The sequence below is a fragment of the Gymnoscopelus braueri genome, assembly GCF_963280865.1.
Source record: "Gymnoscopelus braueri genome assembly, chromosome: 16".
Classification (NCBI taxonomy): domain Eukaryota; kingdom Metazoa; phylum Chordata; class Actinopteri; order Myctophiformes; family Myctophidae; genus Gymnoscopelus; species Gymnoscopelus braueri.
Genome location: NC_137616.1, coordinates 47452911 through 47524999, shown reverse-complemented (window position 1 = coordinate 47524999; position 72089 = coordinate 47452911). Strand labels below are relative to the sequence as shown.

Below are 72089 nucleotides of genomic sequence, written 5' to 3'. Positions count from 1 at the left end.
CGGTTGGCAACCCACATGTTACGTCATTCATAATGTCCACCCAAAATGAGCGATACTTGCTGAATTGAAGAAAGTGTCATTTTACAAAATCTACCTACTTCTGCTTGAAATTATATATGTTTTCCAGGTGTCCACATGTGCTGTTGAAAAGGCGATCTCTGTGCAGGCTGACACTTAGGAAAAACTTGTGCCTGGTCTGACTGCAAGAGTCATATCAACAGCTAAAAGCTTTGATAAAATGAAATTATGTTGCACTAACACACATTTACTGTTTGGTATACTGTAAACACTGACAGTCATATTCACGTACAAAAGGCAACTGCCTTTCATCTTAAATTCAATGATTAATGTTTAAGTGCAGACAGTGTCCACAATTAGGTGCAAAGGAATTAGTAAATCTGGGCTTGAGAGTACTAAACACTGAAAGTGCCTTCTCTTTCTATGACATACAATGACCAGGTGGATACAGACAGAGTTACGGTTGTGTGCATGTTTTCCATACGTACAGTTATGTTCTCTGCTTCAAGGTTCTACCTGCATGTAAAGTATTTTCACACAAAACTGCAAGTGCAATCCGCATGCTGGTGCACTGTCAGCATCTGCCAAACCAGGCAGTGGTTATGCCTGGTTCATAGACATGGTCGGCTTGATGACATCAACACACACACTACTAACTATAAAGGGGGGGGGGGGTGGTGCAGACTGCCTAGGGAGAAGAATACTGAGGCATTCAGTCTTCACGGAGTGCCTCAGGATTCAGTCTGCACCACAAGCAGAACTTTGGGGGGGGTTATACATATATCTACCTGTTTGACTGAAGAGCACCTGTTTGAGGAAGCCACTGAACCCAGACAGTGCTTGCTCCTTCTGTTTGACACTAATAAAACATGTTTGATATATGCAGCGCTGTATCCACCAAACACCACTGCTGGGACAATTGGAAGCTGGAGTTTATGGAGTTTATGCAAACATGGAATGCCCCAGTGTTAAGCTCCAAAAAAAAGGGGAAGCATCAGGGTAAGTGCCTCTGAGACAAACAATCAAAAGCAGAATTAATGGCAGCAGTTAACTTATGACACTTATAATACTAAAGTAATACATTTTATTCACAGCCTGGAAGCCATCCCAGACTGGTGTCAGAATGGCAACAACCACCATGCTGGTAATGGCAGGTGCTGCACTCTTCCCAGAGGAACTGGAGAAGCACCTGCCATCAGTTCCCCCCCTTCCTTCCTGCCAGGACACAGGAACTGGATGGCCCGGATGACTGGAGAAAGGACATCACTGAACCACTTCCATGGAGTCAGAGGCAGTACTCACTACAATCAAGAGCAAGGGGAAACTGGTCCACCCTTCGACAGATGTCCATCAACTGCACATGAGGCTCCACCAGCTATATCATTCAAATATTAAACTTGTTTATGCCCAGAATTACAAAGATATCCACAGGTTCTATAGAAATTATTATTTAACTGAAGTCACGCTAAGAGCAGACTTGCTGTCACATTGACACATTTCACCAGTCTGGCTAGTATGTTGTTTTAAGAGCATATTATGACATTTAAAGTGGCCAGTCTCTTAAAACATTTCTTTGTGACTTCATGGCATGGTGGGAGCCAGGTGGTGGTGGTGTCCATCCTCCTCATAATGAGGTCCAGTGGATTCTCCGTTGTAAGGAGTGCCTGTTGTTGTTTTTTTTCCATCAGGTGGTGGACCTGATAAAATAAGAGATTCATTTAAAATACACCACTTGCCTGCTAAAGACCTTTTAAAACGTCATTTAATTTGTTTACGTCAGAATCAGGAGATAACGCGATCCAAAGATTTACTGCTCCATTCACTTCCTGGTTAACTTATTACTTTAAAATCCTGTATCTCGGCTCTTGTGTACTTTATTTATTTTACTATGTATTTTTGGCGAAACATGCTATTTTCAACCGGCCGCAATTATGGAACGGATTACCGCAATCGGAATCCCCCCCCCCCTGATTCTACGAGACCCCTGTGTGTGTAATGAGGGGATCACCGTGAGGACGATCACGGAAAATAGTCTGTGGTTACTGAAAAAGGTAATAAAATCGTTACAAAAAAATCCTGTATTAGAAAACCCATGGCAGTGAATGTGTTAAAGGAAGAGTTCACCCAAAAAAATTACTTATTTTCTATCAATTGCACCTTCATGGATATATTTTTAAGCTAAGCGAATAATTTCATGACCGGGTGTATTTCCGGTAGGAGACACAAATAATCTACTTTGTGTCTCCTACCGGATACATTAGCCGGTAGGAGACGGGAATCAAATTATTAGCTTAGGAATGCGACAAAAACAAAAACAAATCCATGAATTCAAGGCTTCATGGGGTGTACACAGGGTTGGGAGGGTTACTTTTAAAAAGGAATCCCCTACAGTTACAAGTTACTTGCTAAAAAATGTAGTCAGTAACGTAATCCTGATTACTCCATTTAAAAAGTAACTTCTAGTTACTTTCAGTTACCTTTGGATTACTTTTAAGCAAAACTCTATTTAATTAGATAATACAAGTTTTACCATTGATAGACAAGAATGTTGAGCCTATGAAATTAAGATAAGGACAACAGAAATATGGTTAAGGTCATTTAATTGTTAAGAATTTGACCTCTCTGAACAGTTACATTACTGTAGAGTCATTGTGTCAACTAATAACAGATCATAAGAAAATGCATCTTGACCTACAGTACCATTTTGATTGTTTGACAACCAACACTAGCTCATTTTAAATAACACAACGTCCCTATGGGATCTAAACTCCATCCATGTGTGGTCAAAGTGGCAAATAAAATCTCTTTTTGACATTTTGACATTCCTGGCTGACACTCATTTAGATAGACATGGCATGAGTTTAAAACATTGACTAGACAGTAAAGACTCAAAGAACTCAGCTCTATACAATTATATTTATACCATAGGCTACTCTTTAAATAGAAATACTCATTTTATTTGACCTTTACAAAAAATAAATAAAACCTAATAAAATGCATATCCTTTAATAAAAAGACACTAAATGCCTTTAGTTTACAGCCTATATTCCCTAAGGCTATACATAGGCTAGATCAAGTAAATAGAATAGACCAGGTTAGCATGCCTTTACAGCCTCTGTTCCCTTCCCTAAGGCTATACATAGGCTAGATAAAATAAATAAAATTACAGGCACAGACTATATTCCCTAGGGCGATACATAGGCTAGATAAAATAAATAAAATTACAGGCACAGACTATATTCCCTAAGGCTATACATAGACTAGATAAAATAAATAGAATATACCAAGTTACTATCAGAACCTAGTAACAATCAGAACCAAAGAAAGACACTTTAATAGATTATAGTCCCTTTAACCAAACCATCTGATCAGTTTAAGGTTAAGAGTAAAGGCTTTTATGCAGGAACATCACTGCAAAGAGGACGAAAAAGAGAGCCACAAATAACATCTGAAAGAGAGTCAATCAAAAGTAAGCCGTCGGCGGTGCTCAGTGCTGTATTTCTGAACGCACCCCTAGTATCTCCCTGTCTGCAGTGTTGCCTGGTCTGATTATTATAAGCCACATTGGGCTAATTTTTCTGAAGTTGCTTGTAAATAATGGTAGAACGGTTGTGAGCTTGTAGATCGTCTATTTTCAAATAGCCAACATATATAAATATGCACATTGTTTAATGGACGACATATATAGCTTTGAAGTGCTCATGTGGCCTTTTATAGTAGCTTCTTTTGGGCTTGTTTTCATAGACCTGGTTGCTTATTTCTCTCGCAAAGTCTGGCAACACTGCTCTTGACGCAGCAGCAGCCTCCACTGTGAGGATTTTGCACAGAGAGGTGCGCGCTGCGCTCAACTCCAATTCATTGCCGTCTGTGAGGAGTGTGCGCTCTTGCAGGTGGTTGTTTGGTGTTATAATAATTTATAACTTGTTTGTAAAATTAATGAGGGGAAGGGGAGAATGTAATCCTCTTGTAACGCCCGTTACAACACCCCTGTTACTGTAATCCAGATTACACATTTAAAAATGTACTCTAAGACGTTACCGTTACGTTTTTTTTAAACTCTGATCCGTTACTTCCCAACCCTGGGTGTACAATTGATAGAAAATAAGTATTTTTTTGGGTGAACTACTCCTTTAAGAGACTGGCCACTTTCAAAATTTCAATGCAACATACTAGCCAGACTGGCGAAATGTGTCAATGTGACAGCAAGTCTGCACTTAGAGTGACTTAAGTTAAATAATAATTTCTATAGAACCTTCAGTTAAATAATAATTTCTATAGAACCTGTGGATATCTTTGTCATTCTGGGCATAAACAAGTTGAATATTTGAATGATATAGCACACATAGAGGAACTGTAGTGGTAAAAACCTTATTAAACAAAACAAAACAAAAACGTAATAATTTCCCCCAAGGGATAAAAGGGGATCTGAGTCTATAAAAACTCCTCTATAAAGACACAAAACTCTGTAGAATATAAACATGTAATCAAACTAAACGACAATGTACACTGTCTCCCTGGTATCTACCATATTATGTACTATGATATTGTAACAATCATACACATCAACACACTGTGAACAGCTACACAAACCCAGCAGCTTGTCAGCACTTATATACTGCAACATTATATACTGAATAACAATGAACATAATAATTGTTAGATGAATATAAATGAATATGACTTGTTAAATCCTGACAAATGTGGACAGACACAGTGATGCTCATATTGTACTAACAGTAACTTAGTATGTAAATAAGCTGAAGGGAATAATGCTATAACAAATACAGTAAATAAAAAAAATGCAATTCCATCATGTTGCATAGAATATAAGATCCATACACCAGATACAACAAAAATCAGTCGCAAGAAACTATTAATGTTTATTTTTATTCAGTCATGTTGATTGTCATCAGATTATGTGATTCCTCTGCTTTAGTATCCTTGTCATTGTCATCCTGGATTAGACTGAATGATCATTACAGTATGTCTTAAACTAAAGTCATTCCCCCTGTATGAGTCCTCATGTGTCTTTTTAGAATACACATTTCCGTAAAGCCTGTACCATAAACTGCAAAAGAATAGGTCTTTAGCCTGTATGAGTCCTCAAGTGTTCTTTTAGATTAATTTTCTGAGCAAAGCCTTTACCACATACTGTACAAGCAAAGGGCTTTTCACCTGTATGAATCCTGATGTGTGTGTTTAGATCACCCTTGCGAGCACAGCCTTTACCACATACTGTACAAGAAAATGGCCTTTCGCCTGTATGAGTCCTCATGTGTGATTTCAGATCACCCTTGCGAGCACAGCCTTTACCACATACTGTACAAGAAAAGGGCTTTTCGTCTGTATGAGTCCTCATGTGTGTTTTTAGATGACTTGTACTAACACAGCCTTTACCACATACTGTACAAGAAAAGGGCTTTTCACCTGTATGAGTCATCATGTGTATTTTTAGAGCACTCGTGTGAACACAGCCTTTACCACATACTGTACAAGAAAATGGCCTTTCGCCTGTATGAGTCCTCATGTGTGATTTCAGATCACCCTTGCGAGCAAAGCCTTTACCACATACTGTACAAGAAAAGGGCTTTTCACCTGTATGAGTCATCATGTGTATTTTTAGAGCACTCGTGTGAACACAGCCTTTACCACATACTGTACAAGAAAATGGCCTTTCGCCTGTATGAGTCCTCAGGTGTGATTTCAGATCACCCTTGCGAGCAAAGCCTTTACCACATACTGTACAAGAAAAGGGCTTTTCGTCTGTATGAGTCCTCATGTGTGTTTTTAGATGACTTGTGCTAACACAGCCTTTACCACATACTGTACAAGAAAAGGGCTTTTCGCCTGTATGAGTCATCATGTGTATTTTTAGAGCACTCGTGTGAACACAGCCTTTACCACATACTGTACAAGAAAGGGGCTTTTCCCCTGTATGAATCATCATGTGTGTTTTTAGATTACCCTTGCGAGCACAGTCTTTACCACATACTGTACAAGAAAAGGGCCTTTCGCCTGTGTGAATCTTTGTGTGAATCTTCAGATTTCCTTTTGTAGTTAACATTTTGCCACATACTGTACAACTAAAACTTGTCTTCCCTGTGAGACTTGTTATGGAGTGAGTTTGTTTTGATGATTTCAGGTCCTGGTCCACATGTTGTGTCTTGTGTGATTTCAGTGTGTTTAAAGCTGACTGATCTCCCCTAGTCTCCTCCCACTCATCACTGTCTTCGGTATCTGATTCAGAACAGTGTGAAGAGAGGAGCTGGCCATCACTAGTTGGTTGTGATGTTCCACAGTCCTCTACATCAGCTTGTGTTTTCATGTGTTCAGTTGAGGTGCTGGCTACAGGCTCTGTCTCTCTGTTTTCATCATCATCTTCACTTTTCACTGCTAGTAATGTCAACGTTGACCCACCAGCCTCTTCTGGTCTTTCAAGTAGCTCCTCCTGTTCTTCTTTAATCTGTGGAGGTTCTGGTTCCTCCTGGACCAGATTTGGGCTCCGCTCCTCTTCAGGTGAAACCTCCTCTTTACACACAGGTACGTGCAGGAAGTCTAGGAAAAATATTCAATGAGACTCTATAAAGGTTTTGAATCTTGTACCTCCACTGCAGTACCTCAGTGACCAGTTTTGTCTGGAAAAAGTACCAACAAGATTACTCTTTGCCCACATCTTCCAACATTTTAATTTGATGGTGTGCTGACTGCGCTCTGTGCTATAGTGTGGCCGTTGTTTGTTTATATTGCAGCTCTCATAGAAGAGGAGAGACAAGCTGAATGAGACGCAGTCCCTATTATTTTGAAAGTTATTACTGGTAAATGTTACATCATTGAGTCTTCTGCAGCTGGTTAGTTAATACGGAAGAATAGTTCACGGCACAGCTTCAGTCCATTAATACCTTTACAACAGAACCATCGTCCTATTCATGGTACATTTAGATAGATGCAGGGGTCCATGCAACGATGTAGTCACATTGTTAACGCTTAATTAACGCGGACTTTACACCCTCAGTACCGGCCCACTTTCACCAATAAAATAAATAAAGACAGAGTGCTTCATATATTTCACTGTGGGTTATTAATGACCATTTCCATTACAGGCCTGGTGCTGGGGATCCACGTTCGGAACAGGTGACGGCCGCCTAATGGTTGTGGTAATGCCCCTTTTCTGTGGTGTTAATTTTGTTTATTTTGCTTTGGTTTGCTGTGATCTATTGGGGTGCCACTACCCTGGGCCGGTCACCCTGCCCATCTTCCCCCTTCCCCCAGCACTGGCCCATATATGCCCAGTATATTTTATTGTTAACCCACTGTTGTTATTACTCATCCCATTGGATGCATTGAAATAACCTGTTAATTAAATAAAACATTTTTGTACTTTTGTTAAAACACGTTTCTGCCTTGCTTCTTATATTGTACACAAACTGTGTGATGGCAGTTACATGTCACAGCCAAATGTATACTTTGTCGTACGACGGGGTCGTGCACCGAAAATGGCAGATCTACAAGCTCACATCCGTCGTATCCCCGACACCTTGTGAGCTTGTATATCTGCTATTTTCGACACGCGACCCGCTGTACGGCGAGGTATAACTCAAGCTTAAAGGACTGGGGATCTGTTCTCACATTATTGCTTTTCTAGAGCAAATATATCGTCAATCTGCAGATTTTTTGGGACGACGATGTATTATATATTGGCCAATAGGAATGTTTTAGCATATCGTCCAACCTTAATAACTATCCTGTACAACTTTACTACAGGTTTAAACTATCCGTAAATAAAACCGTATATACCTATCCCATACAACTTTACTACAGGTTTAAACTATCCGTAAATAAAACCGTATATACCTATCCCGTACAACTTTACTACAGGTTTTTAAAGGTAGGGTAGGTGATATTTTTTGGTTAAAACAAAAAGTATTTTGTTAAAAGGTTAAAACACTATATTCTGATAGTAATCATTGCTATAGAGTGTTTGTTCAGTAACAGGAGTCTCCCCGTCTCTCCAGCTTTTTAATAAACAGAAAATACATTTTCCGGTAGGTGTCAAAATCTCAGCCAATCAGGAGAAAGTACCCATTTTTAAGCTTAATTTCTATAGTGTTCCAGTTCCAATTTTGCCTGCTAATTTCTTAGTGTCATCACTTCCAATTTCACTTGTTTAATCTGTATCCTGATTGAGTTCTCTGTCCTGGTTGGATAAAATTGGAAATGAAACTGACACTGAAACGAAAATTCATTTTCTGTTTAATAAAGAGGTGGAGAGACAAGGAGACTCCTGTTACTGAACAAACACTCTATAGCAATGAGTACTATCAGAATATAAAGCTACTTAAAGGTTTCATGACGTTCAGTTTTACCACACATTAAAAGTCTTTGTCATGGTCCTTCAAACGTGTATAGAAAGTTTTTACAAAAAATTCCACTCCATTGATCCATGGCAGGTGTTTTTCTCTCACATTTCTAAAGCCTTTTCAACTGCAATGAAAAAAGAAATCTTTGCCTGCGGGTGTCGCTGGTGAGGGATTTTGCCTTTCAATCATCGCCTCTGCTCCGCCCCCCCCAAAGGAAAGGATAGGGGAGGGGAGGGGCGAGGAGAAGGCGGGATTAATCGGCTGTGACCTCACTGCCGAAGGGCCAAGCTCAGATTACTTTTCAGCCTAATTATTCAGAAAACCCCAGACCACAGAAAATCCACTGAATGTTCAAAGTTCAGATTTTTTTGGGTGTAATTGAGGTCAAAACCCCCCAAAAAAACATGAAAAATAAAAAAAGTGAAAATGAATGTCATAGAACCTTTAACACTTATTTTAAACAAAGCAAATCACTTACCCTACCTTTAAGTAAATAAAACAGTATATACCTATCCCGTACAACTTTACTACAGGTTGTAAAGTAAATAAAACATTATATACCTATCCTGTACAACTTTACAACAGGTTGCATCGTTGCATCAAACAGTCCACGTCCCTCATCCGTCTCTCGCTGTTCCTCTGGAAATGTTGAAGATGTTTGGGAGGCAATCTCTCTAGGTACTGTAGACCTCTCCATGTGGTGCTCTGTGGAAATAACCAGTAGAAAGAACTTTTACCTTACATATACCATGTAATCAAATCAAACTATAGATGTTTACCATGTTCTGTTCAGTTGAAAGGTGCAGTCACTAGGTATGCTAAGTGCTAGAATAATTGCCTCCATCCTGCATAGTCAAAATGTGTCGCCTTGTGATGCATTGTGAGCTTGTAGATCAACTAATTTAGCTATTTAAAAAAAAAAAATTAAGCGATTTGTGAGTCCCTGTGTTTCGGAATTAATGGCAGCTAGTTTTCACTTTTCACTGCTAGTAATGTCATGTTGACCCACCAGCCTCTTCGGGTCTTTCAAGTAACTCCTCCTGTTCTTCTTTAATCTGTGGAGGTTCTGGTTCCTCCTGAACCAGATTGGGGCTACATGCAGGAAGTCTAGGAAAAAGATAAAATGAGACTCTGTAAAAAGTTTGACCTCCACTGCAGTACCTCATTGACCAGTTGTGGCTGGAAAAAGTATCAACAAGATTACTCTTTGCCCACATCTTGCAAATATTTTATTTGATGGTTGTACAAACTCTTGTTTTATTGTTTTATTGGATCTTGTTTATTCGATACACGTATTTGTTTTAGCTCTTGCTCATTTGATTTTCCTATTTTGTCTCTGTTTATGAAATTAGGTAGCTGATATATTGCACTTTTACTTTAGCGCTAGGTATACTCTTGGTTGCTTGTTTTAGAAGAGAATGCACTTAATGCTTCTGGTGATTACATGTTCCCTACCTACGTTGAATGCACTTATTGTAAGTCGCTTTGGATAAAAGCGTCTGCTAAATGACTGTACTGTAATGTTAAGTAATGGTGCGCTGACTGCAATCTGTACTGCAAATAGTGGCCGTTGTTTGTTTACATTGCAGCTCTCATAGAAGATGCGAGACAAGCTGAATGAGAGGTGAATGAGAGGCAGTCCCTATTATCTTTAAAGTAAATACTTGTAAATGTTGAATGAGTGAGTCTTCTGCAGCTGGTTAGTTAATACTGAAGTAGAATTAACTGCACTGCTTCAGTGAACCCATTAATACTTTTACAACCGAACCATCGTCCTATTCATGGTACATTTAGAAAGATGCAGGGGTCAAAGCATCGATGTAGTCGTATTGTTAATGCTTAAAATCTTTACACCCTAAGTACCGGCCCACTTTCACCAATAAAAGAAATCAAGAGAAAGTGCTTAAAACTTACTGAGATCCAGGTGGTCTTCAGGTTTCTGTTTAAGGTGGTCTTCAGGTTCCTGTTTAATAGAAACAGTCCTGGCTGGAGAACTGATCTTCAACTGCAGACTGGACTCCACACACTGGTCTGGAATGAAGGAATATAATATGCACTTTAATAATAAGGACTTTGATGTGATATAAATAAGGACTTTCATAATAAGAACTTTGATGTGACATGAATAAGGACTTTCATAATTAGGACTATGATGTCACATGAATAAGGACTAGAGACTAAATATAGAGACTATACATATTTATGATATTAAACTTTATAAGTAGGTATAATAATATTGTTGCTGTGCGGTGGAAATCTATCATGTCCAAACTGTAACTTTTCAGGATTCAAATTCAGAAATAGCAGATCAAAAGCTTATAGATCGGCAATTTTTGCTACTTTTGTGTGACCCTGTAGAATGATGAATTAGGGCATTCATTTACCCCCAAAAAACGACTGACTGGAAATATCTACCTGTTCACATTCGGTCAATAACATCTTTTAAACTGTTTAAAACTGCGCTGTCCTCTCACCTTGAGATTACCTGTTCATGCTTTGGCTAATCATCATAAAATACCTATTAACCAATGATCCATTTAAGTGATCTGTGTATTACTGTTGTACGTGTTGTTGTTGTGTTATTGTTGTATGTCTTGTTTTGTTTTGCCTTGTTTGTTTTGTTTTGTTGATGTTGTTTGAACTGCCTGTTAAATGTTGTGTCTAAATGTATGAAAAATGTATCTCTGTAATCTGAGGATCCCCTCGAAAACGAGATGGTACATCTCAAGGGGTTATTTCCAATAAAGAATTTCTATAATTTACATCAACTGTGTGTAGGCTATGTGTATGTGTATATGTGTGTGTGTGTGTGTGTGTGTGTGTGTGTGTGTGTGTGTGTGTGTGTGTGTGTGTGTGTGTGTGTGTGTGTGTGTGTGTGTATTTTGATGTTGTGTATGTAACACACATACCTGCAGTGTGTAGTTCGGTGTTGTGTAGTAGCTCTATCTCTCTCTGGAAGAGGTTGCACATGAACTCTGCAGCCGCACTGAGGCGCTCCAACACAAACACTCTGACAAGCTTCACACAACAAACATCAGCACCACGCTGCTGTTTGTCCAAAACACACAATATCTCCTCTCCCACCGACGTCATGTGTTCATTTATCTTCAGCCGTACAGACTCCATTGTTTTTACCTCAATTATGAGACGTTTTTCACCTCCTTTATGGAACGGTTTTCACCTCCTTTATGAGACGGTTTTTACCTCCTACATGAGGTGTTTTTCACTGCGATCACAACACGCACTAACTTCCGGGTTAACGTGTTTCACACATGCGCATTGAAGGATCCAGGCGCTGTTGCCTTCTTAGTGCCTTTCGCCCCCTGGTGGAAGAGGTGTGTAAGTGAAGATAGAGCCTCCTGTAGCCAATAGAGTCTGTATGCAGACCACAGCAAGTAGTAGGGGGTACTAAGCACAAAAAATGGCCAAATCGTTACGCGGCGGATAAAAGCATGAAATTTGATACAGATGTCCCTTGGGTCATCCTAAAACATCCTAGAAGGGGTGCCCAAAAAAATCTCAAACAGGAAGTGAGTTATGGACAAAATTCAAAATGGCCACCTAAACTGTTGACCGTTGACTCAAAAGACACCAAAAGAATCTCCAAAAAGCATAAAATTTGGCACATATGTCCCTTGGGTCATCCTAAGACATCCTAGAAGGGGTGCCCAAAGGAATCTGAAACAGGAAGTGAGTTATGGACTAAATTGAAAATGGCCGCCTAGTGTTGTCGATTGACTCAAAAGACAACTAAAGAATCTCATAAAAGCATACAATTTGGCACACATGTCCTTTTGGTCATCCTAAGACATCCTAGAAGGGGTGCCCAAAAAAATCTTAAGCAGGAACTGAGTTATTGACAAAATTTAAAATGGCCGCCTACAGTGTTATCCATTGACTCAAAAGACAACTAAAGAATCTCATAAAAGCATACAATTTGGCATACATGTCCCTTGGGTCATCCCAAGACATCCCAGAAGGGGTGCCCAGAAAAATCTTAAACAGGAAGTGAGTCATTGACAAAATTGAAAATGACCGTCTACAGTGTTGTCGATTGACTCAAAAGACAACTAAAGAATCTCATAAAAGCATACAATTTGGCATACATGTCCCTTGGGTCATCCTAAGACATCCTAGAAGGGGTGCCTGAAATTATCTGAAACAGGAAGTGAGTTATTGACTAAATTGAAAATGGCCGTGTACAGTGTTGACAGACGATGCAAAAGACACTCATAAAAAATAATCTCATATAAAAGCATGACATTTGGTACAAATGTCCCTTGGGTGATCTGAATGCATCCTAAGGGGTGCCAAAAAAAGTTTTAATAGTCTCTCAATGGAAAACACTCCTCCCACACGGGCTGCACTGCTACAATATTCAAATCGAGCAGCCAATCTGGCATTTGGTCCAGAAGCCTGAAAGCTATGCAATCTCTACCATCTCCTGACAAATATGGATGGATTAAAGTCGCTGATTCGTGGACACCTTTATGGACACTCTTGCCAGAGGCTGCTTAAGTTTGTAGAGAACTCAAGTGTGGCGGCAAAGCTGAGCCCTTCTGTTCAAGAAAGTGTAGATGCCGGGATGCTGGGTTACCTTGCAGAGCATTATGCCAATGTGCTGGTAATTGCGAAATGGCACACATGAATACATGTACTAGTTACTAAACACTAATCACAAAAAAACAGTAATGATCAAGAAGAAAATACATGAGAAGATAGAGCGTAAAACAAGCAAGAAGATGTAGAGTGCAAAATAAATAAGATGCAGAGAGTAAAATAAGAATATGCAGAGTAAGATAAGATGCAGAGTAAAATAAATAAGAATATGCAGAGAGTTAGATGAATAAAGAAGATTCAAAGAGTACAATAAAAAAAGAATGCAGAAAGTAAAATGAATAAGTGATGTAGAAATGAAAACAGAAGGTAGACTACAAAATACGGCAGGTTATGCACTGCATAACCTGTCGTATTGAGTCTGCATAATATGCAGACTGCCATGGTCAACTGTTTAAACAGCCATTTAGAATTTCTTCAACATGGTCCCTTCCTAAAAAGTTTAATAAACAAGCAAATAAATAACCTCTTCTAGGATATATTAAGAAGCACTCAATGTACGTACCAAATTATACACTTTTATGACGTCCCTTTATGTTTTCTTTTGTGTCAACTGCTTTAGGCGGTCACTTCCTGTTTAAAACCTTTTTTTTTTTGCTTTTTTTTGGGCACCCCTTCTTCAGATCACCCAAGGGACATTTGTACCACATTTCATGCTTTTATGAGATTCTTTAGGTATCTTGCATCATATTTCAACACTGTAAGCGCCCATTTTCAATTTAGTCAATAACTCACTTCCTGTTTCAGATTATTTTGGGCACCCCTTCTAGGATGTGTTAGGATGACCCAAGGGACATATGTGCCAAATTGTATGCTTTTTGGAGATTCTATAGGCTTTTTGAGTCAATCGCCAGCACTGTAGGCGGCCATTTTCAATTTAGTCAATAACTCACTTCCTGTTGAAGACTTTTTTGGGCACCCCTTCTAGGATGTCTTAGGATGACCCAAGGGACATGTGTGACACATTTTATACTTTTTGGAGATTCTTTAGTTGTCTTTTGAGTCAATCGACAACACTAGGCGGCCATTTTCAATTTGGTCAATAACTCACTTCCTGTTTCAGAATTTTTTGGGCACCCCTTCTAGGATGTCTTAGGATGACCCAAGGGACATGTGTGCCACATTTTATGCTTTTTGGAGATTATTTTGGTGTCTTTTGAGTCAACGGTCAACAGTTTAGGTGGCCATTTTGGATTTTGTCCATAACTCACTTCCTGTTTAAGATTTTTTTGGGCACCCCTTCTAGGATGTTTTAGGATGACCCAAGGGACATCTGTATCAAATTTCATGCTTTTATCCGCCGCGTAACGATTTTTCACTTAGTACCCCCTACTAAAGGAGGCGGATCGTAAAGGGGGTGGATTAGCAAGGAGGCAGATCCTAAAGGGGGTGTGGATCCTATAGGAGGCGTTTCCTAAAGGGTGTTATGAGCCCCGCCCCCCACGTATTTCTTAAAGGTATATGACGCTCTGTTTCTCATTTATTATAATTAATGCTTTGAATGAATCATAAACAAACTTTGAAAAATAATAATTATAATTAATTTGCATAAAGAATGAGAGTATACAACCCACAGAGAAGACAAATTCATTGACCTATTGACAGATCATATTGAATACAGAGTCAATTTGATAGTTTATCATAACATAGGATACATTAAACTCATACATTGTAGGCATATCATTTTTATTTTGTACATCATTTAACAACATCAGTAGAGGTTTCTGTACACCTTAAATACTGAAGTTGAAGTTACTGTCCTGATGTGTATCATTCATTTGTTCATGTTGTGTCTGGTGGTAAGATTAATTAATTAATTAACGTATTTATTATTTTTGAAACATTACAATACACATCATACTATATACTAAACATGAAATGTATAGTAGGCCTACATACCAATACATTGTACAAAGGAAAATATATACAGTACATACAAAGAGTAAAGTCTTCATTAAACATAAACATTTTATTGGGTGTTCTAATTCAGCAACCTCAAAATATGTGCTCAGATTTCATTATCTCTGACTTCATCAACCAAAAGATCATCTCAGAAAGAACTGCCTTATACAACTTTTGTTGGTCATCTTTGAATATCATCCAAGTTTTGTAGATGGACAATTTTGCTATTATCCTCCTATCCTCCTATAATCCTCCTATAATTCTAGTAAGCTCTGAGACCAAACCTGTGAGCCCAAACCTCTGAGCCCAAAATGTTTCTGCCCGGTTCTCCTCAGTGCCTGGAGCTATTGATCTCAAATTGCGCACAGCCATTGACCATTACCATGTGCATGGAACTGTGAAGCCCGTTTTTCGATTACATCTAATCTCAGCTTATTATTACCGTTTATGTGTCAAACATTGGGAGATCACGCTGGGTTGCCAGGTTTCGCGAGACAAACAAGCAGCAAGGTCTATGAAAACAAGGCCAAACGAAGCGAGCCCTACAAGCAACAAGGTCTATGAAAAGAAGGCCAAACGAAGCACCGTCACACATTGCCTCTTGGAAAACAGCCAATCTACAAGCTCACAACGCGTCCCCACACCCACCTGCACTTTCACAACCAACGCCAAAAACACACTTCCACCAATATTGCCCCTAAACCGCTTACAATAGGCGAACATGGCAACGCCAGGGAGTCACATTCCATTCTGCGCTATTGATCTCAAATTGCGCACAGCCATTCACCATTACGATGCGTGTCGGACTGCCAAGCCCGTTTTTCGATATCACTAAATCTCAGCTGTTTATTCGTATTTTTATGTCAAAGAATGTCGCCATGCTCGCATCTACAGCCCCACTGCTTTAACTGTTGAGCGAACACTCGCCTCCGCGGCCGTGTATGCGCGGACACGCACGTGCGCATGCACGTTCGGGAGGCACGTGTCAAAATGTACATTATTTGTGTTCGCGCGACGGCCGCGTATGTGTGTTCGCGATGGGGGACAGCTCTGGCCGGGATGTACCGTTGTGTGTGTGTGTGTGTGTGTGTGTGTGTGTGTGTGTGTGTGAGCGCTCGCAACGGGTCGTGAGTGTGTGTGTGTTGGATATACCTGTGTGTGTGTGTGTGTGTGTGTGTGTGTGTGTGTGTGTGTGTGTGTCTGGCCGCATGAGAATGTACCGCATGTGTGTGTGTGTGTGTGTGTGTGTGTGTGTGTGTGTGTGTGGGAGCGCTCGCAACGGGTCGCGCGCGTGTGTGTGTGTTGAACGTGCTTCGCCCAAGTTACAATCTCAGCTGTTTATTCGCATTTTTATGTCAAAGACAGTCTCAATCAGACAATCTCGCCATGCTTATGCTGGCTGGAGAGAGAGAGAGGGGCGGAGGGAGGGGGAGAGACAGAGAGAAAGAGAGGGGGAGAGAGAGAGCTGTGTGTGTGTGTGTGTGTGTGTGTGTGTGTGTGAGAGAGAGAGTGTGTGCATGAAATGCACTGCAATCCTTTCGTGCAAAGGTGGTAGCACGTCGCGTTTAAGTAAATCTCTCCACCAGAGACACAAAAGTTAATCTCATCTAGCCATTACACCATGTCGAGTCTCCGAAAATCTGTACAAGCTAACGATACGGCCGTTTCACAATCTCGCCCCTAAACACGGTCGCCCCGGCTTGCACCGAACGGTCTGGGGTAATCAATTCATTATAATATAAGTACAATGAATGACAGAATATATATATATATATATATATATATATATATATATATATATATATATATATATATATATATATATATTATTTTTTTTGTGTGTGTGTGTGTGTGTGTGTGTGTGTGTGTATGTATATATATATATATATATATATATATATATATATATATATATATATATGTATATATGTATATATGTATGTATGTATGTATGTATGTATGTATGTATGTATGTATGTAGGACGTGCAATAACCCCACGTTTGCAACTACTTTTGCCTGCGCACTTCACCGGGTATGGTCTAGTTAGTATAAGGTTTACACTAGGCTATATATTTCACTATGGGGTGTGTTAAGACCCAGAATGATATTTGGCTATTTCTGTGTAATTCCACTTTGAACAGAGACAAGATAAGGGCAGCAACTTGAGTTGCCCAAACATTGACATGAAACAAACATAATGGTCTGTCTCCTCTGTGACCAAACAAAGAGCACATAGAGGAGTAGGGACAAGCTTCCATTTGTACAGGTTTTTACATATTTGGAAGGATGTCATGTAATATTTGAAAATTTAATTCTGGCAATTGACCCTCTGGGGAAATTGTCTGTAGCTGCCATACATTATTTGACTTGCTGTTTGTCAGCTTCCCAGTACGTCTGTATGTACTTGTATATTGTTTTACATCCTGTCAGAACCATGTGTACATTGTCAATGTAATCTTATTCAAAGGAAGAATCAGAGCATAATAAATGAAGCGGTAATACACTAATACTTGCTATGCACCCAATGTCTGATGCATTATGAACATTCTTATAATGTATTATAATCAGCTTATACCACTGTATAATTATAGTTATAAGAACTCATTAATGCTCATATACATGAACTAGTTGATGTGGGATTCAACAATATAGGACTCAAGTGTCTCCATTCTCTTATGTAGGGTGTGAGCTTGCTTTACTGAACAGGACTATGAAGCACAGCTTCCCAGTATGTCTGTATACAGTATGATGTCTGCTTGTATATTGTTTTACAATTACATCCTGTCAGAGCCATGTGTACATTGTCAATGTAATCTTTGGGTTTTGCTTCTATTATTTAGAAGCAGGAGCCATTTTTTAGGGATTGCCTTTCTAATAATGAATAATTCACATACCCAATTCCTTTTATCGTGAAGCTTATGGCATATCTTTAATGCAAATGATACCTGAGTCAATCCAATGTTGATACATTAATGAATTTCCTCTAAGATCCGTTATATACTTAGATCCCCAAATGGTCTGGTTTCCAACCTCATCTCCTGTACGTCTCCCTTTGTGTTCCACCCCCTGCTTTCTGCCAGCTAGCCCATCTTTGAATGACACATTGATAGAAAGAAGGAATCCCTGTTAAAATCAAGGTCTTTTCCGAATCAATTGAGAAATAGTTTAGGCAATAGCTTCCAGTCCCTTGATCTTGGGTGATTGATCCATAATACGCTTCAACCAACCATAATGAAGTGCTTCTCTGTGAGATAAAAATATATAGCATTTTGAACCCTGTCTCATAAACTCCAGTGATAACTGCTCTTTTTCAATTGTATGCCTCTTTCCAGACCAAATAGTCTAGGGGTAAGATGAATAAGTTGGCTTTGGATAAGTTGAGCCTATAAATAAGGGAAAATACTGTACCGTACACCACATGGCTTTAATAAATACATATTGTTTTTGAGGAGAGAAAAGCTGTGTTTTTCATCAACGCATATATGGAAAGGAAGTTACATCAACACACAGGAAGAATTAGAGCATAATAAATGAAGCGGTAATACTGGCTATTGTGACGACCCATCCTATTGTGTGTAGTGTTGCTGTGAGTTCTAATGGTTTTCTGTTTCTGTGTAGGAGGAGGGGACCAGCCTGCAGGGGTGTGCCTAGACGACGAGGCACACCTGACTCCAATCACCTGCTGGAGTATTTAAGCAGGCTGGTCAGGGCCATTCTGTCTCTCTCCCCTACACAGGAAACATTGTTTGCTTTTGGTTCCTTTTGAGTTTAGTTCTACCTTGTTTCTGCACCTTGCACATACACTACATTTTCACACATCCATACATGCACTACACTACTGATACCACTGACTATACACACCCCATTCTACTTAAGTATAACTTTTTGGTTCTTTTAGTTATTAATAAATACATTTAAAGTTAACTCTGTGTGTCGTCTCCCATGTTTGTCATGATGTGATTCAGTTCATGACAAGATGGGGGCTCGTCACTTTTTAACCTAAATTAGTGATAATTAAACTTAAGCGTTTTCTATCACACAATTAAGTTTGTTATTTAGGTTTTGTTGGGGTTTGTTCTTAAGTTGAACAAATTGGGTTGGGAGACACACACAGTTTGTATTTTGGTTGGGGGGGAGAGAGCATTAAGGAACTCATTTTTTCTTAGTGCAGGTTTTTTTGAAGTTAAGTGAGTGGTGAAGTCCTTGGGGTTCCAACTTCCGGTAGATTTTAACGGTGGTTCTCCATATGGGAATCTCTGTGTTTTTTTTTGGTTTAGACTGTGTTCCACAAAAGATGGGATGGAGTGGTACCACTGAGATGCCTTGTCGGAATGGGGGACTCAGGAGGGCCACTGAAGACTAGGGGTGAGCGAGTTAGTCAGTTTGTGGTAGGCAGGTTAGATAGGGGAGTTGGGCTCCGGGGTCTTGTTCCATTGTTTTGTTGAAACCTTTGCACACTTTTTTTTGAAAAAATGAGTTTGGTCGAGGAATTTATTAAGGCTCCCTCTGTGGAGCTTCTAGATAAATGCACAAAAGAACAACTGTTAAACATCGCAGAACACTACAAAATTGAGATCCGTGACAAGCGGTTAAAATTTAGGGTCAAGATATTTCTCATGGACAGCTTGGTGACACAGGACGTATTACCGGAGGAGGAGGTGCAGCTATTGGATGACGAGGAAGATGGTAAAACATTTTCATTTTCTGCTAGGCAGTTAACGTTTCAACAACAAAAGGAATTGCTGGAAATTAAGCTGGAACATGAGAAGGAGATTGAAAAAATGAGACAAAAGACTGAATTGCTAAAGTTGGAATTGGAGCAGGAGAAGTTAAAATTGAGTGTTAGTGAAGCAAAGCAGTTTAATGTAGGATCTAATTTGAAATTGCTTCCCAAGTTTTCAGAGACGGATCCAGATTTGTTTTTTTCCCTGTTTGAGCGTGTGGCAGACGCCAGGGGCTGGACTGATGGTGAGCGCACTCTACTACTCCAATGTGTTTTCACAGGTAAGGCCCAGGAGGCCTATGCTTCTTTGACAATAGCAGAAAGTAAAAGATATGAAGTGGTAAAAAGTACAGTGCTGCGGGCATATGAATTAGTACCAGAAGCTTATCGACAACGTTTTAGGAATTGGAGGAAAAATGACCAGCAAACGTATGTTGAATTTGTAAGAGATATGTTGGTCCAGTTTAACAGATGGTGTGTTGCATCAGAGGTTAAAACATTCAACGAGCTTTGTGATCTGCTAACTCTGGAACAATTAAAAACCTGTGTACCCGCTAATATTGCTACATACATAACCGAGAGAAAAGTTAAGACACCCCAAGAAGCAGCCATCTTGGCTGATGAATACGGTTTGATACACAAAAGTGTAGTTGGTGGTGTCTATACGCATCAGACCGGTGGTCCAGTGTTTATAGGAAAACGCTTTGGGGGGCTGGGGGATTCAAGGTTTTCTGAGTTTGAAGATGGTTCAGGGAAACAGGATGAGTCTAATGTTTGTAATTTTTGCCATAAAAGCGGACACTGGAAAAAGGATTGTTTTGCTCTTAAAGCTAGAGAGAAGCTGTTAAGTGGTGCACCAATCAAACCGGCCGCTTTGGCTGCATCTGCCATTCCCTCACCTCAGCTAAATGTTGAGATGGAAAGTGTTTCGAACATCAGGTGTTCCACTGGGTGTGACTCTGAGTATTCAGCATTCATTTCGGAGGGTTATGTAGCACTACCTGGTATGAAGGCAGTAAGAGTTAACATCTTGAGAGATACAGGTGCATTACATACTTTTATTCGTCAAGACGTAATGCCATTTTACTCAGGTTCAGAGACAGGAGATTTCATGTTGATGCGAGGTATGGGTATGCAGATCATTCCCGTACCGCTCCATAGAATGACCATAGTCTGCGGGTTGGTTAGTGGGGAGGTGGTGGTTGGAGTGCGTCCTGAATTACCAGTGGAAGGGGTTGACATAATCCTGGGTAATGATTTGGCAGGGGATAAAGTGTGGCCTAAAGGAAAAGCTAGGCTGTGTCATGTGAGTCTGTTGAAACCATACGGTTCTCAAATGTCGGCGTCCCAAAGCTTCAGTGACGTCCCTTACGTTGAGCCTTCATTGTGCACGGGCACGGTGGGCGGTTCTTCGGCGGGGGAGGTTAATGGAGGGGGAGATTGGCCGGCAGATGAGAATGGGATTCCAGTGCGGGTAAACAACACTGAGGCATTAAAAGCTTTACCCAAAGTACTTGGACCGCTGGCTGAGAAAAAAAGGAAGGAGTGGGTTTCGATGGTTAATGGCTATACGTTGCTATTTGCAGACACACCATCACAGACACAGCTGATAGAGCATGATATTGGAGAGGTAAAACGAGCCCAACTGGATAAGGAGGTTAGGTACATGCTGGATAACAATTTGGCAGAATCCTCAAATGGCAGTTGGGCCTCTGTGTCTCGTTTGGGTAAAAAGCCTGATTCAATTTTTCGACCTTGCACAGACTTAAGGAAAGTCAACAGTGTTACAAAACCTGACTTGTTCCCTTTACCACGCATGGAAGATTGCCTTAGACCAAGTAGGTTCTGCAGTTGTGGTACCTCTTACTGTTATTCTGAAGTCTAAGGTTTATTTGGTCAGCTAAGGCTGTGTTTTTGTAAAACTGCCAAGTACAGTTATTTGATATTGGTGCCTGTATCCATCTATTTACGCTGCCCATCATCACTCTTAAAACTGTTCCTACAGGTGACTGAGGGGGTGAGTGGGTGGTTGGATGGATGGGTCAGGTATTAGTATGATTAATGAGAACTGTAAAGTTGAATTAAATGTTACGGAGTACCTGGTTGGTCTCCTATCTTATGGGGGGGGGTGTGACGACCCATCCTATTGTGTGTAGTGTTGCTGTGAGTTCTAATGGTTTTCTGTTTCTGTGTAGGAGGAGGGGACCAGCCTGCAGGGGTGTGCCTAGACGACGAGGCACACCTGACTCCAATCACCTGCTGGAGTATTTAAGCAGGCTGGTCAGGGCCATTCTGTCTCTCTCCCCTACACAGGAAACATTGTTTGCTTTTGGTTCCTTTTGAGTTTAGTTCTACCTTGTTTCTGCACCTTGCACATACACTACATTTTCACACATCCATACATGCACTACACTACTGATACCACTGACTATACACACCCCATTCTACTTAAGTATAACTTTTTGGTTCTTTTAGTTATTAATAAATACATTTAAAGTTAACTCTGTGTGTCGTCTCCCATGTTTGTCATGATGTGATTCAGTTCATGACACTATGCATCATATATAATGTATTATAACCAGCTTATAACACTATAATTATTGTTATAAGAACTCATTGATGCTCATAAATGAAGCAGTTGATGTGTGATTCAGCAGTATAGTCCAGTTCTGTATGTCCAAAAAAGAAGGTTCATTCAAATTTTCGGGGGATTAGGAAAACTATACATTTTTGGAAACTTCAGAGTATAACAAATCAGAAAATCCATGATTCCATTTGCGCAGAAGCCAATATGGTGGCCATCTTGGATGTTGCAAAATGGCGACCTTTGAATATTCGTTTTACAATATCTTGACTTCTAGATTATGTAGGATCTGGATTCTAGTGGCTAAATCTAAATTTTTAGGGTCAGGAAATCCAATGGTGCTAATTAAAAATATTTACAAATGATCAATGGCACAGATTTGGGTCATAATCCTTGATTTGGGGGAAAAAAAATAAAAATGTAATATTCGTTTTTCCACTATTTTGACTTCTAGATTACATCTAGAAGGATCATGATTCAAGTGGTTAAATATAAATTTTTCAGGAAATCCAATGATGCTAATTCAAATCAGTGATCAATACCACATATTTACATAACAATCTAGAATTGTAATATATGATTATCTGAAGAGACAGAGATAGATGATTTCTCTCAATGACACAAGGTTGCGTCATTTATTTACACAAACACAAACTAGACCAGTCTATACATCATCCTAACTATCATCATTGCTGTCACTAGCCAATGTATCTTGACAGTCTTCATCATTTTGGCAGTCAGCAGTACACTGACATAGCTCCGTACAGGGTAGCCCCAATGATCTGCACGAATATCTAAGTGAAGAACAGTCTGCTTTACAGTGACATCTGACCATCTCAATGATTGCCTCTGGTGCTGGGAGGGACTCAGTTGTAACTGGTTTCAGCTGGCTGTCCTTGTCCTTGTAGTAGTAGCCATTGTTGAGTGGGTCAAGGAACTCCTGCTGAGCAATGTGTGCCTGACTCCACACTCTGGCCTGGATATGGACTCTTAGGACATGCTGCTTGAGAGCACCAAGGGTGGGTGGAAGCTTGTCCCCTTCTGCCATGTGTTTGCAGAATAGATGCCATCTCAGCTCAGGGATGACTTTGGTAAGTCTGCAGTATATACAAACTTAGCTACTGTAGTTAGCAGATCCTCTGTCACATCACTGGTTTGAGAAAGCATCTTCAGAGCCTCGAGGACATCATCACCAGCTTGAGGTAGCTGTTCCACCAGGTAGGTTTGCCTATCCTAGAAAATCTCCCAGTGTTGTCTGCTCCTGTAAAGGCATGAAATGCCGGCAAAGCTTTGGCTCGGTCTGCACCCAGAATTTTCCATATTGGTGCCACTTCCAAAATCCCAGATGTCAGATGTCAGTGTACTGCTGACTGCCAAAATGATGAAGACTGTCAAGATACATTGGCTAGTGACAGCAATGATGATAGTGAGGATGATGTATAGACTGGTCTAGTTTGTGTTTATGTAAATAAATGACGCAACCTTGTGTCAATGAGAGAAATCATCTGTCTCTGTCTCTTCAGATAATCATATATTACAATTCTAGATTGTTATGTAAATATGTGCTATTGATCATTAGCACCATTGGATTTCCTGAAAAATGTAGATTTAACCACTTGAATCATGATCCTATGTAACCTAGAAGTCAAAATAGTGGAAAAACGAATATTACATTTTTCATTCCCCCCCCCCCCCCCCAAAATCAAGGATTATGACCCAAATCTGTGCCATTGATCATTTGTAAATATTTTTAATTGGCACCATTGGATTTCCTGACCCTTAAAATGTAGAATTAGCCACTAGAATCCAGATCCTACGTAATCTAGAAGTCGAGATATTGAAAAAAGAATATTCAAAGGTCGCCATTTTTCAAAATCCAAGATGGCCACCATATTGGCTTCTGCGCAAATGGAATCATGGATTTTCTGATTCCAAAAATTTATAGTTTTCCTAATCCCCCGAAAATTTTAACGAAATTACATAATAGAACTGGACTAGTAGTAGGATTCAAGTGTCTCCATGCTCTTGTTCTGAAAACTTATGTAGGATTTAGCAGGCGTTTTTAGAATCGGCTATACAGAAGGACCAGAGTTTGCTCTGAATAGGAAGTGTTTTAAGGAAGATTTCAGAACCCATGGTGTAAGACTAAAACACACACACGCATATTACAATCACTCACTTAGACTGGCCTCCAATGTGTTAAAACAAGGGACACAGATCAGTGTCCCATGGGGTTAATTAGAGTTAGGCTTGGGGCTAGGGGTAAAGATAGTTTTGAGGGAACATAGGGCTGACTATAGGTACGCTCCCGTGTATGACAGTGCAAAATGTTTGCCTATTCTTTGACTCCTGTTGTCTGTTATTCTGTGTTAAAGAAGTAATAGTCTGTCCTTTAGCACAGTTACATATCTGCCCGGTACAAATGTTTAAGTGAACAGCTTGACCTGTATCCGTTTTTGTGTACTTGTCTAGGTGGATGATGTGTCCCTTCAAAATGTGGCAGGCAAGACAAGTTTTCTGAATCTTACATCAATGATTGCTATTAAAAATCATTGCTATATGAAACATTAAAATACAAGGTTGTTTAATTTTCAACAGTGTAATAGAATCAGACATCAGCATCCTGGGCTGTACAAAGAGCAGTTAGCACTGTTTAAAAAAGGACAAATATATGAGACGTATAAAAGTTTATTTTTTATAACATGTAAAGCCTAGAAACACAATATTTGTATGCACAAATTACTCAAGTATAAAGACATCAGCCCATTGTGTCCGATGACAGCGGCAGGAGAGCTGGTTAGGAAACTCCTTTTCCCCGCAACGTTCCATAACTAAAGCATTGGTCTGTTTATAGGAAAACATATGCAGCACTGTACAGTTGTGGAGGATGCAGGACTTAACATAAGTATGATTACAACGAGCTACGCCATTACCCTCTCGACAACAAATACATTATTATTAACAGACAGAACAGACGTGACTAGGAACTCTCAAGTAGACACGCGTTTAGTTTAAAGAGGTGGTGCCATGTTTTTGCACTTTTTCTGTTTTTCATGTGTCTATGAGGTTGATAGAACTTCATTAAGGCCCCCGCTGGTGGTTTTAAGGTGTTTCATGTCTTCTCTGACTATTTGGAGTTTTTTCCTGGAGGCTGAAACCTTGAGAGTCAAACGTGCCAATCCAAAAACAGCGACATACTGACGTAACAATGCCCATACCCACCCACCACACCTCCCCTCATTATCATTGTCATTTATACTACAACCTTTTGTGGGCGGAGCTGCCTCAAACACACGTGTGTGACCATGGCAGGTTGTTCTGTGCCTAACTGCTGTGTGACAGCTATCAAACAGTTGTTTCACAGTTTGCCCATTGACACGGACAAACGTGATCAATGGCTTAATTTCATTTATAAAGACAGGATTATTCCCTCAGCCCCCTCTACCAGGCTTCGGGTGTGTAGTTCCCATTTTGTTGATGACTGCTTCACCAATTTAGTGCAAGTCAATATGGGATTGCAAACAGGAAAGTACTGAAGCCAGGTTATATTCCGACGATTTATCCTGGAGACAGAGAAAGCAGCACCTCAGGAGCGTTACCGGTAAATTAAAACATCCGCCAGCCCCAATAAAATGATTTAGGAGCATGAATCGGTTTGACATAGCCTTGTGTCTGTGACCTCCCCCACCGTTTAGTTGTGGGATTTAGTTCAGCGTCAATAAGATCGCTTCTGAACATCGTATGGAAAATGTAACGGTAGTCGCGGTAACCTACAGTCGTCTGTTGTTACGACGGTGTGAAGAAATTAATGGATGGGTTGAAACAACCTTTTAAATCGGGGTTTTGTGCCGGTCTGCGACTCTGCGTTGAATTCAACGTGCAGAGACAGTGCTGGTCGTGAACGCGCATCGCCGTTTAACATGGCGTAGAGTTAGATCAGGGATGAGCCTCCATGTTAATTCAACGCAGGCTGCCAACAAACTAAGGTTTTAAACGGTTGTTTGAGCCCATCGATGCGTTGTTTCACGCCGTCGGAACAACAGACATATGTAGGTTACGGCGCCTAGCTTTAGATTTTTCATACGATGTTCAGAAGGTAAAACATTTACATTAAATTGGCAGAACATACCAACTCGAGTCATACAGTCTCAGCCAACGTTAGGGTCTCTAGAGCTAGTTCAGTTGGATTAGATACATAGCGTGATTATTTGTCAATATAATAAAAAAATAGACAAATTATCTGTGCATCTGCAAACAGAAGTGTATTATCAAGGTGGAAATGGCTCTGAATACATTATGAGAGCATCTAGTTAGACGTTTTATATGCATATGCCTACTGTAATATACTGTAGCTTATATTTCCATTTTCTAGTAAGGGGATGTATGGAAAGAATACATAGCCCATTTAAATGGGAATGTCAGGTTGAAGGAATACAAATGCATTGTAATGATAGTAAAATGTGTGCAGTGATGCTATAAATAATGTCACTGATGTAATGGATACCATAGTCATTGTAAGATAAAGTTCTACTTGGATCACAGGATATTGAACATCACCATGGCACATCTGTAAGAATGTATGACATTGACAACTGATGGTTCTGTTTAAAGGACAACTTTAGTTTTTTACAACCAAGGTTTATGTTTTAGATTGTAATTAAAGTAAATAAATGTTTTAATTTACTGCTTTCTATAGTTTTAGCAATTTTTGCGATCTTTTTTACAGTGGGGGGAGGCATTCTGTCCGGTGGCTAAATATGTATTTTTTTACACAATAACCCTGCGTTTTCTTTATTATTATTTACAGTAGCTCTTCTAGCCCCCAATAATAATCACATCTGGCCATCAAAGACCACCGTACCTTTTTTTGTGTGTAAAAAAGGCATATTTAGCCACCGGACAGAATGCCCCCGCCCACTGTAAAAAATATCGCGAAAATTGCTAAAACTATAGAAAGCAGTAAATGAAAAAGAAATAACACTCATCTTTTATTTACTTTAATTACAAGCTAAAATATAAACCTTGGTTGTAAAAAAACAAAGTTGTCCTTTTAAGCCTTTTATTTATCCGTTGCACACATGAGCATTTGGGATTTGAGCAAAGGGTTGATGAGGCTTTCCGGTTATGGAGTAGTTCTTCTTCTTCTTCCTCCTCATCTTCATCTGAACCAGATTCAGGCTCAAACATATATGGCTGTATTTGTCCTCCTGCCATTTTGTAAACAAATGGGCAGAACCATGGGCAGTCCTTTAGTGATAAGGGGGAAGGACTAGGACAGGTGGGTGGTCTTATAGGAGGAGGCGGAGGGACTGGATTAGATGGGTGGTGCTAAGTGAAACCAGGTATACTTAATGAACTGGTGGGTGTGTCTACATAAAAACAACATTTGAACACTTACTGTACATTTTTTTTTTTTGAAAAAAATCCTTACATAATAATAATACCTTATGATCAGGTTTTAGGGTTGAAAAATATCATGGCACTCCAACTCCAAGCCTCTCATTTTTGGTATAGAGCTTTGAAATAGGGCTTTGAATTTGAAACATTAAGGCTTCTACACAATTTCTGAACACAGAATGGCAGCAGTTAATGCAGGAAAAAAAAGGCACAGTAAAGCTGAGAGTCATTCACATCCCTAGAATATCAGCAAAATAACTTCTGAATGGCTGGCAGGATTACCATTAAACTTGGTGGGAATAATCAATAACCCGAAGAGACGGTAAACTTTTGGGTCAAAAACGGCACAGTCACAATCAAGGTAAAAATGTCATAACCACTCATGTATCAGGAAGGGAGAGACAATAGAACAAGAGATGTTTGTGGAGACGGGTTTTGCACTTCCAGGTGCAATGTTTTTCTACCCATGTAGTAGTTGTAGTATTGCCTTCCAAGTCAAGACCAAATAATTGCAGGTGAGACCGGGACAAGACGGAGACCATCAAAATGAACACCCTAAAAAGTACTCTCCACACATGCAAGAATGGAAGCCTAATCCCATCAGCCATTTTCATGGAAGGTGCCTCCAGCATCATAAAAACAGTCAATGCTGCAAAATCCTGCCAGATCATCTTCAGAGTACATCCCCAGTAGAGTTGTCCTCTGCGACCATGTCCCCTGTAGCCTTCCGAGTCCTTGTACAGGTTGCGGCACTGTCTGCAACTGGAGATCTGGAACGGGATCCTGTAGGTCTTGGTGTACTCCACAGAGTACTCCTTCCAGGTCACCACACCTGATGAGAAAAGAAAAGAAGGACTCAATTGTCTAAAACGTAGGTTCAGGTTATTTTTTATTTAAGCCAGAAGCCTATAGCTGCCACCCAAAAAAAACTTTTTTCAAGCCAGACTAGCCGTCATGTCCAAGTTGACTGCACCTATAGCTTATTGTGGTTCTATAAGTGAGTGACTTTACCTGTAGCATAGAGATGCTGTGCACATAAAAATGTGGGAGTCTAAATGAAAGCGTAACTATATACAGCATGGCGGCCATGGCTGAAGGGTTAATGAGCCCGACTGGGAAGCCTCCAGGGGCCTCAGAAATGTGTCAAAGTGTGCCTGAGCAAGACACTTAACCCCAACTGCTTACCCGAGGTGCTGCCCCCATAGCACCCACTGCTCCTGTTACTTAGGGTTACATGCAAACACCTCATTTCACTGTGTATGCAAATATACAGTGACAAACCTGAAGACAGAAACAGCAAGCTAGTCCAAATCAGACATTTTCAATCCATGATAAATCTAGAGCTCTAGACACAATTGAAATAAAGCTGGTTTGTTGGTCCTGTCCTTAAACGAGGCAGATTTAGAGACATACAACTTACTGTCAAGCCAGGCAAAGTGAGCTTCCTGCAGAAAGTAGTCCTCCCTCACCACCTCCCAGAACCGTTTACATGTAAGAGCCAGGGTGCGGATTGCGGGGTCGCCATCCTCCAGCACCACAAGGACGAAGATCTTCAATAAAGTCTCTGCAGGCAGCTGTGAACATGTAACGAGTGTAATTAAAAAAATGTTGGAATAATACGTTTCTATCATCAACTTGTAACAAGGACGGTGTCAAAGGATCTTTCATTCTATAACCATCACATTTGTGTCCTACAGATAACATAACGACTCTGCCAGTGCAAAAAAATGTATTGCCCACGGCAGATTTGGTCTAGGCCCGCTCGGTTGTAATTGGATTTAGCTGCGCCCTTAGTTGTGGGGCACCAATCAGGGCCCAGCATGCAAAATTGCAAATGTTGGGTGGGTTTATCCTCAGAGATTTTTTTTTTAAATCAGCCCCTTGGAAATGCAGGTGCCAAACAGATTCCAGACCAATATCTATACGCAGTGATATTAGTCTGGCTATGCCAGGCTACAGATAACATACTGCATTGTATGTAGTTATTGTTGAGTATCGGATTAAGACACAGCATTTACAAAGCGGCAAGCTAGAATGTCTACATGGAGCTAACCTCTAACTGTTTATGAAGTGAATTGCTTAGATGTGCTTAGATGTTCTTCACATAAAAATATCACAGTATAGCCACTTGCCTGCAAAATGCCAACGGCCATTCCCTCTGGCTCCTCCATCTTGGAATTTTTCGAGGGGACAGGTTCCTTGAATGAGATACATATTACCTGATGGCTTCGTAGATGTCAACACAAGTTTCTTGGCTCTGTAAAACGTTTATTTATTACCATGGTGACCTCATCGCACGGTCTCTTCTTGGGGATCCTCGTCAACAGCGTCCCACTTCCGCTGTCAATCTGTCTTCTCATCTGTTGGCCCTCCACTGTGAAGTGGGCAAATCTCCGTCCATGGCTGTAGTAAATCAAATCCAAATGACATTGCTGACAGATTGCTAATAATATCTTTCCATTTTTTTAGATTATTTAACAACACTCATACCGTTCAATCTGAAGATTCTCCACCAACAGTGTGCACCACCACCTCCTCAAACGGGGCATGTCATGCTGAAGAACAGAAGAGTACAATACATTAACAGATCATTTTGTTTGGAGGCCCAACTCACTATTTGCCTAACAGACCCACACGTTAACATCAAACAAAGCACAATGACATCTGCCTCCTCAGAAAAAAGAAAACCAAAGTGAAGGGAAACACTCTTTGGAAGGACCAGAGGGGTGTCCTTTAATGGACCAAACCCCAAAATATAATCACACTATTTTAAGCATATCAGCATTGATTATATACTTACAATTGTGAAATCAAATGGAGCCTCCATCACAACATACCAGGAGTACTGCAAATATAGCAAAGTTGTGTTGGTACAATTATTTTTGCATGCTTCGAAACTCAGCATGCAGAATAGAGAGAGGGTGGAGGGGGGGGCATTCTATTGCAATAAATATATATAAATGACTTTAGATGGAACTGAGGCAATGGGGAACGAACAAGTAACGCTGTGTCAGAGAGTAATGACATTTGGACAGTGTTCCTTTTACAGATGAGCCCAGTGCCAGTTAAGTCAAGGAGAAAGCATAATTTTTCCCCCTTCTGGAAACCTTTAACTCACCATTAGCATGAAGACCCCACAGTCATTTCCCGATGTTTTGGGAGACCCTGTTTAAAATACACGTTTAATTGAAAGAAAACAACAAAGTTCAATGGCTTAAAGATGTAGGAATGTGGGTCATAGGGTGGGTTAATTTGACCTCCAACTAACCTGCGCCAGGGTTATCATTATAGCTTTTTTTTTTGCTGCATTTATTACGAATGTATTATGTTGTACCATGTATTGTTAGTTGTCAAGATGTTGAAGGTTTACATGGACCACAATGGAAACAAGCCTTTGGCTTTTTTTGTAGTGTTCTGTCAGTGTTAATGTACTGTACTGTCAATAAAGTATTCAATAAATGATAACCACAGTAAAGTAAACGTGTGAAATGAGAAATACATTGTTGTAATAGCTAAAAACTGATAAATGCTCTTTGCAAATTAGTTTTACCTCAATATCCTGGCCTGTAAATTCTGACCATGCTCCTCCTGGGAAGAGCCCTGATAGAAAAAAGAAAATCAGTAACTTCCAGAAATACTCACCACAGTTCTAAAGGTTCAAGCTAGTCTGGGGAACAGAACTCCCAAAAAGTATTTATAACATTTTTGAAAAAGTCTGGTTTTATAAAATTTGAGTTAGGAACCCAAACTGGTTTCATTGATGAACCGGTTCCAATGTTGACATGCAAAATGGAATCTACAGTATAGGGTTTGGCGCTAATCACTTCCTTTAATCAATGCCAGCATGTTGACAGCAGTTAATTGCAAAACCGTGACATCACGTGTACGCTGCTGTAATTTACTTGACCATGTTCAAATGTTATTAGGCAGACATGCAAACATGTCTGCCTAATTCAACCACCTTAAAATACATGCAACCCAAGACATGCAACCTCAAAATACATGCATTGCAATGTAGGGCTGGGCAATACATCTATTTTATAACGATATCATGACATTAGAATAGACATAACAATAAGTGTTAAGAACATAAGTGTTCTCTTTTCCTGGTTTTAAAGGCTTTACAGTAAAGTGATATTTGATTATGTCCGTATCACCCAGCCCTAGTGCCAACAGTTTGCAGGTCTGGGAACACGACTGCCAAATAAATATTTACTTTAAAACGTTTGAGAAAGTCTGGGGAACACGACTTTCAGCAAACAACTTTCAAAACCTCAAGATCTTTTGATAAGGCTTTGGCGCAAAGCCTTGTCCCCTGTAATATTGTGAGTCCAGGAAGAGAATTTCTCCCTTTAATGGCTTCATAACCTATAGGGGAAATAGTCAACAAAGTCTACACCATTACACCACAGATGAAGCCAATGGACACCACACAGCTACAGATCAAGTCAATGCACACAAAATATAATATATATCTACATGGTCACAACATGATCAGTCTTTCATTCAGGGTGGTTTTGCAAGCAATACTAAAGAGTCACTTACACACAGAACAAAGTGCCCTGGGATCCACAGGGGGAAAATCAAGGCATCCCTCTTGTGGGAGTCCACCTTAAATGGAAATATTGCAAATATGTATAGTTATTATTAAGGCTTTTTCCCCTACACTCATCTTTGAAGTAACTTTTTAATACAAACTGCACGTCCCTGGTACTTACTGGAAGAGAGAGTCGAGCGTCACAGTGATTAGGTGCCAGCCAGGTAGGTGGAACATGTAGATCCACTACGAATACATCTTTGCCCTGTAGAAGATATGTCTATCAATAAATACATTTTGTTCAATCAAATTTGTCATATACAGACACATATATATACACACACACACATATATATACACACACACACACACACACCTGATACTGCATACACATATACACACCTGATACTGCATGGCTTCATGTATGAGCCTCAAGCACGCATTTCCCACCTGTAAAGACATCACTTTAATCCTAATTCCAGAAAAGTGCAATAACTTCAGAAATTCTGACTAAAAATGTTCCCCACCATGGAGTCCATTTCCCGCCTTAGTCCCAGGGTGACAAGGTTCTCTCTTGTGAGGCACGTATGACAGTCTTTGACGATGAGCTCCTCCATTGGTCTGGTCGCATCAAGAACATAGTCGACCTACACATTACAAAGAAATGCAAGCAGTGTCAAACAAATAAGGAATTAAAACAAGATTTGTGACATTGAAAACGTTGTACAGGAGGAAATGTGTATAATGAATTAAACGTATTATTATAAGAGTCATCATATGCCTGGAACAGGGCTCTGACACTTGATTAATTGCAAAAGAATGGCAACAAAATGAATGTGGGGAAAATTAAAAAAAATCTATGACACAGCAATGCAACCACATACCAACTGCTCTTGAAGGGGATGATGCACTCCTTGTGTCCATGAGGTGCGACAGGGCCTGATGCTTGAGGTCATAGTGAGAGCCTCACAATGATTCCCACAGTGGTGCGTCGTGCTCACATCTGTAGCGACTTCATGCTCATGGGTCGAGACATCTGCCTGTGTGTCTGCCTGCACTGCAAGACATGGACAACATTTAATTAATGTATCCTTCTGTGATGTTTTGACCACAATAAGAACCCTGCTAGCATTACTATTCTAGGATGAAGAGTCTATGGAAATAGGAGATCTACACCCCCCAGCAGCCTCACGACGTGTGACAGTCCTTCCAAACACCCAGCTTACACAGTTCTTATAGTAGACCATTTACCAAAGATGCTATTCTAAATAGTCATATAAGGTATGTACTAAAGATAAGAGCGACGCAAACATAGGTACACATACAAATAGCAACGACCATTCGGCTCAGCTGTTAGATTGACAGCTGTAGCTGTGTTAGAATTAGCACATTCACCAGGCATTCACCAGTCACAACACACTCATGATTACTCTTCTGACTTTAGCAAGGTTACATTTCACAGTTCCATCTAATTTAGATTAATATATGCAACTTAGGGTCCATAATATACGATACATTGAACTACAACGCACGTTCTAACGTGCGCCACAAACGCCAAGTTTTATGACTCTTAAACAAACAAACAGTTCGTCTCTCACCGGCTGCCTCTCCAGCTTTTTATGGCTGCACCAATGCTGCTTTGATGTGTTCTGCGCGACGTTGCTGTTGCAGGACGCACGCTTATTTGTTTGATAATAATGGAGGATTGTGGAGGATTCACCTCCTTCTCCCTTCTCTTCCACTGTGGATTGGTTTATAGGCTTCTTTCAGGTGCGGTGCTTTATAGTGTAGTGACGCTGATTAGTGATTTCAGACAGCTGCCACTCTGTCAATCAGCCCGACTTTTTAACCCTTTGATATCCAGTGAGGATTTCCAAGTTGACTTCACAATAGGAGTGGACTAAGGAGGAACAGGTGTGTAAAGTTAATAGGCTGGAGATGAGGACCTCTGAAATGAGGGCGTGGGCGTGGTCGTGACACTGAACATGTGTTTAGATTTGGGAATAATCTTTAAGAATGTTAACAACACAGATCATCACTTTATTAAATTCACACACCAGAGTAGACTAACCTTGTTTATCATCTATTCTAAACTGACCATTATATTGCACAAAATAATTTTAAAAGTTAACCATTAACATCTTAAGGTTCGCTTTCTTTGGCGAAGACAAAACAGTCAGCATGTTGATGAAGACATTGAAACTTGTGTATATTAAATATCTATGATGATGGACCATCATCATCATCATCATCAAGGTGTATTTTGTTATGAGCCTTTCACATTGAAATAGACCTTTTCCTTTTTAACTGAAGGAGAGCTGGAAGGAGGTGGGAGGTGTTTCTCCACTCCAAGACCAACGTTACATCAACACACTGTCTAGTTTATTACAAATTCACTATATGTGCACAAGGAGCACGTTCAGTAAGAGACTCATTACACCAAAATGTACCACTGTGAGCCACAGGAGGTCATTCCTACCGGTGGCCATTAAACTTGACAACGCTTAGGAGGCATTTAATCGACTGGATTGTACACATTATGTTTAACCAGGGCACTTAGGCCCAAAACAGAATACCAGGCTACACCACCCTGGGATTTTCACTCAGAGAATACCACAAAATTCACAGTTCAGAATACGCAACATCAGGTTTAAAAGAGGAGCAGAGACGTGTGTTTCCAGTTCAAAATATATGCTATTTTATTTAGGCTCAGAGCAGGTGCTTCAATACCTTAATAATTTAAGCAAAAATACTTAACCACATGGAACCTAGATTCATATATTCACAGAAAATAGCCAATCTAGCACCGGAAAAAAGGGCATGTTCTACTGTGATGGACATTGGTTCTTGTACTGTAACATATATATTACTGTGATAGAACAGACCACTAGGACATTGGTTCTCAGACATTTTCAGCTGAGACCCAAAACATACACATGGTGTCTCAGACGTACAAAAAAATCCATTATGAACAACTATTTTAAACACTATTTAACAGTGAACATTGTTGTGAGTTATTTTTTCTTAAAAAACGGCTTGCATTTGCGCCTTGCATTTAACACCTATTTCTATAATTACTACACATTTCTACAGAACCTGTGGATATCCTTGTCATTCTGGGCATAAACAAGAAGTTGAATATTTGAATGATATAGCACACATAGAGGAACTGTAGTGGTGAAACCTTTATTAACTCTCTCAGTGCCAATGAAAAAATAATAATATTGCGAACCATGCCAACTTTTTTCTTTTTTGTTTTCAAAGTAAAAAAAAAGTGCTTAGGAAGCGAGATACAGCCTTTTTCAGTTATAGGTTAAACAAAGAGTGGATGGAGCTGCAAATCTTCAGATAATGATATCTTGGGTTCTGAACACTTTTTTTTAAACTCGGGATTTCTCGTTCTGGCACTGAGGGTATAACCCTAAAACTCGGGATAACTCGGGGTCTGGCACTGAGAGAGTTAAACAAAAACAAAACAAGGGATAAAAGAGGATCTGAGTCTATAAAGACAACTCTATAATGACACAAAACTCTGTAGAATATAAACATGTAATCAAACTAAGCGACGATGTACACTGTCTCCCTGGCATCCACCATATTATTGTGGGATCGCTAAAGCGATCACACTACTGTTATTGTCAACACCGTTTTTTGACGGCTAACTAGTCCTTCATACTTTTAGCTACAAACTCCGTTCCAACTCTTCAACGTTCGGCCTACTCAGGACATGTCGGCTACCATTTGAATTTTTGAAATAATTTGTACTTTTAGAGATATTTCACTTTTTACTTCTAAAAAACTCCCATTCATTTCAATGGAGAAATTCATACTTTTAGATAGAAACTCCGTTCCAACTCTATAACGTTCAGCCTACTTAGGACATATTGGCTACCATTAGAATTTTTTGAAATAATTTGTACTTTTAGAGATATTTCACTTTTTAAATAGTAAAAATACTTAAAAGTTGATAAAAAGAGTAAAAATACTTAAAGTTGTAAAAATTAGTAAAAGCTACTTTAAAGTAAATAAAGTGACTAAAAATACTTTAAAGTAAGTACCTTGATTAAAAATACTTAAGAGTACTTATACTGAGTAAAAATACTTAAAAGCACTCAACATGAGTAAAAATACTTAAAAGTTGAAAAAAATAGTAAAAATACTTAAAAGTTGTAAAAATTAGTAAAAAATACTTTAAAGTAAAAAAACTAAAAATAATTTAAAGTAAATACCCTTTAGAACCTTTCAAACCTTTAGAACCTCTTAAACCTTTAGAACCTCTCAAACCTTTCAAACCTTTCAAACCTTTCAAACCTTTAGAACCTTTCAAACCTTTAGAACCTCTTAAACCTTTAGAACCTCTTAAACCTTTCAAACCTTTCAAACCTTTAGAACCATTCAAAGCTTTAGAACCTTTCAAACCTTTAGAACCTCTTAAACCTTTCAAACCTTTCAAACCTTTCAAACCTTTCAAACCTCTTAAACCTTTCAAACCTTTCAAACCTTTCAAAACTTTAGAACCTTTAAAACCTTTAAAACCTTTCAAACCTTTAAACCTTTCAAACCTTTAACTCTACTAACACTATCAATACTCAATACCATCAACATTCTTAGCGATCCCACACTGTTTCTTCAGGAACAGTACCTTCTAGTTTACTATAATATTGTAACAATCTAAACAACACACAGGTCAACACACAGTGAACAGCTACACACATGCAGCAGCTTGTCAGCACTTTACTGCACCATTATTTACTGCATGTCAATGATAATAATAATTATTAGATGAATATGAATGAATATGATTTGTTAAATCCTGACAAATGTGGACAGACACAGTGATGCTCATATTGTACTACCTGTAGTAACTGAGTATGTAAATGAGCTGGAGGGAATAATGCTATAAAGATAAATAAAAAGAGAATACATTCCATCATGTTGAATAGAAAATAAGATCCATATATAAGATTTTTTTAAAAAACTATTAATGTTTATTTTATTCAGTCGTGTTGATATTGTCAAATGTTATTCCTCTGCTTTAGTGTCCTTGTCATTGTCATCCTGGATTAGACTGAACGATCATATGTCTTAAACTGAAGACATTCCCGCTGTATGAGTCCTCACATGTCTTTTAAGATTACCCATTTCAGTAAAGCCTTTACCACAAACTGTACAAGAAAAGGGCTTTTTGCCTGCATGAGTTCTCATGTGTTTTTTTAGATCATTTGAGATAACAAAGCCTTTACCACAAACTGTACAAGAAAATGGCCTTTCGCCTGTATGAATCATCATGTGTGTTTTTAGATTATCCTTGCGAGCAAAGCCTTTACCACATACTGTACAAGAAAAGGGCTTTTCGCCTGTATGTATCCTCATGTGTTTTTTTAGATCACCCTTGTAAGCACAGCCTTTACCACAAACTGTACAAGAAAAGGTCTTTTCGCCTGTATGAGTCATCATGTGTTTTTTTAGATCACCCTTGTGAGCATAGCCTTTACCACAAACTGTACAAGCAAGGGGCGTTTCCCCTGTGTGAATCACTGTGTGACTCTTAAGATTTCCCTTTGTATTAAACATTTTGCCACACTCTGTACAACTAAAACTTTTCTTCCCTGTGAGACTTGTCATGGAGTGAGTTTGTTTCTGTGATTTCAGGTCCTGGTCCTGGGACAGCTTGCGCTGTCCTCCCACATTGTGTGTCTTGTGTGATTTCAGTGTGTTTAATGCTGACTGATATCCCCTAGTCTCCTCCCACTCATCACTGTCTTCAGTGTCTGATTCAGAACAGTGTGAAGAGAGGAGCTGGTCATTACTAGTTGGTTGTGATGTTCCACAGTCCTCTACATCAACTTGTGTATTCATGTGTTCAGTTGAGGTGCTGGCTACAGGCTCTGTCTCTTCACTTTTCACTGCTAGTAATGTCAACGTTGACCCACCAGTCTCTTCTGGTCTTTCAAGTAGCTCCTCCTCTTCTTCTTTAATCTGTGGATGTTCTGGTTCCTCCTGGACCAGATTGGGGCTCTGCTCCTCTTCAGGTGAAACCTCCTCTTTACACACAGGTACGTGCAGGTAGTCTAGGAAAAAGATACAATGAGACTCTATAAAAGGTTTGAATCTTGTACCTCCACCGCAGTACCTCAGTGACCAGTTGTGGGAAAGTATCAACAAGATTACTCTTTGCCCACATCTTCCAAAGTTTAAATGTGATGGTGCGCTGACTGCGCTCTGTGCTGAAAATAGTGTGGCTGTTGTTTGTTTACATTGCAGCTCTCATAGAAGAGAAGAGACAAGCTGAATGAGAGGTGAATGAGAGGCAGTCCCTATCATTTGAAAGTAATTACTTGTAAATGTTTGATCAGTGAGTCTTCTGCAGCTGGTTAGTTAATACTGAAGTAGAACTAACTGCAAAGCTTCAGTGTGCACAGCTTCATTAATACTTTTACAACCAAACCATTGTCCTATTCATTTAGATAGATGCAAGGGTCCATGCAATGATGTTGTCAAATTGTTAATGCTTAAATCGATGACCCGATTCATATTGAACTTTACACCCTCAGTACCAGCCCACTTTCACCAACAAAATAAAGAAATAGAGTGCTTAAAACTTACTGAGATCCACGTGGTCTTCAGGTTCCTGTTTAAGGTGGTCCTCAGGTTCCTGTTTAATAGAAACAGTCCTGGCTGGAGAACTGATCTTCATCTGCAGACTGGACTCCACACACTGGTCTGGAAGGAAGGAATACAATACACACTTTAATAATAAGGACTTAATAAGGTTGTGACATAAATAAGGACTTCCATAATGAGAACTTTGATGTGACATGAAGGACTAGACGATATAGAGAATATATATATATATATATATTTATAATATTAAAGGGATATTTCACTTTCAAAAAAACTTTTGGTCATTTTATCGTCTACTCAGGCCTTTAGTGAGCCCCCCAGATAGTTTTTAAGTTGCTTGATTCAGTATTTAGATATTTGATATTCATTTTAACAGACACGCCCCCTTCCTATACAAACCCATTGTAACTTCAAACTTAATTTTAACCATGTTAGATTCATCAAAAACACCCGTACTTGGTTCTGGTGACTCACGCTGCCCTCCTAATGCGTGAGGGGGCCATGTTTTTACGATCATTTTTTTCATTTATTTTATTTAATTTTTTGATTGTATTTATTTATTTTTCATTTTCCAAAAACAATATTAAAAATAAATGAAAAAAGTAATTGAAAAAACACGGCCCCCTCGCGTATTAGGGGGGCGGTATGAGTCACCAGAACCAAGGACGGGTGTTTTTGATGAATCTAACATGGTTAAAATGGAGTTTGAAGTTACAATGGGTTTGTATAGGAAGGGGGCGTGTCTGATTAAATGAATATCAAATATCTATATACTGAATTGAGCAACTTAAAAACTGTCTGGGGGGTTCACAAAGGCCTGAGTAGATGATAAAATGACCAAAAGTTTTTTTGAAAGTGAAATATCCCTTTAAACTTTATAAGTAGGTATAATACTAGTGTTGCTGTGAGGTGGAACCCTATTTTGTCAAAATTGTTACTTTTCAGAATTCAAATAAAAAAATAGCAGATCAAAACCTTCTGATCTGCTATTTTTTTGTTAAACTCAGTCATCAAAACGGAGCCTACTGACTAGTCTATTGATCTTAGTATAAGCAGGGTTGGGAAGTAACGGATTACATGTAACGTTGTTACGTAATCATAGTTTTAAAATGTCTTACAGTACATTTTAAAATGTGTAATCTGGATTACAGTAACACGGGTGTTGTAACGGGGGTTACAGGCGGATTACATCCTCCCCTTCCCCTCATCAATTTTACAAACAAGTTATAAATTATTATAACACCAAACAACCACCCGCAAGAGAAGAGCGCACAGACAGAGAGAGAGAGAGAGAGCATGAGAGAGCGCGAGAGAGAGGTTTATTTGTTTATTTGTTTATTTTAATTTGGTTTGCTGTGATCTATTGGGGTGCCACTACACTGGGCCGGTCACCCTGCCCATCTTCCCCCAGCACTGGCCCATATATGCCCAGTATATTTTATTGTTAACCCATTGTTGTTATTACTCATCCCATTGGATGCATTCTCTTTTTATTGATATTGATGTTGATGAGGCCCTATGAAAGAAATAACCTGTTAATTAAATAAAACCTATTTTTACTTTTGTTAAAAAACGTTTCTGCCTTGCTTCTTAAATTGTACACAAACTGTGTGATGGCAGTTACATGTCACAGCCAAATGTATACTTTGTCGTACGACGGGGTCGTGCGGCGAAAATGGCAGATCTACAAGCTCAAAATGCGTCGCATCCCGACACCTTGTGAGCTTGTATACCTGCTATTTTCGACAAGTGGCCCGCTGTACGGCGAAGTATAACTCGAGCTTAAAGGACTGGGGATCTGTTCTCACATTATTGCTTTTCTAGAGCAAATATATCGTCAATCTGTGATTTTTTGGGGCGACGATGTATTATATATTGGCCAATAGGAATATTTTGGCATATCGTTCAACCTTAACTCTTTGACTGCCCTCGACGCGATAACGCGTCAAGTGCTACTTTGTCCAGTTGGCCGTCGACGCGCTCGACGCGTTTTGGGGTTTCAGTGGTTTTACAATAGAGGGGACTTTTCCGCATCTTTTGGTGTCCTTGACTTGTCTGGATCACATAGGGTTAACCAGAAATCACGTGACCAAACCAAAACAAATAAATAGCTCCAAGCAACACAGCTCAGGTCGTTGGGAGTAGGTACGAGTTGAGCAGAGATAGAGACGAGAGACAGAGACAGAGAGAGAGAGAGCGATAGATAGATAGATAGATAGATAGACAGACAGAGAGATAGAGCGATCGTGATAGTGTTAGTGTTTTAGAGTTTGTAGGGAAGGGAGATTTAGTTATATTTAGTTTTAGTTTAGATTTATTGGCATTTATAGGGAAGGGATTTGACTGACAGAGAGAGAGGAGTGAGGGAAAGAGCAGATTTAGTTTATTGTTGTTTTAGAGTTGCTAGGGAAGGGAGATTTAGTTTTAGTTTATTGGCATTTATAGGGAAGGTAGTTGACAGAGAGAGAGAGGAGTAAGGTAAGGGAAAGAGCAGATTTAGTTTATTGTATTTGTATTGTGTGTGTAAAAAAAAAAAAAGAAAAAAAAAACGTTAGTGTAATTGTATTGTATGTTTGTAGTGAGTTGAGAGAAGGGCGTTGAGAGTGAGGAGTGAGGTGAGTGAGTTTATTTAGTTTGTAGTTTATTTCAGTGTTAGTTTTATACAGGCTACAGCCATGCCAAGAAAGTGTAGGCTCAAACGGCCTCTCCCACGGCCTGCTCCGCCGAGTAGCATACCGAGTGCCGCAGGCTCTTTACGGCAGCAAACCCTGGAGGAGTCGATGCAGTATTGGGTCCAAAAAAAGGCCCTGCCGCAGACCGATTCCGAGCTTTCGGGTGAAGATGAACCTCGTGTCGAGGCTGGACCGGAGAGTGTCGGAACCGACACACCTCCACCACGTCGCAGTGCCCGAATCACAACGGATCGGGACTTTCGAGAGCGTCGTGAGGTCGTGGAGTCGCCATTCAATTCTCCATTCAGCTCCACAGTCTCATTCTCAGACGACGTGGATTCCGCGGATGTGTGGGAACCCATGAGAGAGGATCTTCCTGTCCTTGACAGTGGTAAGAAGAACTATTCATTCATACTATTCTTTCATCTGCTTTATATATTGTTCATCGCTCAAACCCAACACGAACGGTGCGCGTAAAAGGCCCGCTGCGCAACTCGCAGCCTAGCCTCCAGATAAAATGACTGTGTATGGCCATAAAACATATAAAATGTATACAAATCCTTTTGTCAAAGGCCCGCTGCGCAATTTGCAGCCTAGCCTCCAGATAAAATGACTGAGTGTATGGCCTTATAACAAAATGTATACAAATCATTTGAAAATGGCAGATCTACAAGCTCACAACGCGTTGCTATAAAAATCATTTGAAAATGGCAGATCTACAAGCTCACAATGCATCGCTTGCGACGTTGTGAGCTTGTAGATATGCTATCTTTTATATTACACCTCAAAGTTGGAGCATGTGTGCAATCTGCTTTATTTGTGTTCATCGCCAGCTCAAATTCGTGTTATGGATGTGCATGTCGTACTGTATAAAATGTATACAAATCCTTCGAAAATATAGTACATTGGATGTCTTATGCTAAAGCAAGAACTATAACATAAGACATCCAACATATATATACAGTCAGCATGCCAATATATATATATATATATGGTGGTAATGATGACATCTACTGGTTATTATAAATCATAGCAGGGAAAATCATGTCATTGAAATATATTCAGCACGGGTGAAGGAGGCCAGGTGCAAACAGCCCCCCTCCCTGCTGTCTTAGATCAAAGCCCTGAACTGAAAACAAAGGTCATGTCATGTAAACAGCAATGTGTACATCTTCATATCATGTCATTGAAATACTATTCAGCACGAGTGAAGGAGGCCAGGTGCAAACAGGCCCCCTCCCTGCATGTGCTTGAACTGTCTTAGATCAAAGCCCTGAACTGAAAACAAAGGTCATGTCATGTAAACCGCAATGTTTACATCTTCATGAGGTTCTGTCAACAAGCATGTTCACTTACCTTTGATGTCATTTCACATCAAAGGGTGGTAAAACTTATTGGTAACCTATGTAGGCTACTGTATCTTTTGATGTGTGGCTTATTGTAAGTAGGTCTGGATAAAGAGGAGCATTGAATTGATTTTGTGTAAATCAGACATTTACCAAACTTCCAAAATCTCACTGTTTTCAGACAATGAGGAGTTGCCTGGTGCCAGTGGGGCTGGGGGCGCTACAGGTGGCTGTGCTGATGTGGGCAGCAGTAGTAGTGACGGTAAGAATCATTTTACCTTACCTTACATCATAAAATCATGGACCAGCCTGAAGACATGGTGGGAGTGTAAATAATTATATATATATTTCCTAAACTATTTTCTATTTTACTACTGTCATTTTAGAGGGGGAGGAGGAGTTGGAGAAGGAGGAGTCTACCTTACCACCTGTTGGCAGATCCAAGAGAGGAGGTAAGAAAAAAGTTCTTGTGCTGAATACTGTGACAGACAATAGTATCTTTTTATATATATTTATTGTGAAAGCAAGCTAAAAGGATGCTCTCTGGAGCAGAAATCTCTGTAGCCTTTTATTTTTCTCCTCCAATGGTATCAGATATGTGAACCATAGTTGTTATCAAACTAATTATCCATCACTTACAGTACCACACAAATGAAAATATATGTATTTTATCACTCCTGTCAAGGCCACATTGAATGTAGGCCACAAGGAACCGTACATGCTAGCAACTGTGTATATGATCTTATAGTTTACTGAGACACTACACTGTCTCTGTATTCTATGATCCTATAGTTTACTGAGATACTACACTGTCTCTATGTATTCTATGATCCTATAGTTTACTGAGACACTACACTGTCTATGTATTCTATGATCCTATAGTTTACTGAGATACTACACTGTCTCTATGTATTCTATGATCCTATAGTTTACTGAGATACTACACTGTCTCTATGTATTCTATGATCCTATAGTTTACTGAGATACTACACTGTCTCTGTATTCTATGATCCTATAGTTTACTGAGATACTACACTGTCTCTATGTATTCTATGATCCTATAGTTTACTGAGACACTACACTGTCTCTGTATTATATGATCTTATACGTTACTGAGACACTACACTGTATCTCTGTATTCTATATGATCCTATAGTTTACTGAGACACTACACTGTCTCTCTGTATTATATGATCTTACCACTTCACATACATTTTCTAAGTATGCATAGGGCTTCACATTATAAACTATATATACAGTCTACACAATAGTCATTATAAATCATAGCAGGGTCTACAAAGGTATAGGTAAAACAACTATACAACACCATTTAGTTAGAAAAGGGATACCAGTATACATATAAAAAACAATACCATTCGATGTTCAAGGTTGTACTTTATAGTAATTATGTATTCTATAATTTACAGGTCGGCAACAGAGCAGAGGTGGAGCTTGTGGCAGGCCGGGTGGTAAACGAGGTGCAGGACGAGGTGCAGGACGTGGTAAAGGACGTGGGGGACCCAGTCCAGCTGCAGATGAGTGGAAAACTGGGGACTGGTATCCAAGACACATCCCCTTCACTGCAGACCCTGGACCTTGTGGTGCTGCTGCGGCTCTCCAGTCTGAGAACGCAGTGGACTTCCTGCAGCTCTTCATGTCTGACGAGCTCCTCGAACAGATTGTCCTTCAGACAAATTTGTATGCTGACCAGTGCATAGCAGCCGTCACGGAAATGCAGACTCATGCTCGAGCTCGTGATTGGCTCCCTGTTGACGTCCCAGAACTGAAGATCTTCTTAGGGCTCCATTTTCTGACTGGCATCATTCGAAAGCCAGAGCTTTCGATGTACTGGTCGACTGAAGACATCTTCTCTACCCCCTTCTTCAACAAAACAATGAGTCGCAACAGGTTTCAAATTCTCCAGCGTTTCCTTCATTTCACTGACAATGCTACACCTGTACCTGGCAAGGACAGGATGTTCAAAATCCGCCCAGTTTTAGATCACATTGTCCACAAATTTCGTGAAATGTACCAACCAAACAAAAACATTTGTATAGATGAAGGTACATTGCTGTTTAGGGGTAGGCTTAGTTTCAAGGTGTACAATCCCATGAAACCTGTGAAATATGGCATAAAATCCTACATCCTGTGCGACTCTGAGACAGGATATTGTTTCAACATGAGGCCATACTGCGGTCGTGGAGAAGAACAGATTCCCCTGGTTGACACAGTGGTCGGCCTTCTGGATGGTTTAGCCGGTAATGGCCACAGATTATACATGGACAATTTCTACAACTCGGTAGGCATGTGTGACATACTGCTAAACCTCCAGACCCATGTCTGCGGCACACTGCGGCGGAACCGAGGCGAACCACCACTCATTCGAGAGCTCACTACTGCTGACCTGAAAGCTGGAGAGATCATTACAAGGCACAACAACAAGGTGATGGTCTTGGGGTGGCGGGACAAGAACATTGTGAGAATGATCTCCACTTTCCATGAGAACGAGACCGAGAACGTCACAGTATGGCAGAAAGGCCAGAAGGGTGAGCAGAGTCAGAGAGTGGATAAATTGAAGCCCTCTTGTGTTGTCGCATACAACAAGTCCATGAACGGGGTGGATAGATTGGACCAGAGCATTACGTACTACCCGTTTGTCCGAAAGTCCAACAAATGGACAAACAAATTTGTAACCTATCTGTTTGAAATTTGTATGCACAATGCATTTATCATTTACAGGAACAAGCATCCACAGGGCGAATGCAAATGTCTTCTAGACTTCATGAAATGCGTGATAAAGTCCTGGACCAGCCCACCCCAGCCCGCCCAGAGAGCTGCTGGGGGTGAGCTAGAAGGGAGAAATGCCCCTCCACCTGTAGTGGCGCCTAGGCCAGAAAGGGCACCCTTCCGCGACCCTCAGTCTAGGCTGGAGCCCGACTTGAAAGGCCATGTACTGGCAAAGTTTCCTCCCACCGCCGGAAGTGAGGGACCACGCAGGCGATGCAGGGTTTGCTCTATACCACCCATCCGGAGCGAGACGAGGTGGTACTGTAAACAATGCAATGTGGCCTTGCACCCGGAGGAGTGTTATAGTAAGTACCACTCAGAGCCACAGTACATGCCAACTGATACAAAATCAAAGCGATTCAAAGCGTTGTGAGCTTGTAGATCGGCTAAGTGAATATGTATGTCAGAATCAGAATCAGTTTTATTGTCACATCACAGGTTTACAAGGTAAAAAAGTGGGTGAAATTCTTTTGTGTCCTTTACCACGTCCTGCACCTCTGCCTGCCATGTATATATCTAAAGTTTTCAAATAATTTGTGCACCTCTGCCTGCCATGTATATATCTAAAGTTTTCAAATAATTTGTGGAGTAAAAGTACAATGTTTGTCTCTGAGATGTAGTGGAGTATTGAAAACTGTGGTAAAGTTTTACATTTCTGTACAATAACAATAACCTGTCCTGTACACAAGTTACAATAAAGTACAACCTTGAACATCGAATGGTATTGTTTTTTATATGTATACTGGTATCCCTTTTCTAACTAAATGGTGTTGTATAGTTGTTTTACCTATACCTTTGTAGACCCTGCTATGATTTATAATGACTATTGTGTAGACTGTATATATAGTTTATAATGTGAAGCCCTATGCACACTTAGAAAATGTATGTGAAGTGGTAAGATCATATAATACAGAGACAGTGTAGTGTCTCAGTAAACTATAGGATCATAGAATACATAGAGACAGTGTAGTGTCTCAGTAAACTATAGGATCATAGAATACAGAGACAGTGTAGTGTCTCAGTAAACTATAAGATCATATAATACAGAGACAGTGTAGTGTCTCAGTAAACTATAGGATCATAGAATACAGAGAGACAGTGTAGTGTCTCAGTAAAAGTGCAATGTTTGTCTCTGAGATGTAGTGGAGTATAGACCCTGCTATGAATGATTTATAATGACCACTAGATGTCATCATTGCCAATTACTATTGTAGGCTGTATATAGTTTATATTCTGTTTCATGCCATTGATGTTGTGTGTGTGTGTGTGTGTGTGTGTGTGTGTGTGTGTGTGTGTGTGTGTGTGTGTGTGTGTGTGTGTGTGTGTGTGTGTGTGTGTGTGTGTGTGTGTGTGTGTGTGTGTGTGTGTGTGTGTGTGTGTGTGTGTGTGTGTTTGTATATATATATATATATAGTATTTGTGACACAAACAGATATGCAATAGATTTAGTGCACTGAAAGATGCACTGGGCTGACACTTCACAACTGATCTTTGAATGTAAAACTCTGTAAAAAAAAAAGTACCTTTTTTTTTTTTTTTTTTGTAATTAGTTTGATAACAACTAAGGTTCACATATCTGATACCACGGAGGAGAAAAATAAAAGGCTACAGAGAGATTTCTGCTCCAGAGAGCATATTTCACTAAAAGCTTGTTATCTCCGGTTTGCACTTGAAAAGGGCTGATTTTGCTGAAACCAAGCTCTACTCAACTGCTGATAAGTAAGGAACCGTACATGCTAGCAACTCACTTTTTTCCCCGGGTAAAGTAGACAGCCACACCTCTCTTTTGAGATATTTTGTGTAATTTTTGTCAAAACACAACATGTTCTGTGAACCTTCAAAGATGGGGGAAAATGCTCAGAATCTCTGGCACTGGGCTGACACTTTACTGAAAAACTCTGGCAGTCAAAGAGTTAATAACTATCCTGTACAACTTTACAACAGGTTTAAACTACCAGTAAATAAAAAAGTATATACCTATCCCGTACAAGCAGATACTACAGGTTGTAAAGCAAATAAAACAGTATATACCTATCCCGTACAACTTTACTACAGGTTGTAAAGTAAATAAAACATTATATACCTATCCTATACAACTTTACAACAGGTTGCATCGTTGCATCAAACAGTCCACGTCCCTCGTCCGTCTCTCGCTGTTCTTCTGGAAATGTTGAAGATGTTTGGGAGGCAATCTCTCTAGGTACTGTAGACCTCTCCCTGTGGTGCTCTGTGGAAATAACCAGTAGAAAGAACTTTTACCTTACATATAACATGTAATCAAATCAAACTATAGATGTTTACCATGTTCTGTTCAGTTGAAAGGTGCAGTCACTAGGTATGCTAAGTGCTAGAATAATTGCCTCCATCCTGCCTTGTGATGCGTTGTGAGCGTGTAGATCAACTAATTTAGCTATTTAAAAAAGAAAAAAAAAAAGTGATTTGTGAGTCCGGGTGTTTCGGAATTAATGGCGGATAGTTTTCGCTTTTCACTGCTAGTAATGTCATGTTGACCCACCAGCCTCTTCTGGTCTTTCAAGTAACTCCTCCTGATCTTCTTTAATCTGTGGAGGTTCTGGTTCCTCCTGAACCAGATTGGGGCTCCACTCCTCTTCAGGTGAAATCTCCGCTTTACACACAAGTACATGCAGGAAATCTAGGAAAAAGATACAATGAGACTCTGTAAAAGGTTTGACCTCCACTGCAGTACCTCAGTGACCAGTTGTGGCTGTAAAAAGTATCAACAAGATTACTCTTTGCCCACATCTTCAAATATTTTATTTGATGGTTGTACAAACTCTTGTTTTATTGTTTTATTGGATCTTGTTTATTCGATACACCTATTTGTTTTAGCTCTTGCTCATTTGATTTTCCTATTTTGTCTCATCTGTTTATGAAATTAGGTAGCTGATATATTGCACTTTTACTTTAGCACTAGGTATACTCTTGGTTGCTTGTTTTAGAAGAGAATGCACTTAATGCTTCTGGTGATTCGTAGTTTAGTTCCCTACCTATGTTGAATGCACTTATTGTAAGTCGCTTTGGATAAAAGCGTCTGCTAAATGACTGTAATGTAATGTAATGTAATGGTGCGCTGACTGCAATCTGTACTGCAAATAGTGGCCGTTGTTTGTTTACATTCTAGCTCTCATAGAAGATGCGAGACAAGCACGTTGACGCACGTTGATGACGTAACGCAAGATGGCGGCGCCCTGAACACCGCCGGCTTGCTGATGGGGAAAACTAAAACTTTCTAACTCAACGGAGTAGAAATAAGAAGAAAGAGGATGAGTCAGGGAACAAAGAAGACACGTGCAAATCCTATGATGGAAAACGATATTGACGAGATCCGTAAGTCGCTCGGACTTTTGACATCGGAGATGTCCAAAGTGACGAAACAGCTAAAAGCGCTAACGGAGCTCGTGAGTGAAGTCAAACAGCTCAAAGACCTGATCCAGGAGAAGGACAAGACCATCGACCATCTTGAGCGAAGAGTACACGACTTGGAGCAGTACACACGAATGGAAGATGTCATTATTACAGGATTAGACGTCAAACCTCGCACATATGCAAGGGCTGCAGCTGTGGGAGGAAACGTCGGTGAGGACGCTGTACAAGAAGATCTACAAACGCTGGAGATGCAGGTTGTGCAATTTTTTGAGGGTAAAGATATCGACCTCGACGCAAACGGCATCTCGGCGTGTCACACCCTTCCTCGAAAAGACCGCTCGGCCAAACCTGCCATCATTATAAGGTTTGTGAACCGAAAACACAAAACCCAACTACTGATGCAGGGGAAGAAGCTGAAGGGCTCCCAGGTCTACTTGAATGAGCACCTAACCAAAAAGAATGCTGAGATAGCAAGAGAGGCTCGCTTCTTGAGGAAAGATGGCAAGATCAAGGCAACATGGACCCGAAATTGCAAGGTGCTAATAAAGCTGAATGGATCTACTCCTGAGGAAGCCAAGACCATAACGGTAAGAGAACTGAAAGACCTTGATGCATATAGATAATGTTGCTGTCTCCTCTAAGAAAGTTATGGCCTGGAGGGCTCAGGATGGATATGTAGCTATGGAGCTAGCGCTGACATTATTTATCTATTTTCCTTTTGGACTGTTTTTGGGGGTTTTGACCTTTTTGGCATGGCATGAACAGGGATTTCCTTTTTTTATCAGAAGGAAAGATGGAGCTTCTCTGTGTTCTTCCCCCCTCTTACTTATTTTTCTATATGCATTTTGCATGGACGTCCAGGATTTTTGCATGGATTTTTTTGTTTTGCATGGTTTTTGCTGTTTTTCTGTTTTTCTATATGCATTTTGCATGGACATCCAGGATTTTTGCATGGATTTTTTTGTTTTGCATGGGTTTTGCTGTTTTGCTGTTTTTCTATCTATATTTTGCATGGACATCCAGGATTTTTGCATGTTTTTTTTTGTTTTGCATGGTTTTTGCTGTTTTTCTGTTTTTCTATATGCATTTTGCATGGACATCCAGGATTTTTGCATGGATTTTTTTGTTTTGCATGGGTTTTGCTGTTTTGCTGTTTTTCTATCTATATTCTGCATGGACATCCAGGATTTTTGCATGGATTTTTTTGTTTTGCATAGGTTTTGCTGTTTGCATGTTCTTTATTTTTTGTTTCCCTTTTTGGATGGAACTTTTGCTTGTTTCTGGATATATTTGGGAAGGATAATGCCCCTGCTAAAGAAATGGCAAATTCTATATATATTTTCTTTTGTGTATGGATATATGACCCGTTCTGGGTTGGACCCATGGCTCTATGGGGAATCTTACCATACCAAATGGTATGCAAAGATTTTGTGGAAGGACTTTTGTAACAACAATGGCTAGTTTAGATGAATTTATGTTCCCTTTTAGGGACATTGACGATGATGAATTAGAATTTACTGTTAATAATTACTATAGGGATGATTCCATACACCAACTGTACTCACATTATGAAAACCTTAACTTAAAAACTTTCGATCATATGGAATACAAAATGCATGATTTTGGTAACGACATAGATCCTGAAAATAACTTCTTTAATAGTATAGCTAATACCTGTGAGTACTACACCGATGAGCAATTTAAAAATGTTAAAATGGAGGGTGCCTTTTCAATAATCCACTTCAATAGTAGGAGTCTGTACAAAAACTACACAGAAATTGAGAAATATCTGAGGCAATTTAACAAATTCAATGTAATTGCAGTCTCTGAGACATGGCTAGAAAAAGGTAAAGGTTATAATGTGGGAATGGAGGGATATGAGCTGTTCACAATGGATAGGACCTGTGCAAAAGCTGGAGGGGTTGCATTATATGTGGATGTGGCTCTAAGATGCAACATGATTCCATCAATGTCAACCACCATTGATGGAATTATGGAATGCATAACAGTTGAAATTGTTGTTGCGGAATCTAAAAATATAAGTATCAGCTGTGTGTATAGGACCCCGGGATCTTGTATAGATACATTTAATCAGAAAATAGATAGTATATTTAGTAATATTAATAATAAAGGGCAAATAATATGTGGGGACTTCAATGTGGACCTTCTAAACCCTCATGGGAATTCAAAAATAGCAGATTTTATCAATACAATGTATAGTATAAGTCAGTTCCCATTAATCACTAAACCCAGTAGAATTACAATAAATACAGCCACATTGATTGATAATATATATACAAATACAATAGAATGCCAAGCCACTGCTGGATTACTCATAAATGACATAAGTGACCATCTCCCTGTTTTTGGTATTTTCAACCACCTACTAAAAAAGGAAAAAAATATCCAAATGCACAACCATAAGATGAGTAGATGTAGAACGCCTGAATCTGTTGTTGCCCTTAGGGTGGACCTGAGCATACAAACCTGGGATGAGGTCTATGCCACAAATGACCCTGACCAGGCCTATGAGGCCTTCCAGTCCATTATACTCAAGCTTTATGATAAACATTGTCCGTTGAGAAAGTCTACATTCAAGAACAAAGCCAGGCAGAATAGGCCATGGATAACCAAAGGCCTAGAAAATGCGTGTAAAAAAAAAAACCTATTATATAAATTATATATGAAACATAGAACAAAAGAAGCAGAAAATAGATATAAAACATATAAAAATAAATTAATAAGTATTTTACGATTAAAAAAGAAGGAATATTATTATATGAAACTGGAACAGCACAGGAGTAACATCCAAGGGACATGGAAGATACTAAATAGTATAATTAAAAAAGGTAATGTAAGTAACGATTACCCAAATCACTTTATTAAAGATAATATAATTATAAATAAAACTAAGGAAATAGCTGATGAATTTAATACTTTTTTTGTGAATGTTGGGCCTACTCTTGCAAAGGATATTGTAGAGCAGAGAGACTGTGATGGTTTAAATGAAAGAATTATCAAAAATAATCAAAACTCAATTTTCATCAGGAGTGTTCACGAAAGTGAAATCCTGGAAATTGTTCAACACTTTAAAAATAAGAAGTCAACGGACTACACGAATATAGATATGATGCTGGTCAAGGATATTATAGACTGTATAGTAACACCATTTACATATATCTGTAACCAATCTTTTTTGACCGGCATTTTTCCGAGCAAAATGAAGACCGCCAAAGTGGTTCCTATCTTCAAGAGCGGGGATAAATATAACTTCACTAATTACAGACCAATATCTCTGCTCTCACAATTTTCAAAAATACTAGAAAAACTGTTTGTGACTAGGCTTGACAGTTTCATAGAAAAACACAATTTACTAAGTAATCATCAGTACGGATTCAGGTCAAACAGGTCCACCTCCATGGCAGTTACAGAACTGGTAGAATCAATATCGACAGCAATTGATAATAATGAATATACAGTGGGGGTTTTTATTGATTTACGAAAAGCATTTGATACGATCGACCATGGTTTGCTATTAAAAAAAATGGAAAGATATGGTATTAGAGGAACCGCCAATGCATGGTTAAATAGTTACCTTAGCAACAGAAACCAGTTTGTACACATGAACAGTGTTGACTCGGACAAACTTAACATCACTTACGGAGTCCCACAAGGCTCTGTACTGGGACCCAAACTGTTCATAATGTATATTAATGATATATGTGAAGTATTGAAACATCTAAATTGTGTACTGTTCGCGGATGACACTAGCCTGTATTGCTCAGGAAAACACCTAGAGCAGCTCCTGGATACAGTAGAAAGTGAGCTAAGTATATTAAAAAAATGGTTTGATATTAATAAATTGTCACTAAACATAAGCAAAACTAAATTTATCATTTTTGGAAATAGGAAAATAGATAAACAGGTCAAAATCAAATTTGATGATGTTGAAATTGATCAAGTTGTTGAGAATAAATTTCTGGGAATCACAATTGACAGCAAACTGAATTGGAAATCACACATTAACTCCGTAAGAACTAAATTATCGAAAACAATTGCTATACTGTATAAAATGAAACCAATCTTGGACCAGAACTCACTCTACTTACTGTATTGCTCTCTCATACTTCCACACATCAGTTATTGTGTGGAGGTATGGGGGAGCAACTACAAATCTAATATCCATCCAATATTTCTACTCCAAAAAAAAGCCATCAGAATTGTCAATCATGCAGAGTACTACACACCTACAAATTCACTTTTTATTCATTCAAACACCCTAAAACTACATGATCTTGTTGACCTTAATACTGCAGCCATAATGTACAAAGCACATAACCATCTGCTTCCGCAATGTATCCAGGAGCTGTTTGAGCCAAGAGAGAGTAGGTATAACCTAAGGGGATTTGGTATCTTTAAGGGGACTAAGGCAAGAACTAATAAAAAAGGTAGATGCATAAGTGTCAGAGGGGTTAATCTTTGGAACGGTTTGGACGATGAATTAAAAAAATGTAGTTCCATAAATAAATTTAAAAGAATGTATAAATCTAAAATAATAGATAAATATAGAACATTAATGTAAATTATAAATACTTGAAGGAATGTTAGCTTTGCTTGATTATCTTATAAATTATATCGTAATTACATACTAAGTATGTATTATAAATTATTATACAAATTGATTACTATAGTATTATATTATATATTATATATATATATGATTATATATTATACTATAGTAAGGATATTGTAATATGATAATTCAAGAATTCTGTAAGTCTTGTCTTTTTGGTTGTTGTGATCACGTTTGTCTTGTTTTCTTTTTTTCTCTGTTGTGTTAATCTTCTCTTTTGTCAGTTTTCTCGTTTTTTTTTTTTTTTTTCTTGTTTTCGTAGTTTTTCTTTTTTCCTTTACGTCAATTTGTTTTGTGTGCAAAGGGATAGGCAAAATAAGCCATTGGCTTCAGCCTACTCCTTTTTGATCTTAATCATACATGATATGATATGATGATATGTCGAATACATTTAATGTACCCTGCTAAGATCAAAATAAAATACTACTACTACTACTACAAGCTGAATGAGCGGTGAATGAGAGGCAGTCCCTATTATCTTTAAATTAAATACTAAATACTAAATGTTATATCAGTGAGTCTTCTGCAGCTGGTTAGTTAATACTGAAGTAAAATTAACTGCACGGCTTCAGTGACCATGCCGCAATATTTGCCCTTGTCGACATCTTGTTTGATAGAGTCGTTCAAATAGAGAAGGCATGTGTCAGTGGAGTGGTTTGTTCTGAAACCAGATTGGAATTTGTAGATTAGATTTTTCTCGGCAAGATACTTATCGACCTGTTCATAGACTATTTTTTCCATGACTTTCGAGATGGATTTAAAGGGATACTTCACTTTCGGGCCGGGGACACATTTAAAAAAAATATTAAAAATAAATGAAAAAAGTTATGGAAAATTCATGGCCCCCTCACACATTAGTAGGACACTGCGTGTCGTGAGGGGGCCATGAATTTTCCATAACTTTTTTCATTTATTTTTAATATTTTTTTTAAATGTGTCCCCCGGCGGAAAGTGAAGTATCCCTTTAAGAATAGAAATAGGGCGGTAGTTGCCAGGGTCTAATTTGTTTCCTTTTTTGTACAGAGGGGTCACCCTTGCTTTTTTGAAATCGTTAGGGACCCGTCCCTGTATGATGGAGAGGTTTATTATGTGGGTAATGATTGGAGCAATGGAGCCGGCTGAGTCTTTTAGAAATTTGGCGGGGATATTGTCGAGGCCTGTGGCTCTGTGTTGACGAAGAGCACTCAATTTTTTAAACACCTCTTCTGTTTTCACAGGGGAGAGTTTAAAATCATCTTTGCGTACACCCTGTTTTTCGTAAAATGAGTCAACATACTCTTCACCATAGCACCCAGAGTGAGGGGGTAGTTTTTCAACCAAATCTGAGGTTATGGTCGTGAAGAATATGTTGAGGATTTTACTCACTTCATGTTTGGATGTGGTGAGAGTGTCATTCACCTTGAGGCTTATGTTTGTAAACCTGGTTTTCAATTTCTTGCTGCAGCCTAGTAGGTTGTTGAATAGCTTCCAAAGCTCTCGTGGTTTGCTTTGATTTTCCTCAATTTTGTAATCGAGGAAGCTTTTTTCTGCTAATAGGAGCATGCCATTAACCTTGTTTCTTAGCTTGTTTTTTTCTTTTTCAAGTTTAGCTACGTGGGATTCGAGACCTTTGTTAAAACATTTGGCGAGTTTGATCCTACCTTTATGAAACTCAGAACACTTTTTGAGTTGGCAGTAAGGATGTCCGAATTCACCCATGGTACCGAGCGGGTTTTGACCCTGATGGTTTTCATGGGAGCCACACTGTCCAAAATTTGAATGAATTTGGTTTTGAAACCAAGCCAAGATTTGTCTACATACATGCAGTGTGATGCTGTGTATGTAACACACATACATGCAGTGTGTAGTGTGATGCTGTGTGTGTAACAGACATACCTGCAGTGTGTAGTTCGGTGTTGTGTAGTGTCTCTATCTCTCTCTGGAAGAGGTTGCACATGAACTCTGCAGCCGCACTGAGGCGCTCCAACACAATTACTCTGAGAAGCTTCACACAACAAACATCAGCACCACGCTGCTGTTTGTCCAAAACACACAATATCTCCTCTCCCACCGACATCATGTGTTCATTTATCTTCAGCTGTACAGACTCCATAGTTTTTACCTCCATTATGAGACGGTTTAAACCTCCTTTGTGAGACGGTTTTCACCTCCTTTGTGAGACAGTTTTCACCTCCATTATGAGACGGTTTTCACCTCCTTTATATTATGAGACGGTTTTCATCAGGCGCTATGATGTTCCAACGCAATGAAGAACCAAACTTTCCTTTGTTGTGAAAAACAACACGCTCTGCTTGCGGAGGTTCCGGATCAACGTGTTTAACGCATGCGCAATAATGTATCCAGGCACTGTTGCTTTAATGCCTTTCGCCACCTGGTGGAGGAGATGTGTAACTGTCACAATGATAGACAGAGAGAGACAGACAGACAGACAGACAGACAGACAGACATACTGTTGTTTAAAATATATCTATGCATCTAGGCATCCATCTACGAAAATAGCCGATCTGGAAGCTCACAAGGTGTCGAGCTTGTAGATTTGTTTCTGCTAATGTTGTAGAAAAGAAAAGTGTAGAAAGAAACGTGAATAAAATAGCCTACAATATGCAAGTATAATCAATATGGTTTTTAATTTTTCAGAGGCGAACATGACGACCTGCTCACATTATTGAGTCATTTAAAAATTGCGAACAACAGCAAAGTTAACTAATCAAATAATGCTCAAACATATCTACATACTACAGCGTCACAATATTTAATCAAACCTGTAATTACATCTCTCTCATAAGGTAGGCTATGTACAGTGGTTCTCAACCTATGGGTCGAAACCCCCAGGGTCTTTGTTATGTGTGTGATTTTGGGGGGTTGTCCCCAGATAACAGTGAAGTGATAATTTAAGGACAAATAAAAAGAAGAAAGACAACAAAGAAAAAGACCATTACAGCATAAAAAGTAATCAACAAACTAACTGATCAAACATTGGCCAAATTGTCAAATAGCATAAGAAAGAGGCAAACATTTTGAAAATAGCCGATCTTCAAGCTCACAACGCGAGGCGTTTGTGAGCTTGTAGATGAATTGCTGCCCATTTTCCCAGTAGTCTAATCTTTTGTTATACAATGGCTCCTTAATCACTCTTAATCACTCTTCTTAAACATAAATGTGCATGCAGTTTGTGACGTTCCGACAGTATGAACACCTTTGGAGGTGTTGGGGGGAACACGGTGATTTGCTGACTGTCCATCCATCGTTAAGCAGAGACGTTTTTATTTTATTTTATTCCGGTCAGTCTTTCAGGGGCAGAAAAGAGCTCACATGGGCAGGCAACGGTCTGCCTTAAAGGGACACTTCGCCGATTTTGCTCCTCATAGCGTCAAATGACGTTTTCCGCGGGTTCTCACCTTATGTCCGCACTACATGGTGTCTCAGTGAGACCAACCCCACACACACCCCAAGGGGTGTCTCCCAAAGAGTGGGATCAGCCTTCTTTCTCCCTGATCGCGTCGGTAAACACTCTGTGGGAGGAATACTAACACAACAGATATTTATTTGAACCATAAAACACAGAAGAGCAGCTCCACCGCAAAGGAATTCAACAGGCTGTATGCTGAAATCATGCTTGACACAGCTTGGATTCATTACTTTATAGAGTAAGTAATGATTGCTGTAAACGTTATGCCAACTTGACATAATAATCCAAGTGTAATTGTACTTGATTGCTTTAATGTTAGAGATCAATAAAGTTAGGGTAGTACTAGTATACAATGTGTAGTTGACTTCTGATAGACGCATGCACGCAGAGCATTGTTTACATTGTCGTTCCATAGCTAGCCAAATGCAAAGCTAAACCACTTGTGTGACAAGCCAAATTTATGCTTTGTCTCTTGTCAGATTTCAAATATATAATATATAATATAAATATATAATGCTTATGCCATGGCCACGGATGTTACAATTTGAATCGGCTGGGTGCAAGTACCCGTATCTTCCGTATTGTTTAAATAAAAGCATTTTAATCCGATCGGTGGCCATTTTCTCATAAACCTCCCAACCGATCGCATAAGGGTCGCATAATAAATGGCCACTGATCGGATTAAAATGCTTTTTTATTAAACAATACGGAAGATACTGGTACTTAGACCCCCCCGATTCAAATTGTAACATCCGTGGTCATGGGATAAGCACTTTTTATTTGAAATCCGAACGTTTATGTACATGTAGAAAGTGCAAACACCAGGTTGAAGTTCCCCCATGACAGTCATGTTTCAGGGCTACGTCGCCGGGTCCCGAAAATAGCAGATCTACAAGCTCACAACGCGTCAGACTCGACACTTTGTGAGCTTGTAGGTCTGCTATTTGTGGCTTGCATGCAATATTAGTATAGATTAGGCTTCACGTGGGATGATATCTATTTAATCTACAAGTGTAATCTAATGTGTTCTTTTCAACAGGACAGAATGTTGTTTCGCCTGCCTGTGGAAATGGAGTAACGTTCGGCTGATGAAGACCCCTGGGACTCGCCTTATGAGATACAACCATATTCTTTTTCTAAATAAAACGATTACATTTACACCCTGCTTGCTCTACTCATTGATCACGGTACATTCTACATTGTATAAGCATTCATAATGACAAAATGTGAACCCCAATTCTATAAGGGTTCTTTTGAACCGTTTCATGATAGGAGATGGTCTTTCATTTGGCAGAATGGTTCATAATACTTAGGCTATATGACAAGAGTATTTGAACATTAGAATGTCATCTATTCTAAAGTAATGCACGTCATGTTTTCTCTAAGTTTAGTCCAAAGAATATAACTGGAAATGACAGTGAAACATTATGCTCTCAGAAATAAGGAGTCACACACACATGACATGAGTATGAAACGTTTTGTTTTATTATTATATTGTTGACTATGTTGCATCTCCATGGATGTCCCGACTCCCAAGTAGAAGATGGACGTCACGTCACCAGCACCGGACTGTCTACATGGTGGGATGGAATGTAGAAAAAAATTTGATGCACGCGCGTGCACACACACAGACACACACGTTTAGTGTTACTATGCTAATTTATACATGATATATTTAGTTTACTATAAGATACAATCAAATCAATACAGAACACAATACAACAGCAGCCAAGACTGGCGCAACGAAGACACGGTGATGATGGGACTGACATCCTGGTAGATATAGCAAACTTGCAATGGGTAGGCCTACTGGTCAACTGTACTGGTTCAACAGAGGGAGATTTCACGTGGTCCAAGAAAGAACATGGCTTCGATGTCGTGTTTTGTGATCCAAAGGTAGACAAAAAAGTCGGAAAAGTTGGAACGTAACATTCATCATTCTTCAGCATTCAGTGTTGCCAGATCTTGTGAGAGAAATAAGCAACCAGGTATATGAAAACAAGCCCAAAAGAAAATACCTGTGCCAAGAGCACTTTAAACCTAGACATGGGCTATTTGAAAATTGCCGATCTACAAGCTCACAACGCGTAACGATGTGACGCAGTGTGAGCTTGTAGATCTGCTATTTTCCAAAAAATCTTGAGGGGAAAAAAGTGCAAAATGTGGAATATTTTTTAAACATTTTAACAACACATTTTTGGTAGGGTCTCCCTGGCAAATATGTTGGCGCGCAGTGCACAGATGAGGGTCCGTGGAAAAGTACATGAACATGTTTGAGAACCACTGGTTTAAACAACAATCAAAACATTTGGAAACGAGGCCAAATATCAACTACATTTTAGAAACCAGCCGCTTATAATAAGCAGACATGGCAACACTGGCCAATGTGCTGTATGTGTTTGTTGATGTTGTTGTAGTGAGAACTGGGAGGGGGAAGTTACAATGTAGACCACGCCCCCACGCAGCCTCCTCCCCATAAGGAAGGGCAGTGCCCCAAAGCATTGTGGTCATTGTAGTAATGCAGCCAAACCCCAGTCATCCAGTCAAAGTCAAGACTTATATTTTTCTGGCCATAGGGTGCAAATTTGAAATTTTGCTACTGTTATCTACTATATTATAATAGATAATTAATATATATATTATTAACATTGAGTGACTAAGTTCTTCCAGGGGTGAAATGCTCCTTTAATGGTGGGTGGTGGCTATAGGCTTCTGACCTGAAATGAATCAACACAATCAATATGTGTTTAATCCAATAGAGGGAGCCACACACAACAACACCATGACCAAGACCAGTCTGCCATCTGCAACACATATAGAAAACACACCTGGGCTGATGTAAATATTCATGATTAATGATTTATGTCTGTCTGCTTATCTGAAAAAAACGCCTAAATGTATATGAGATATTTATTTGCTCAGTGGTGTTAATTTCTTGATATTCACTCTGTGAATAATCCATTAAAACCGGGAAGACTTTAGCGTTGGCTATTCAAAAATAGCAGATGTACAAGCTCGCAGCTTGGCACTTCGTGCCGCACTGCAGGCTTGTATATCTGCTATTTTTCAACAAAAAAAAGTACATCTTGAAAATGTTGAATCATTTTTTAACACAAATCTTCTCTTCAGGGGGTCCCTGGCACAAAACATATTCAGATGAGGGTCTCCGTGGCCAAATATATATCAATTTGTAGGTCCTCCTTGGCACGGAAAAGTTTGAAGACTATACTGATGGCATTTGAAGAATTGGCCTCAGGTCTTAATGGGATAAACAATATTAGATTTAACTTTTTCCAATAATCATCATGATCAACTGAATTATGGGTGTTTCACAGCTTCTCTGCTGTAAACACCTGAACCAGAATGATGGAATTATTGTCTGCTCTGAGATCTTGATGTGTATGAAGATTACAAATCCTGTTGTAATGTGTTTATGTTAATTTGATCTTCAAAAGTGAGTGTGGACCAGAGCAGTGTTAATTTCGTCGACTAAACCAGTGGTTCTCAAAAAGTCATGTCCAGGGCCCCCAAACTGACACATATTAGCCCACGGACCCCCATCTGAAAATGCTTTGTGCCAGGGGAAGAGAAGATTTATGTAAAAACATTTGCAATATTTTGCAAATATTTTTGAATAGCCAACGTATAAATGGATAAAATGGTTAAAATGATCGTGATGCTACTGTATGTTTACTACTTTTGCTGGGACAGATTATATGCTGATGCAGAGAGTAGAAGTAGAAGTCGCATTCCATAGGGGGGAAATCAGCTGTTAGATTGACAGCTGTGGTCAAATTTAAATGAGCACTTTGGTGTGAGAGAATTAATTTAGTCAAATGTGTATTTATTACGGGGCTAGGCTGCCAGCATGGCTCCTGGCCCTGTTTTAATATTGCCTTAATTTCGTTTCTTCTGTTTTTGCCACTTTTCGCAGTTCTGGCTGAACCGTGCATACGCTTTTTACGAAACTCGGCCATATGATAGATGGTCATGAAAAACGATCAAGAAATAAATCTCACAATCTTTCGTCAAAAGTTGGCGCTATAGAACGCCGAAGTCTGACGTCATTTACACATCCTTTGTTTGTCTACCTGGTTCGCAGTTTTCCACCCCCGTTCTGAATCCCATAGACGTATTTAATATCGCGTCAAATAAGAACTGTGTTACAAAAATAAACACATGACCCCGGCGTGTTGACTCTTATGGATATGAAGCATCAACTGACGGTGAGAAAACGCTAATGTTACTTCCGCCGAATTAGTTACATTTTCGCCAGAAACAGACTGTATCAAATATAAGTGACTGACTATCATAAACGATAGAGAACCTCCTCCCTGACAATAACGCCGACACGCGGTGTTTATTTTTGGACCACAATTCTTATATGAGACGATTCTAAGATGACCCAATGTTATTCTCCATAGAGAAATTACTTCCGCAAACCTGGGGATGAACGAGTCACGTCAGGACTTCGGTGCTCTATAGCACTCAATTGAAAATGCCAACTTTAAACAGGTACAACTCATGCCCTGTTTGACCTACAGCCATAAAACTTGATACACACATGCGTCTACTCATGATGAACAACTTTCACACTCTGACTTTTGACCTCTGACCTTTAGATCTCCCACTATTTTGAATTATATGAAAAACAGTTAAAACCTGGGATTTTTGAGTAATCTGCACGAAACGTTTTACACATGAACTTTGGACCTATGCCGACATCTGAAAAGTGAAAAAATGAAGCTTTAATGAGCCAATGAATATTGCAGTTTTATGACAATTATTCATCTGCCCCTAACACATACATGCAGACTCACATTTCATTGAAACTTTGCAGAAATGTAGAGGGTCATTCCAAATATCACTGAAACCAATCTTACTCCAAATGGTCAAACGGGGGCGCTATAGCAATTTTTTGAAAATGCAAACTTTAAACAGGCAAAAGTCATGCCTCGTTTGGCCGACAGCCATTAAACCTGCTTACACATGTGCCTTGACTCATGAGGAACACATCTATCACGTTGACCAGTAAGCACCACCCTTAGATTGTCCGCAATTTTGAGCAGTTTGAAAAACACTTAAACCCAGGATTTTTCAGCTATTTGCATGAAACTGTATCATCTATGTGAGCTGCTTTTTCACAGTATCTCTGCTTTTTCACAGTTCTGTTGGTCCAATGGCTTCTCGCTTGAGCACGTGCCTTAAAACCTCAAGGTTTGCATTGCACACAACATGATTGTGTCAATTAATGCATGTGCAATTGTTAAAGATAACCTGAAATGCTTATTTGAGAGGGTATGTTTTTGCAATGTATGACATACTTCATTCTGAAAATAGCCGATCTACAATCTCAAAACTTTTCAGATAGCAACGTGTTTCTGAGCTTGTAGATCGGCTGCTTTCACTGGTTTCGGTTCCGAGGAGACATACAATTTCTCTATTGGTAAATGGTTTGTGAACGAGTGATCTTAGTGTTACTGAAACAGGGGCTTGGTTCATGACAGAAGGCAAGAATTTATTATCTTCAACAGACAACTTCAGCCTGGACAAAGCTATAGCACTATAGGTAGTGTTGCAGCCCGTGAGTCCGATGGTTGAGAGTTTGATTCCTGTTAATGGCAATAGGTTGAACGGTCCAATCAATCCATTCTATTTCCATTTCTGTCTGTCACTCTCTCTTCAATCTATTCCGTTTCCTTGTTTCTCTCTCTTCAATCTATTCCGTTTCCATGTCTCTCTCTCTCTCTCTCTCTCTATCTCTCTCTCTCTTCAATCTATTCCGTTTCCATGTCTCTCTCTCTCTCTCTCGCTCTTCAATCTATTCCGTTTCCATGTCTCTCTCTCTCCTTCATGCACTGGCCCCGTATTATTGCTGCTTGCAGCTATATTTCTACTTGTATTCAACCTTGTTCTACAAGGTTGAATACAAGTAGAATAAATACACATTTGACTACAAATCTTGCCAACACAACCCCAACCTGTTGACATTAAATTTCACATAATTTCACCAAGTCAGGGGACTTCAATGTTTTTCATGCCCAAGATATGTTGTATACAATTGTTTTGCAGTTTTAACTTTTTCATAGTAATAGTATTCAGAGTGTAAACATAATACTTACTCCAATAATATACTCCGGTAGTAATAGTTTAAAGGTGGGGTATGTGATTTTATTTCGTTAAGATAAGTGTTAAATTGCTCTATATTCTGATAGTAATCATTGCTATATAGAGTGTTTGTTCAGTAACAGGAGTCTCCCCGTCTCTCCAGCGCTTTATTTAAAAAAATTATAAATTTTTCGGGCGGGATGCCAATTTTTTCCAAACAGGATAGATAAATCAGACAGGATATTACATACATAGATAGATACATATTAGACAGGTGACATTGGAAGTGATGACAAAGAAATGAGCAGACACAATTGGAACTGGAACAATATAACATTTAAGCTGATATATGGGTACTCTCCTGATTGGTTGAAATGTTGTCATCCACCTGAAAACGTATTTTCTGTTTATTAAAGAGCTGGAGCTGAATTAACTTTCTGTGCCAATTTAGCTTAATAAAATGTATTTTCATTCTTGGTTTATTTAATGTATCCTGTAGTGATAGTAAACCTGACTATGTCCTTTATTATGTTGTGGTCCCTTGGGTGTTCGAGCCAAAGTTAAAGGGGCCGTAACAGTGATGATGTCGTCTGTCTTTCTCACACCAACCAAATATGGACTTGAAGGATAAAAAAGGGGGGAAAAGTAAAGACAAAAATATAAAAAATAAAAGATAATCAACAGAGAAACAGTTTATCACCCATTCTTAAGAATTGGGAAATATCATTTCGTACCAAAACATCAAAAATTATTACTTATTAACACAAAATGTTGGGTGAAACAATATTCTTATAACATTTATATATATGAATTACATAATGATTTGTACAATGTTTTGGTCTGGTTTCCTTTTTTTTTTTCATCTTAACTTGCACTCGCACTTGCACTTGCAAGAAAACACCCTCGTCTCAGACAAGGATCACAACTTCAAACAAATTTTTTGTTGTTAAATAAAAAATGTAAAAATAAAATAAAGAACCCAAATAAAAGACTAACCATGCGTATTGATAACATAGGTGTAAGAATGTACTATATTATCATCTTTGTTTAAAAATATATTTTTTGTAATAATGTTGGCACTTTAAAGTTGTGTCCAAGAAGATCATTCTCAACTCCTTAGATTTCTACAAAAACATTTAAAAAGTGATTGCTATTTCCTAATGTCACCTGTCTCACTTCCTGGTTTAAAAAAAGGCAGGAAAGCTGCTGAATCTATTGCAAGATTTCACATTTTTGGTAAATGCATTAAGTAATATTGCTATCAGTTGCGTCTCAACCATAACATGTCAACTCTGTCAGTCCTTCTAAATCTAAACTTAATAAAAATGATGGTTGAAAAATGTATCAATATTTAGAGAACTCTGAGCAATGATGACAAACTATGACTGCGCTGTATGAGTCCTCATGTGTGTTTTTAGATTACACATTTGACTAAAACCTGTACCACAATCTGTGCAACTAAAGGGCTTTTCGCCTGTGTGAGTCCTCATATGTGATTTCAGATTACCTAGTTGACCAAAGCCTTTAGCACACACTAGGCAAGCAAAGGGCTTTTCCCCTGTATGAGTCCTCCTGTGTGTTTTTAGATGACTCATTTGAGTAAAATCTGTACCACAATCTTTGCAACTAAACAGCTTTTCCCCTGTATGAGTCCTCATGTGTGTTTTCAGGTTATACATTTGACCAAAGCTTGTACCACAAACTTTGCAAGTAAAGGGCTTTTCCCCTGTATGAGTCCTCCTGTGTGTTTTTAGATGACTCATTTGAGTAAAATCTGTACCACAAACTTTGCAAGTAAAGGGTTTTTCCCCTGTATGAGTCCTCATGTGCATTTTCAGATGACCCATTTGACCAAAGCCTATAGCACAAACTGTGCAAGCATAGGGCTTTTCCCCTGTATGAGTCCTCATGTGTGTTTTCAGGTTATATATTTGACCAAAGCTTGTACCACAAACTTTGCAAGTAAAGGGCTTTTCCCCTGTATGAGTCCTCATGTGCATTTTCAGATGACCCATTTGACCAAAGCCTGTACCACAAACTTTGCAAGTAAAGGGCTTTTCCTCTGTATGAGTCCTCATGTGTTTTTTTACATCACGGTTGTAAACAAAATCTTTACCACAAACTTTGCAAGTAAAGGGTCTTTCCCCTGTATGAATCTTCATGTGTGATTTCAGATTACTCATTTGACTACAGCCTTTACCACATATTTTGCAAGAAAATGGCTTTTCCCCTGTATGAGTCCTCATATGTTTTTTTACATTACAGTTGTAAACAAAATCTTTACCACAAACTTTGCAACTAAAGGGTCTTTCCCCTGTATGAGTCCTCATGTGTGATTTCAGATTACTCATTTGACTAAAGCCTTTACCACAAACTTTGCAAGTAAAGGGTTTTTCCCCTGTATGAGCCCTCATGTGTGTTTTTAGATCACGGTTGCGACCAAAACCTTTACCACAATCTTTACAAGTAAAGTACTTTTCCCCTGTGTGAACAACTGTGGGCCTTTTCAGACTTATCTTGTGATTACATATTTTGCCAAACTCTGTACAGGTAAAACTTTTCTTCCCTGTGTGACTCTTCATGGAGTGAGTTTGTGTTGACGATGGCAGGTCCTGGGACAGCTTGTGGCTTGAAGACGATGTTTGTCCTTCCGCATTTTGTGTCTTGGGTGAAGTCGGTGTGTTTACAACCGACTGACCTTCCCTGGTCTCCTCCAACTCATCACTGTCTTCAGTGACGTCAGATTCAGAACAGTGTGGAGAAAGGAGCTCGTCACCACTAGTTGGTTGTGATGTTCCACAGTCCTTTACATCAGCTTGTGTTTTTATGTGTCCATCACTAGTTGGTTGTGATGTTCCACAGTCCTCTACATCAGCTTGTGTTTTCATGTGTTCAGTTGAGGTGCTGGCTACAGGTTCTATCTTTCCGTTGTCATCATCATCTTCACCTTTCACTGCTGGTAATGTCAACGTTGACCCATCAGCCTCTGGTCTTTGAAGTAGCTCCTCCTGTTCCTCTTTGATATGTGGAGGTTGTGGTTCCTCCTGGACTAGACTGGGGCTCCTCTCCTGCAGTTCAGGGAAACCCTCCTCTTTACACACAAGGAGGGGCAGGTCGTCTGGGCGGGGGGGGGACGGGTGACGAGAGAAAAAACATTAAAGGCTTGACCTTAACATTATTTCATGCAGTGTTTCCTCTGTTGGTGGTTGTAAATTCAGCTGTAAATACATTTTCCATTTCCAAACCATAAGTCTATTCTCATTCTTAAAAAATGGCATTTGCTGCAAACATTCTAATTTACCAACACATGCTGAGAGCATATTCCAGTTTGGATGTGCATGCTCTTCTACTTCTCTGTTAATAAGAGGATAGCCTTACAATAAAACAAAAAGAGGAGAGAGAGAGAGAGAGAGAGAGAGAGAGAGAGAGAGAGAGAGAGAGAGAATGAAACGTACTGATGTCCAGGTGGTTTTTAAGTTCCTGTTTAATAGAAACACTCCAACTCATCTTCACCTTGAGGCTGGACTCCGCACACTGGTCTGCAATGAAGTACAATGAGGACTTTATTAATAAGGACATTGATGTGACATGAATAAGGGCTGTGACGGCCAGCCCAATCTGAGGCATTTGACTCAAATTAAACGAGCCATCAATTGATTAATGATGGTTGACACCTGGCAATCAGACCTGGCAACATTGGGAAAATGTTTTGAGTACCACATTCGCACGCTTTCTCGCCGCTTTCGCGCACCATAACAATACGCCACCATACAGTATTACTAGCCTGGAAGTCAGACGAATCTGCCAGTGCGAAAAGTTAAAAAAAATAAGCTCTTGGCAGATTTGGTCTGGCCCCGCTCGGTTATGATTGGATTTCGCTGCCCCTGAAGTCGTGGGGCTCACCAAAGAGCACCTACCAAGTTTGGGGCGTTTAGCATGCTGGGAACTGGAGTTATGGCAGAGGAACTGGGAGACAGAGTGTGGAATCGTGTCCAAGGAGACAATGAAAGTATAAGGGATTTTGTTAACAGTTTTCACTCTTTGCGCCATAGGTGGAGGCCTGAAATTGATGAGGGGGAATAAATCAAACTAATCCTTAAACATATTAGATCTAAGTGTCCGATTTTGAGATTTTGTTCTGGCAGAAAGACAATTTTTTGTTTTGTTTTTCATTCTAATGCTGGGATTTGTATGGTCATATTCATAAATGGTCTTTTGTATGTATTGTGAGGTTATACAACAAAAGTTATTTATTTTATGCAAAGGTTAATTGACGGCGATTCGATCATTGTTGAAAAATAAACCTGATTTGTTTTCACAGACCGCTTGCCCCCAGCGGTTCTTGTATTCTTATATTCGTTTTACTGAGGTTACGTTTAGGAATACCTAGTGGCGACCGCTCCGAGGTCACCGGATTTGGGAGCGAGCATGTTTTGGGGCTTGTATTCAATAAAACACTACAAACATATCCTGTACACTACAGGTTTAAACCACTAGTACATAAAACAGTACATACCTATCCTGTGCAACTTTAATACAGGTTGCATCGTTGCATCAAACAGTCGACGTCCCTGGTCCGTCTCTCGCTGTCCCTTTGACAACGTTGAGTAATTTTGGGAAGCCATCTCTCTAGATACGGTAGACCTCTCCTTGTGGTGCTCTGTGGAAATCACCAGTAGAAATGACTTTTGGTTGTCATTCAGTAACCTTACATTATACCATGTAATCAAATCACACTAGACTTTTACCATGTTCTGTTCGGTTGAAAGGTGCAGTCACTAGTTGTGCTACAGTAAGTGCTAAAATAAGTGTCCCCATCCTGATGTAAACACCAGGTGAAAATGTAAATTAATTTCAATAAATGAAAAAAAAATCCCAGTAATTGATACAAGTAACAAGAAATTCCTGATCCACATGCTCAACATCATCATCGTGAGCTTGTGGATCGGCTATTTAAGTGACTTAATTGGTCCTGGTTTGTGTTTTCGGAAATATGGTCACCCTAACGTACGTAAAACGTGTTTACAAACCTGCAGTGTGTAGTTTGGTGGTGTGTATGCAACATGCTAGCCTTGGATCATACATGTATTTTATCGATTTTTACATTTGGAAATCTATGTTCGTCTTGGTCATTACTCCCCAATTGTCACTGGAGTGAACATCGGCCCGTAAAGTCTGTATTTCTACGAACATTTACAAATGCAAAACCCGGTAGTCAAGGATGTTAACTAGGCATTTGGAATCTTTGTGCACTGTATTAGTCCATATTTTTCAATTGATATGCATTTTAATCCCATCTGTGCATGAACCCCATATCCCCCCCCCTGTTTACTTTACATTGAGTGTAATACCGGCTTTCACCTGATGCGCCCCGCCACCAAGGAAGCTAAATTAAGGAAAGGACACCAAAGTCATTTTCTCTATCCAGACATTCCAGCCGGTAGATTTGTCGCTACGCATGTGACGATATGAAAATCACAATTATTGTGGCCAAAATAAGAGCGATTCACGATATTAATCGCAATTTATGCAAATTAAGCTTATACAATTTTAAAATGATAGAAAACGGACTGGATTCACTTGACCTGTAATTTTTTAACAAATATATTTATTGTCTGTAACTCAGGACAATTTTTAAACAGCCAACAGTCTTTCTTGACAGTCGCAAATATCCAATAGATGCTGACTCACACGGATGTAGAGAAAGATAACGGAATGTAAACATCTTAAAGTGATATTTCACTTTCAAAGATATTTGGGGTAATTTTATCATCTATTTATGCTTTTGTGAGCAGCCCCGACAGTTTTTAAGTTGCTTGATTCAGTATTTAGATATTTGATATCTAAATACAAACCCATTTCAGATTTTTTCATTTTCGCAAACATAAAAAAAAAAAAACATGTAAAAAGTAAAAGAAAAAACATGGCCCCCTCACGTATTAGAAGGACAATATCAGTCACCAGAACCAAGGATGGGTGTTTTTGATGAATCTATCATGATTAAAATAGAGTTTGAAGTTACAAAGGGTTTGTATAGGATATTTGATATTCATTTTATAAGGCACTGATAAGATGAATATCAAATATCTAAATACTGAATCAAGCCACTGAAAAACTGTCTGGGGTGATCACAAAAGCCTGAGTTGACGTTAAAATGAACCCAATCATGTTTGAAAGTAAAATATCCCTATAAGCAATCTCAACTTCAAGTAATCATTCACAATATAAGGTGCCACTGCAAAGACACAGCCTAGAGGGGAAAATGTCAATGAATTAATTGACCCAATAACTTCATTCAGAAGTAATCAAAGATGACATCTCTACTTCTATTGCTATATAAATAGCAATCTGACGATGTAAAGTTAAAACGGAACGGGACATGCTGCTATAAAATAATGCCTAATTTATACTTGGTTGAGCGCTGTGTCACTCACTAAAACAAGCCGATCTACGAGCTAAAAAACATAATGAGAGGATACAAGAGATATCTGTGCAACAGCTGCAAAGAGTGCATATTTAAGGTCATTTTTTGCAACCAAAAGACCATGTATTATGCAAGTACATAATGAAGTTGACCAAAGTTTCTCAGCTGCATTTAAAAGACATTTTCGTTATTATATTAAGCCATTTCTTAATGGCCTAATATAGGGTGCGTTTGGAAATTAAGCACTGAGCGCACTGGCCCATACAGACTAATATGCGAGTGCGCTCCCGGTGCTTATTTCCGAACGCACCATAGATCAAAATGATAATGTGAACAGTTGTGGCTGTTTTCTGGGTGTTTCCTTAATTTTAGACTAATAGGTTATCTTAGTCGGTTACTGTAAATGTTGTTTAAACCAGTGAAATTGTAGCCCTAGAATGTCTGTGATCTTACATACATTTCAAGTATTCCAAATACACAGTCATAGATCTCTCTCGGTCCGCCACTGTGTAGTGCCCATCTGCGCGGCCATAAAAGTGCTCTAAACTCCGTCTGTACTCACCCAATAATTAATTCCTAAGACGTCTAGTCATATTTTGTCCTCTACTTTCATATCCATGTGAAAGTTCTGCCAGAAAACGTGTGTTTAGTCAAATATCTCCACTTATTCACGAGCTGCACACGGACGAGTTCTGTGCGACGCGAGGGGCCAGGAATGATTGCAGCACTGAATATACGTAACTTCCATAAGACGCACAAATGTTTGGGACACACAATTGGCAGGTGATGATTCATTACCCCGCACCAATCACAAGCACCTGTCAATTGTGTGTCCCAAACATTTGTGCGTCCTTATGGAAGTTACGTATATTCAGTGCTGCAATCATTCCTGGCCCCTCGCGTCGCACAGAACTCGTCCGTGTGCAGCTCGTGAATAAGTGGAGATATTTGACTAAACACACGTTTTCTGGCAGAACTTTCACATGGATATGAAAGTAGAGGACAAAATATGACTAGACGTCTTAGGAATTAATTATTGGGTGAGTACAGACGGAGTTTAGAGCACTTTTATGGCCGCGCAGATGGGCACTACACAGTGGCGGACCGAGAGAGATCTATGACTGTGTATTTGGAATACTTGAAATGTATGTAAGATCACAGACATTCTAGGGCTAGTGAAATTGCTGCATATGATGCATCCATATCAAGGACCCAATTGATACAAAAACCCAAGGCAAATAAAGTCGGTCTTCTACGCCACTGGTATACAGGGTTCCGAAAGAGCTACCTAACGTAAACGTTTGCAATTTTTTTTTTACAAAACTACAGTGTGTAGTGTGATGCTGTGTGTGTAACACACATACATGCAGTGTGTAGTGTGATGCTGTGTGTGTAACACACATACATGCAGTGTGTAGTATGACGTTGTGTATGTAACACACATACCTGCAGTGTGTGGTTCGGTGTTGTGTAGTGTCTCTATCTCTCTCTGGAAGAGGTTGCACATGAACTCTGCAGCCGCACTGAGGCGCTCCAACACAAACACTCTGACAAGCTTCACACAACAAACATCAGCACCACGCTGCTGTTTGTCCAAAACACACAATATCTCCTCTCCCACCGACGTCATGTGTTCATTTATCTTCAGCCGTACAGACTCCATTGTTTTTACCTCCATTATGAGACGTTTTTCACCTCCTTTATGAGGCGGTTTTCACCTCCTTTATGTCACGGTTTTCACCTCCTTTATGACACGGTTTTCTCCTCCTTTATGAGACGGTTTGCACCTCCTTTATGAGACGGTTTTCATCAGGCGCTATGATGTTCCAACGCAACGAAGAACCAAACTTTCCTTTGTTGTGAAAAACGACACGCTCTACTTCCGGATCAACGTGTTTAACGCATGCGCAATAATGGATCCAGGCACTGTTGCTTTAATGCCTTTCGCCACCTGGTGGAGGAGATGTGTAACTGTCACAATTAGACAGACAGATACTGTTTTTTAAAATATTATATCATCTATGCATACAATAGCCTACATCCATCTACGAAAATAGCCAATCTGGAAGCTCACAATGTGTCGAGCTTGTAGATCTGCTTCTGCTAATGTTGTAGAAAAGAAAAGTGTAGAAAGAAACGTGAATAAAATAGCCTACAATATGCAAGTATAATCAATATGGTTTTTCATTTTTCAGAGGCGAACTTGACGACCTGCTCACATTATTGAGTAATTTCAAAATTGCGAACAACAGCAAAGTTAACAAATCAAATAATGCTCAAACATATCTACATACTACAGCGTCACAATATTTAATCAAACCTGTAATTACATCTCTCTCAAAAGGTATGCTATGTACAGTGGTTCTCAACCTATGGGTCGGCACCCCCAGGGTCTTTGTTACATGTGTGTGATTTTGGGGGGCTGTCCCCAGTGACAGTGAAGTGATAATTTAAGGACCTTTAAGGACCTTTAAGACCTTTTAATTCCAAATAAAAAAAAGAAAGCAACAAAGAAAGAGACCATTACAGCATAAAAAGTAATAACAAACTAACTGATCAAACA

At 39.4% G+C, this 72089-nt stretch overlaps 2 protein-coding genes and 1 long non-coding RNA gene across 3 annotated transcripts; all 3 read right to left on the bottom strand.

The window, feature by feature from the left end:
- Nucleotides 1-24810: 24810 nt before the first annotated feature.
- Nucleotides 24811-30743, bottom strand: LOC308103029 (uncharacterized protein; the record flags this gene model as incomplete). The annotated part of the gene is made up of 8 exons (XM_080452881.1): nucleotides 30718-30743; nucleotides 30400-30444; nucleotides 30090-30154; nucleotides 29879-30002; nucleotides 29732-29797; nucleotides 29020-29173; nucleotides 28282-28431; nucleotides 24811-24830 (listed from the first exon to the last, which is right to left on the bottom strand). The coding sequence occupies exons 1-8, from the start codon at nucleotides 30724-30726 to the stop codon at nucleotides 24811-24813; spliced, it is 633 nt and encodes a 210-aa protein (XP_080309007.1). The 5' UTR covers nucleotides 30727-30743.
- Nucleotides 30744-31773: 1030 nt separating this feature from the next.
- Nucleotides 31774-32771, bottom strand: LOC308103349. The gene is made up of 4 exons (XR_013934730.1): nucleotides 32664-32771; nucleotides 32539-32586; nucleotides 32318-32401; nucleotides 31774-32210 (listed from the first exon to the last, which is right to left on the bottom strand). It is a non-coding gene; the product is annotated as an uncharacterized lncRNA (long non-coding RNA).
- Nucleotides 32772-34060: 1289 nt separating this feature from the next.
- Nucleotides 34061-55726, bottom strand: LOC308103028 (uncharacterized protein; the record flags this gene model as incomplete). The annotated part of the gene is made up of 6 exons (XM_080452880.1): nucleotides 55461-55726; nucleotides 48081-48218; nucleotides 47649-47792; nucleotides 38743-38859; nucleotides 37675-38207; nucleotides 34061-34144 (listed from the first exon to the last, which is right to left on the bottom strand). Exons 1-6 carry the CDS (start codon nucleotides 55690-55692, stop codon nucleotides 34061-34063), a joined length of 1248 nt encoding a protein of 415 aa, XP_080309006.1. The 5' UTR covers nucleotides 55693-55726.
- Between the last annotated feature and the right edge of the window lie 16363 nt (nucleotides 55727-72089).